The 72089-nt window shown below is 43.5% G+C and overlaps 2 pseudogenes; one reads left to right on the top strand and one right to left on the bottom strand.

The window, feature by feature from the left end:
- Positions 1-36261: 36261 nt before the first annotated feature.
- LOC122462716 lies at positions 36262-37197 on the bottom strand (annotated as a pseudogene).
- A 5550-nt stretch (positions 37198-42747) lies between these two features.
- LOC119563624 lies at positions 42748-54215 on the top strand (annotated as a pseudogene).
- The last annotated feature ends 17874 nt before the right edge of the window (positions 54216-72089 follow it).

Here is a 72089-nt window from a genome sequence, read left to right as displayed (position 1 = left end):
ACAGCAGCATAAAGACAGAGTGATAAAGTGTTGGATCAGGTCCAGATAATTTTGACTGGGATTTTCAAAGGGGAACCTAATTCCCTTAAGCACCTTTGACAAAACCAACCCATTTCTCTGTCTTATTGCAACCAAAGACATAGTTTGGGTGTGTCAGATTTCCGCTGCTGGTAGACCACTTGCTGATGGATTTCCTCGTGGCCTCATGCACATCTTTGTTTCTCAGAGTATATACAAGGGATTTAACCACTGGAATTAGGACCAAGTAAGAGAGAAAAGAATTTATTAATGTCTATTGAAGGGTTGGCTGATGGCACCATGTAGGCAATGATTTGAGTGCCATAGAAAATGGTCACCACTGAAAGGTAAGAGAAGCAGGTGGAAAAGACCTTTTGCCTCCCAGTGGTGGAAGGATTCTCAAGATGGTACCAATGATATAAATATAGGAGGTCAGAGTTATAGAAAGGGTGGGACTGTGCATATGGAAGCCGCTATGAATTCCACCAGGGTTATCAGGCAAGTGTTGCTGCAGGAGAGTTTTATCACGGGTATAAAATCACAGAATCATAGAAGATTAGGGTTGGAAGAGACCTCAGGAGGTCATCTAGTCCAACACCCTCATCAAAGCAGGACCAACACCAACTAAATCATCCCAGCCAGGGCTTTGTCACGCTGGGCCTTAAAAACCTCTAAGGATGGAGATTCCACCACCTCCCTAGGTAACCCATTCCAGTGCTTCACCACCCTCCTAGTGAAATAGTGTTTGCTAATATCCAACCTAGACCTCCCTTGTTCTGTCATCTGCCGCTACTGAGAACAGCCTAGTTCCAGCCACTTTGGAACCCCCCTTCAGGTAGTTGAAGGCTGCTATCAAATACCCCCTCACTCTTCTCTTCTGCAGACTAAATAAGCCCAGTTCCCTCAGCCTCTCCTCGTAAGTCATGTGTCCCAGCCCCCTAACCATTTTCATTGCCCTCCGCTGGACTCTCTCCAATTTGTCTACATCCTTTCTATAGTGGGGGGGCCCAAAACTGGATGCAGTATTCCAGATGTGGCTTCACCAGAGCTGAATAGAGGGGAATAATCACTTCTCTCGATCTGTTGGCAACGCTCCTGCTAATGCAGCCCAATATGCCGTTAACATTCTTGGCAACAAGGGCACACTGTTGACTCCTATCCAAATTCTCACCCACTGTAATCCCCAGGTCCTTTTCTGTAGAACTGCTGTTTAGCCAGTCAGTCCCCAGCCTGTAGCGGTGCATGGGATTCTTCTGTCCTAAGTGCAGGACTCCATAGTTGTCCTTGTTGAACCTCATTAGATTTCTTTTGGCCCAGTCCTCCAATTTGTCTAGGTTACTCTGGACCCTATCACTACCCTCAGGCATATCTACCTCTCCCCACAGCTTAGTGTCATCCATGAACTTGCTGAGGGTGCAATCCATTCCATCACCCAGATCATTAATGAAGATGTTGAACAAAACAGGACTCAGGACCGAAAACATGGTCAATTTTGCTGGGTATATAAAAATTGAACTGTGCTTTGAAGATGATTATGATGCTAATTAGCAAGCTACTGAGCCAGGACTCAGATGCTAATTGGATGCCGGCCTTGAAGTCCATGAGGGATGAACAGTGCAATGGGTCACATATGGTCAAATAGCGAAGGTAAGACATAGGTGATAAGATGAAACACTCTGTAGCTACTGAGAACCCCCCAAAATATAATTGTATGATACAGGAGCTAACAGAAACAGTGTTATCCCCTTTCAGGAAATACTTCAGCATTTGGGGTGTCATGAAGGATGTGTAGCAGACATCTAAGCAGGACAAATTCCCCAGGAAGAAATACATGGGGATGTGAAGGTGATGGTCAATTACACCGAAAGCTACCATCAGCCAATCCATGGCCACAGTGGAAAGGTAGATGAGAAACACTGGGAAGAGCAGGATCTGCAGCTCATGGATGCTTTCAAATCTCATCAAGGTGAATGTGCTCAGGCAGTTACCTACTCAGCGTGCTGGCCTTTGTTAACACCTTTCTTAGGTACCTAACTCTGCCCCTGCATCGTATAAGCACCCTCAGCACCTGACTTAGAGCTCTAGATTCTGCCAGGCTGCGGAGCGCCTAAAGTTGGCCATTGCAGCACTGAGCCTGAGTCCCCTTGGTAAATCTAGCCCTTAGGGCTTAGGCATTGGAACAGCTTCCACAGAAGAGATTGAGGGAACCCACATCAGAATATCCCATAGCTCAGTGGTTGTGGCACTTACGTGGGGGATAGAAGATCCCTGGTCAAGTTACTTCTTCCTTTCAGGTGGAGGGGGGACTTGAACTGGGGGACTCCCAGAGCCATGGGGAGTACTGTGGCTACAACCAAATAGCGCTCTCACTTGCTTTCTCCATACACACCCTTTATCAATCAATAAGGCATATTAGAGCTGCCTAACAGATGTGAATATTCAATTCCTATAAATTTGGTTGGAAAATGGTGAAAAAAATGTTAATGCAAAATATTCTTGAATTTTTCCGAAGTGTCTGAAAATTTGAATTTTCACAAAAGTTTGAATGGCTGGTTGAAAAACAGTAAGAATTAACCAGTCTGGATTTGGATCTGTAAAGACATACCTAAACCAGATATGGTTTAGACACAGCCTGCATCAGCATTTCTGGCAGGAAGGGGCAGAGAAAATGTGCTGATTTTCTCTTATTTTTGCTATAAAAGAAATCTGGAGAGTGACTTTGACCAAGGAATGTGCATTGCTTTCCATACCCCAAATTACAGAGCTTCCATTCATCTGGCCTAGGAAAGATGCCAAATCTTTCCCTTATGTTCTTCTTTGAGATGATGATTGATGATGATGATTTTAGTGTCTAGAAGCTCCAGCAGGGATGAAGGACCGTTTGTGTTAGGCTCTAGAAAAACACATAGTGAGAGACAATCGCAGCCTCCAAAGACTTTTGTAGTCTCAGGCTCTGATTGTCAATGGAAACTAAAAGTGTTCACTGGCACTGAGTGCCTAACTCCCGTAGGCTTCATTAAAAATCCAGACTAAATAGACAAGAGAGAAATTCACTGCTGTGCACAGGAACAGCACAAGGCCTTTGTTATACTTAAATCTCCCTTAAATCCTCAGATTAGAGGTTGGGTGGGACTGAAGTGATTTTCAGTTAATTTCACCCTGAGGCTGCAATGTACAAAGATGCTTAGGGGATTTGGACACCCAGTCCCATTAGGCAGCTTTCAAAATTCCCAATTTCTCTTTTATGTTCTCCAGTCCTTGCCAATTAGGTTGGACTTATATGATGGATGTGAAATGGCCATCATCTTAGCCAACCCACTGGGGTTTGAAACTGAGACCCACAGAGCTAAAAAGTTTAAACTATTACAAGTTGCTCTAAAGTGCCAAGTCTGCTTAGCTATGACTAGTAACCGACTCATATCCTCTGAAGATCAGGTACACACACTGACCATTGGGTTACAAAGACCTTTTGCTGGCCCTGTGAATTTTACCATAAATCATCATCATCATCATCATCATGAGGATGTATTTAGGGGACTTGCTGCATTTAGGTGTCCCTAGATGATTTTGAAAATCCCACTAGGAGCCTAAATATCTGTCACGGGGCAACGACTCACCACTGCGGCACCTCCTGTTGATTGTCCAGAGAATTAGCTCTTTTCAGCCAGGAGCGCCCTCTGCCAGTCAGTGTCTCGCCTGCCACTGGCCCCGTGCCCCTCCCGGGCCCCGGTGCCCTTCTAGATTAGGGTTCTTCCCACTGGCAGTAGTCCCTCAGTCTGGGTCTCCCCTCCCCAGGGGAACCCCCAACCCCCTATCCCTCCCTTGCCTCAGTGGCTACTGTCAGTCATCGTCTAGCCCCCACTCCCTGGGGCAGACTGCAGTCTGTACCACTCATCATCAGCAAGGGGGGTTGGACCAGCTGCCTCTGTCTAGGTCTGGGCTGCTCCTCTGCAGCCTTAGTACCCTTTCGTGGGCCTTTACCTCAGCCTGCAGCTCTGCTAGGCTGGAGCTCCCCAGCTCCCTCTGCCCTTCCCCAGTACTGCTCTGCCCTAGGTACCCTCCTCAGTTTCCCAGGCAGCCAGGTCCTCCCCTCTCCATGTAGCTAGAGAGAGTGTCTGTCTCCTTCTGGCCCACTGCCAGCTGGGCCCTAATTACACAGGCTACAGCTGTGGCTGTTTTCCCAAACAGCCCAGCTTTTTCCCTCTCAGCCCTCTCCCAGGGCTGTTTTAAGCTCTTCAAGGCACGGCAGGGTGACCACCCCACCACAATACCTTTAAAAGTTCCAAAAGGAATTCTTTTGGGGCAATTCTCTGTCCTGTGTTCTGCTAGAGGTAAGACTATATGATGACAATGGTCCCCTCTAGCCATCGTATCAGTGAAAATTCTGGCCCCTAAAATCTACGTTATGTGAAGATGGCAAACAGATAAGGGAAGAATAATGTAACAGTCAGACATCTGTGAATACATTAAAATTATACAGGTGATACTACATTTTGCTTCTATTTTATAATCTCCCACTTGATTCTCATTTATTTCATTTAGCTAGATGCTCAGTGAAGGAAGAGGAAACCAAATGTCCATCACCACTTTCACACTGGTGGGATCTAAGCACCCCTATGAGATGCAGATCCTGCTCTTCCTGGTGTTTCTCATCATCTACCTTTCCACCATAGTTGTCGTTCATCACCACCTTCACGCCCCAGTGGTCCTGGGAAATTCGTTCTGCTTGGAGGCTTGTTAAACATCCTCCATCATCCCCTGGATGCTGATGTATTGCCTGACTGGGGATAATAATATTTTCTGTTAGAGCCTATATCACAGAAACATATTTCCTTGGGTACTTGGCAACTACAGATCATTTCCTGTCAGGAACCCACTGCACTGTGCACCTCTCATGGACTTCAAGGCCTGTACCAATTTAGCAGTTGGGTCCAGGCTTAGCAGCTCCATGATTAGTATCATAATCCTCCTCTTCATCACCTTGTGCTTCCATCTTTCTGGTCCCAGTGAAAGTAGCCATTTCTTCTGTGATTTGACACCCACAATAAAATTCTCCTGCACAGGTTATTTTGTCCTGGGATAACAAGGACAAAATCCGTACTTTATATACAAAATAGATCTCAGCCTTAAGGATGGGCCTGCAAACCTGGCCTCCATATACGTAGATATCATTTCATTTATTTTAATTTTAAGGCCTGATTCCTTTGTAATCTCTAGCAGCTTTCAGCTGCTCCTGCGAAATGAAAAGGAGCAAGAGCAAACTGTCCAATTAAACTGGGATTACTTAGATTGTAAAATCTTTGCAGCAGGGCCTGGCTATTTGTTCTCTGTTTGTACAGCACCTAGCACAATGGTGTGCCAAGGTACTAGGATAGTAATAATAATAGTAATAATGATATGGCTGAACAGCACTGCCTGAGGAGTGGGAAGCACTTACAATGTACTCTGAATCTGTTTCTCTATTTGTAGTTGACTGACTTGTTCAGTTATCTGTATTACGGCTTAACTGAATCATAATAACAATTTAGTTCGTAGGTAGATGTGGGATTTGCAAAAGTGTTTAAATAATATCAAAGACACAGAGTTAGGTCTGCACTGAGTGCTTCTGAAACCCTACACCAAAATGGGGGATTTTACTCTTGGAGTTGAAAGGCAAGAGAGTTGGGGAGGATTCCCCAAAATGCCTAAGGCTATGTCTACGCAGCAAAGAAAACCCACAGCTGCCCCATGCCAGCTGACTCGGGATCATGGGGCTCAGGCTGCGGAGCTGTTTCATTGCAGTGTAGACTCCTGGAACGTGGGCTCTAGGACCCTGTGATGTGGGAGGGCCCAGAGCTCGGGCTGCAGCCCAAACCTGAATGGCTTCACAGCAATGAAACCTCCCCTCAGCCCAAGTCAGCTGGCACAGGCCACCCAGGGTTTTTCTTTGCTGTGTAGACACATCCCTAAGTGTTTAACTGCACAGTTCGAATGGACTTTGATTGGGACTTACATTCCTAAGTCACTCAGACACTTTGGAAAACCAGTTATTGTTCACATCAGGAGTGTTGACATTGTTCCATCAATTTTTATTTTCAAGAAAATAGGTTTTCAGTAAAATGAACTTTCCTCAAACATTTTAGATTTTTTTGTCAGAGATAAACAACCTTCAAATAAAAATAATAATAATAATTAATAAAAAAATCAGATACGAGAGAAACAAACAAACACAATCAGTTTTCAGCTGCTAAGTGTTTAGTTTGCATCCCAAAATTGTTAGTCCTGTGCAATCTTCAGCCCAAACATTACAGTTTGTGGTTGCAGAAAAACAGAACTTTTTTAGTTTTTCAACAAAAAAAGTTCACAATTGCTGCAGAAAAACAACACTGGCTTTTGACCAGCTGTAAGTCACCTTTTTTGTATTGTACTTAAAGGTGAGGCCAACAGGTTGAGGCAGCAAAAGGGCATGAGCTGGGTCAAAACACAGCTATGTGGTGACAGTAATAGGGAGTGACCAGGGCTTTATGATAATTCTGTGAGAATGTTTTAGCTCATCCTGACCTTTGTCTTATTGGAGACATGGACAGCCTTTTACTTCCACTGAGGTGGTTGTGGACATCCAAACCCTCTGGGTGTTTTTGAAATCTCAGCCTTAGCTCCCCTAGTGCACTTTTCATTCACTGATCACAAAGCACCTGACAAAGGAAGAGAAGTAGGGCTTATCCACCTTTTACAGCAGAGGAAACTTAGGTGCCTTTGAAAATTATCCCCACCATTCCTGTCCTTGTCCCAGATTTGGTGGGATTTTCAAAGGGACTGAAAGGATTTTGATGTCCAACTACCCGGTACTTCAACTGATTCCTGTGAACACCTTTGACAATCCTAGCCTGTATCTTTTTCTTTGATAAATTGGTGTTTATGTCATGAGAGCCTCAAGAGACTTGTGTTCTATTCCCATTCCTATCACTGGTTTTCTGGGTAATCGTGAACAAGTTTCATTACCCCTCCGTACCAGGTAAACTTTTCATCCACCTAGGCACCTCTCTCCCATTGGCTTTCCTGATGCCCAACACCTATCTGTGCCTTCCAAAAGCCCTCCGGCAGTGTCTGTGACAATGATAATGTTGGAAAATATCAACAAAATTAAAAAAAAATGAAAAACAACCCCCCCATGATAAAAAAATCCGATTTCCCAACCTCTTTTTCCATGCATCTCTGTGTTATATTCACAGTTAGATAAAAACATAAAACAGTCTTGCTTGAAGGTTGCAATGTAACATTACTTTATTTCTTAGAATTCAGATCCATAAGTCACAAAAACTGAGAGACAAAGCAGGCTGTTCCCTAAAACAGAGAGGCATAACTCTAGGATGGGTGGCTGCAGAATGATACCAAAGCATACGTGTCCATACGGAGCTTCTCAGTCTGCAAGTGGAACCAGAAAAACCCCTTACACTCAGAATGATAGCTTGTAATTTTAACATAGTTTTCAACACACCACACTCTGGATAAGGATGAATTTCTCTGTGACAAACTTTCTGGCCTCCAGGGAATAGGTTGCTGATCTAGGAAGAGAAATGAAGATTTGTGATTCTCATACCTATGTCTTAACCACAAGAAACACAACCTTTGAAAGATAACCCATTCCGCATGTATTTCTGTCCTGCCAGATATTCTGCGGCAGAATATGACAATTAGACCTCAGTGAACCACTGATTTTTCATTTCTCTGGCAGTTATGGAAAATAAAAGCCTTACCACCAGGCTATGAAGTCATTCTCACTTGCTTGTCCTAGCCCAATGACTAGTCATTGTCATTCAGGATGAGAATGAATAGTCATTAGCCTTGAAAGCAAGTCCAAGGATGACTCTGTAGTCTGGTAGTTAAGATGCACATTTTGGCTGCAGGAGATCGAAGTTCAACTCCCTGTTTCAATGATTATTTATTTATACCAAATGGAACCACTTTAAGAGGAGCAAGAGAGAGCGAACATGTACAGAGAGTATTCCATAGGCCAGTACATTTGTTTCAGGTGTGGGAGAGTGAAGACTCCCACCCCCCATCAGGCAGGGGGGATATTGAACATGGGTGTTTCACACACACACATACACACACACACACCACACTCCACATGAGTGCTCTAACCACAGGTTAAATGTTATAATGGGGCAGGCAGCATTTGGATTGATTTTTGCTGAAAATATTCAGCTAATTTGAGTTAAATTCATGAATCACTTTGGGCTGACTAAATGAACTATTAATCCAAACGAAGCCTGATACATGAGGTAACAAACTGTACATACCTCTGTCTATGAACCCCACATGGCCCTGCATCAGGGGACAGCAGGAGGGTGGGGTGGGTGGTCAGGAGAGCAATGGGCACCTAACCAGTTACAAGGAGAGAAGGGGAATCATGATATTTTTTGGCAAAAAACAGGGCCCCAAAATTGGGAGGAAGAACAAAAATACCAGGGAGACTCAGTGAGATTTTTTTCTTTAATTCAATTTTTGTCAAACTTTGGTGGTAAATATTTTAATGTGTATAGCGTATTTCTGTCTGGGACGAGGGAGGCCTGTGTGACACTATCTAGGCTGAGATTTGAAAAGTTGCCTAGTGCCTTTTGGTGCTCATTTCCTATTCATTTTAATTCATTCCTTTCTTTTTATTTGGGTGGGGGAGGGAAGTCTGGTCTTATGAGCTTCGAAAATTTTGGCCATACATCTTATATATCTGTATCAATATCTATATTTATATCAGTATCAATATAGAAATAAATATTTTAATGTTGCCTTGACCCTGCAAAGGTGTGTGAACAGTGAAGAAGAGTGCTTTACTGAAACTTGAGTCTGGAAAAAAAGCTCACTTTTCATAAAGAATATCTTTTGCAGTACCAAGTTTTGTATAAAGAAATATGTATTAAATGTATGAAAGATGAATGCTCAAAAAGTAGCAGAAAGAAAGAAAGAAAGAAAGAAAGAAAGAAAGGGTAACTGTTCACAAGGACTCAGATGAGCCATTTCTAGAAACTATATCAGTTCATCTCTATTTTACTATTGTAACAGGGCTTCTTCTCCACCTCAGTGGGTCCCGCGCTTCCTTCTAGCGGTGGGTCAGGATAGTGTCTTGTCTCAGAATTTCCCCCCTCTGTTTATAGTGGGCAGGGAAATTCTGTCTCCAAGCAGCCTTTCCGTTTCTGGGCCTGCTAGGCCCTCACTGCTTCACGGGAGCTTCTGGCCTCCTCGGTGGACATCCAGTGAGAGGAAAGGGGTTGGGGGCGGTCCAGCCCTCTACTCCAGGCCCCAACCCAGGGACCCAACAAGTAGCAGCCTCACTCTGCTAGTTCCCAGGAAAACCGCTAGCTTCCCTGGGTTACTTTCCCACGCCCCTTGGCTTATTGTCCCCACTTTGCTTGGGCAGGATTCCTCTCGACCCTCCTGCCAGGAGAGGGAGAGCCCCTTGTGACATTGCACCCCTTAAAGCTTTACAGAAATATGCTTATGAAAGTAAATTTGACATAACTGGAATATGTTTTATGCTAGATATGCCATGTAACATATCTCTGCAAACGTTATGACCTACTGGATATATTCATCCTATTTGTATGCATGTATCATTTTTCTATTCGAAGTTATAAATATTGGCTATGTACGTGTTTGATTTTAAGTCACCTTAGTAAGGCATTTGGTCAGCTTCTTTAGAAAGGAATTTTCAGGTTAAGTGCCCAATCAAGAAAGACTTAACCTAACAATGAACTTTGACACGAGAAACCACATCTGAGCTTTCCTGGGAATGTGGCCTGGCTTGTAAGAACTGTCATGCATGGACATTTGACTTGCCCATGTGTCAAATATAAAGGGAAGGGTAACCACCTTTCTGTATACAGTGCTATAAAATCCCTCCTGGCCAGAGGCAAAATCTTTTCACCTGTAAAGGGTTAAGAAGCTAACGTAACCTCACTGGCACTGACACAAAATGACCAATGAGGGCACAAATTACTTTCAAATCTGGAGGGGTGGGACAAAGGGTTTAGTCTGTCTGTGTGATACCTTTGCCGGGAACAGATCAAGGATGCAAGCCTTCCAACTCCTATAAAGTTAGTTGTTAGAGAGCTTATTCCTTCACTCTCCAACTTCGCTGGTCCTTCTCGCATGAACAGAGAGCAACAATACCCGAAGTCCGAAGGTGCAAACAATTCGATGTTTATTGGGGTGAACTTCCAGCAAGCTTAAATACAAGTTCCTTTTTCCTTATTTTCGAATCCCAACTTACTTCCTGTTTGCCCCTAATTTATATAGTAATATTCTTAGCTATACCTTAACCAATCATTCTACTGAAATTTAACTAACCAATCCTAACATATTGTAACATGATTAGCTAACCAATTATATCCCACCACCTTAATTAGATTACACCCAGCAAAATTAATTATACAGCAGACAGAAACAATCACAGAACCAGACAGAGATTATACAGACAAACAATAGCAAAGTGGGAACTATAATGACAAAACAATACAGAAGAGAGGATTTCACATCCCAGCTATTGATAAGTGAGTTCTTGCCAGACAGGATGCTATCAAACTAAGTTTCCTTTTACATTTTCTAGGCACTTCCCTTTCTCTGGAGGTGATAGGAATTATCAGGACAGGATTGTATTCAGGACAGGATTGTATTCCTAACAGCCCAATAGCACCTTCTTTCAATGTGACTAGTTTGGAATGTGAGGATGTGACTGTTCGCTTCCTGGCTTATGGCTGCCTCTGCTGCTTAGCCAAAGGCCTTAGCCTAAGAACAGGGCCTCAGACTGTCACAGTAAGAGAAGGTCCTTAAACCAGCAGACAGTGATTTTGATTCTTATTTTTATACCTCTAGAACTAGCCAAGTGATAAGAATACCCCTAAATTCTTAAAGTACAGGCCTTTACAGACAGGCCTGAATATCTATATCCTAACATTAGTAAGTAATCTAGAATTCCCCCTCCCCCAGCCCTTTATTTCTAGATTTCATTTGTTAATGATAGAATCAAGGGACCTCAGGAGGTCATCTAGTCCAACCCCCTGCTCAAAGCAGGACCAATCCCCAGCTAAATCATGCCAGCCAGGGCTTTGTCAAGCCTGACCTTAAAAACCTCTAAGGAAGGAGATTCCACCACCTCCCTCGTTAACGCATTCCAGTGCTTCACCACCCTCCTAGTGAAAAAGTTTTTCCTAATATCCAACCTAAACCTCCCCCACTGCAACTTCAGACCATTACTCCTTCTTCTGTCATCTGCTACCACTGAGAACAGTCTGGATCCATCCTCTTTGGAACCCCCTTTCAGGTAGTTGAAAGCAGCTATCAAATCCCCCCTCATTCTTCTCTTCCGCAGACTAAACAATCCCAGTTCCCTCAGCCTCTCCTCATAAGTCATGTGTTCCAGTCCCCTCATCATTTTTGTTGCCCTCCGCTGGACTCTTTCCAATTTTTCCACCTCCTTCTTGTAGTGTGGGGCCCAAAACTGGACACAGTACTCCAGATGAGGCATCACCAATGTCGAATCGAGGGGAACAATCACGTCCCTCAATCTGCTGGCAATGCCCCTACTTATACAGCCCAAAATGCCATTGGCCGTATTGGTAACAATAGCACACTGTTGACTCATATCCAGCTTCTCGTCCACTGTAAGCCTTAGGTCCTTTTCTGCAGAACTGCTGCCTAGCCATTTGGTCCCTAGTCTGTAGCGGTGCATGGGATTTTTCCGTCCTAAGTGCAGGACTCTGCACTTGTCCTTGTTGAACCTCATCAGATTTCTTTTGGCCCAATCCTCCAATTTGTCTAGGGCCCTCTGTATCCAATATCTACCTCTCCTCCCAGTTGAGTGTCATCGGCAAACTTGCTGAGGGTGAAATCCACGCCATCCTCCAGATCATTTATGAAGATATTGAACAAAACTGGCCCGAGGACCGACCTTGGGGCACTCCACTTGATACCAGCTGCCAACTAGACATGGAGACATTGATCACCCGTTGAGCCCAACAATCTAGCCAGCTTTCTATCCACCTTATCATCCATTCATCCAGCCCATACTTCTTTAACTTACTGGTAAGAATACTGTGGGAGACCATGTCAAAAGCTTTGCTAAAGTCAAGGAATAACACATCCACTGCTTTCCCCTCATCCACAGAGCCAGTTATCTCGTCATAGAAGGCAATTAGATTAGTTAGGCATGACTTGCTCTTGGTGAATCCATGCTGACTGTTCCTGATCACTTTCCTCTCCTCTAAGTGCTTCAGAATTGATTCCCTGAGGACCTGCTCCATGACTTTTCCAGGGACTGAGGTGAGGCTGACTGGCCTGTAGTTCCCCGGATCCTCCTTCTTCCCTTTTTTAAAGATTGGCACTACATTAGCCTTTTTACAGTCGTCCGGGACCTCCCCGATTGCCATGAGTTTTCAAAGATAATGGCCAGTGGCTCTGCAATCACATCCGCCAACTCCTTTAGCACTCTTGGATGCAGCGCATCTGGCCCCATGGACTTGTTCTCATCCAGCTTTTCTAAATAGTCCCGAACCACTTCTTTCTTCACAGAGGGCTGGTCACCTCCTCCCCATGCTGTGCTGCCCAGTGCAGTAGTCTGGGAGCTGACCTTGTTCGTGAAGACAGAGGCAAAAAAAGCATTGAATACATTAGCTTTTTCCACATCCTCTCTCACTAGGTTGCCTCCCTCAATCAGTAAGGGGCCCACACTTTCCTTGACTTTCTTCTTGTTGCCAACATACCTGAAGAAACCCTTCTTGTTACTCTTAACATCTCTTGCTAGCTGCAACTCCAGGTGTGATTTGGCCTTCCTAATTTCACTCCTGCATGCCCGAGCAATATTTTTATACCCTTCCCTGCTCATTTATCCAATCTTCCACTTCTTGTAAGCTTCTTTTTTGTGTTTAAGATCAGCAAGGATTTCACTGTTAAGCCAAGTTGGTCGCCTGCCATATTTATTATTCTTTCTACACATCGGGATGGTTTGTCCCTGTAACCTCAATAAGGATTCTTTAAAATACAACCAGCTCTCCTGGACTCCTTTCCCCCTCATGTTATTTTCCCAGGGGATCCTGTCCATCAGTTCCCTGAGGTTGTCAAAGTCTAGTTTTCTGAAGTCCAGGGTCTGTATTCTGCTGCTATCCTTTCTTCCTTGTGTCAGGATCCTGAACTCAACCATCTCATGGTCACTGCCTCCCAGGTTCCCATCCACTTTTGCTTCCCCTACTAATTCTTCCCGGTTTGTGTGCAGCAGGTCAAGAAGAGCTCTGCCCCAAGTTGGTTCCTCCAGCACTTGCACCAGGAAATTGTCCCCTACTCTTTCCAAAAACTTCCTGGATTGTCTGTGCACCGCTGTATTGCTCTCCCAGCAGATATCAAGGAGATTGAAGTCTCCCTTGAGAACCAGGGCCTGCGATCTAGTAACTTCTGTGAGTTGCCAGAAGAAAGCCTTGTCCACCTCATCCCCCTGATCCAGCGGTCTATAGCAGACTCCCACCACGACATTACCCTTGTTGCTCACACTTGTAAACTTAATCCAGAGACTCTCAGGTTTTTCTGCAGTTTCATACCAGAGCTCTGAGCAGTCATACTGCTCCTTACATACAATACAACTCCCCCATCTTTTCTGCCCTGCCTGTCCTTCCTGAACAGTTTATATCCATCCATGACAGTACTCCAGTCATGTGAGTTATCCCACCAAGTCTCTGTTATTCCAACCACATCATAATTCCTTGGCTGGGCCAGGACTTCCAGTTCTCCCTGCTTGTTTCCCAGGCTTCGTGCATTGGTGTATAGGCACTTGAGATAACTTGCTGTTTGTCCTGCTTTCTTAGTATGAGGCAGGAGCCCTCCCCTTTCGCGTTCTCCTGCTCGTGCTGCCTCCCAGTATCCCACTTACCTCAGGGCTTTGGTCTCCTTCCCCTGGTGAACCTTGTTTAAAGCCCTCCTCACTAGGTTAGCCAGCCTGCTTGCGAAGATGCTCTTTCCTCTCTTTGTTAGGTGGAGCCCGTCTCTGCCTAGCACTCCTCCTTCTTGGAACACCATCCCATGGTCAAAGAATCCAAAGCTTTCTCTCCGACACCACCTGCGTAGCCATTCGTTGACTTCCACAATTTGACTGTCTCTACCCAGGCCTTTTCCTTCTACGGGGAGGATGGACGAGAACACCACTTGCGCCTCAAACTCCTTTATCCTTCTTCCCAGAGCCAGGTAGTCTGCAGTGATCCGCTCAAGGTCATTCTTGGCAGTATCATTGGTGCCCACGTGCAGAAGCAGGAAGGGGTAGCGATCCAAGGGCTTGATGAGTCTCGGCAGTCTCTCCATCACATTGTGAAACCTAGCTCCTGGCAAGCATCAGACTTCTTGGTTTTCCCAGTCAGGGCTGCAGATAGATGACTCAGTCCCCCTGAGGACAGAGTCCCCGACCACCACCGCCCGCCTCCTTCTCTTAGGAGCGGTGGTCGTGGAACCCCCATCCCTAGGAGAGTGCATCTCATGCCTTCCAATCGGCAAAGTCTCCTTCTGTTCCCTTCCCTCAGATGTATCGTCTAGTCCACTCTCCGCATTAGTACCTGTGGAGAGAACATGAAAACGGTTGCTTACCTGTATCTGCGGTGCTGGTACATGGACGCTCCCCTTTCTTCTTCTGGAGGTCACATGCTGCCAAATTTCTTCACCGTCCTCCTGTCCCTGCTGCGCAGCTTGCTCTGAATCTTCACAACATTGTGCCTGTAGAAGCATATCCTGACGTCAGTCCATGAAATCTTCAGTTTCTCTTATGCAACGCAGGGTCGATACTTGTTTCTCCAGACCTTGAACCTTCTTTTCCAATATGGAGACCATCTTGCACTGTGTACAGACAAAGTCGCTTCTGTCCTGTGGAAGAAAGACAAACATGGCACATCCAGTGCAGGTCACAACAGCTGAACGCTCCTGATCCATATTACCTTCCTTCTACAAGCTTACTCAGGAGTTGTAGTAACTACTCAGAGAAGCTGGCAAGATGTAAGCCTCAGTGGGCTCTCCCCAGGCAAACTCCCTCAGTTAACCTCTCTGCTGTTCACCGCTCAGCTGGTTCGCAGCTGACTGGCTTTTTATAACAGTCAGGCCCACTCAAGTCTCACCTGGAACAAAGCACTCCCAATTCACACTTTTCGAACAAACAACCAATCAAGCACACAGTCAAACTGTCCCCACAACGGACACTCAGATACTCACCAACACAGCCTCCCTAATGCAGCCCTTAGCATACCTCCTCTCAGACAGATCCCAGACAAACACAGAGAGGATGTCTCTCTCCTGCCACAGGCTCTCCAGCATCTTGAGCAGCTGGCTCCCTTTCTGAAGGGTTTGGTGCCCACCGTAGCCTGCTCAGCTCCCAAGTGGGTTTCCCTCACTGTTCGGGTCTCCACCGTGGCCTGTCTTGCTCCCACGTGGATTCCCTTCTTGAGCTGGGGCCCCTCTGACCCAGACCCTCTCCCTTCTGGGGCCTTGGTCCTTACCATGCCCTCCTTCAGGGCACTTTCAGACCTGGCCCAATCCTCCAGCCTCCCCCTCCTTCTCTGAGGGCAGGGCCATATTACATGGCCCCCCTTGTGGCACAGGAAGCACATCTAGTGCCTTCCTTTGGCCACCTCAGGGCTAGCCTGGGCCCTGTGAGTTCCGTAGGAGCACTCCCTCTTCATGTGCCCAGGCTCCCCACAGGCCCAACAAGTTTGGAGCCCCCCTGTTAACTTCACAGGAGGTGCTCTCCCAGTTCCCCCTTTTTCCAGGTAGGGCCTCTGTGCTCCATTCCAGTAGGGGCACTCTCTTTTAAAATGTCCCAGTTGCCCACAGACAAAACCGTCTGTAGGCCCTGGCACTGGCCTCCAGCCCCAGGTGCCAGGCCCCCCATGAGGTCCATGTGCCCTCCCACACAGCAGCTGAAGCAGTCCCACTTGCTGCTCGGTGAGCCGGGCCACACAGGCCCTCCAGTACCAGTCCATCTTTGGTCTCTCCACCTTCAGTTCCTCCACTCTTGGATCCGGGCAATAGTCCCACAGTCCTTGCCCTGCCCCTTGTATCGGGGTGACCATCTATGCCCACAGTCTCCACCATGTGTAGCAAGGTCGAGACTCACCAGCACGGCACCTCCTGTTGGTTGTCTTCGGAATTAGCTCTTTCCAGCATACAGAGCACCTTCTGCAGGCTGGTGTCTTGCCTGCCTCAGGCCCCTTGTCCCTCCCGGAACCTGGTGCACTTTTCCTCAGGGTTCTGCCCCAGCAGTACCCCAACTCTCTCTGGGTCTCCCGTCCCAAGGGAACCCCCAACCCTCTAAACCCACCTTGCCTCAGTGGCTACTGCCAGTCATCATCTAGCCCCCACTCACTCAGGCAGACTGCAGTCTGTAATGGCCACTCATCATTGGCAAGGGGTTAGGACCAGCTGCATCTGCCTATTTCTGGGCTGCATCTCTGTAGCTCCAGTACCTTTTAGGCCTTTAACAAGGCCTGCAGCTTTGGGGTTTACCAGGCTGGAGCTCCTCAGCTCCCTTCCCCTATTCCCCAGCACTTCTCCAGTTCATGTACCTTCTTCTCCCAGGCAGCCAGGTCCTCTCTCCACAGCTAGAGTGTCCTGCCAGCTCCTGTCCCACAGCCCTCTTATGAGGGCCAGCTGGGCCCCGATTGAGCTGGCCACAGCTGCGGCTGCTTTCCAATCAGCCTTTCACAGCCTCAGCCCTCCCCAGGGCTGCTTTTAACCCCTGTTCTTCAGGAGTGGGGCAGCCGCCCCACTACAGGTACACACACCAAACCCAGGGTAAAAATCCACACCACACACCGAAGAGGGAGGTGAAATCCCGCAAGGTGAAATCCAATCACTGCCAGTTTGAGCTGGGGGAAAATTCTTCCTGACCCCACACATGCGATCAATTAGACCCTGGTCATGTGAACAAGAATCAGCCAGCCCAGCACCTGAGAGAGAGAATGCTGGGCCCTGGGCCTCTCCAGCAATGTCCCATCTCTAGCCATGGTCATCCCTGATGCTTCAGAGGAAGGAGATAAAAAATACACAAGGGTAGAAAAAATCCCTTCCTTACCCCTGCAGGTAGCTGGCTGAAATCCTGAAACGTGACCTGAATGGGACAAAAGACATGAACAAGGAATGAACCTCAGGGATGCTGATCCCTGCCCCCATCATCACAAGCACTTCTACTCCTGCCCCTGCATATTGTAGCTTTAGAATCTCCTGCTCGCACTGGAGGCAACCCGTTCCCCCCACTGCTGTATGTGCAGAGCAAGATCTTTGACTCCCTCAAAAGTTGTTTTCATAATGACAACATTCTTTTTGATTTGGCCTAGGAATCGTGTAACTGATTACTCAGATCTCATTTTGACATTATATTATATTATAGGCAAATAGTTAAAACAATAAAGTCAAAACATATACAACATTTTAATAATTCCCCCTCAAAAATTTCAACTAAATCAATACATTCCCACAAAACAGGTCAGTTGCATTGAATCAGCATTTTTAAAAGGAAAGTCATTATACTGGAGAAATTTCAACCAAGTCTAGTGATGTTGATTGTCAACACTCCCCTTACTATGGGCTTTGCCTAAAAGGATCTACCGGTACTATAGTCAGAAGACAGAATTGTCCATCATCTGAAAATCCTTCCATAATGACAACAAAGAAGAGGATTAGGGGAAGCCCTCTCAGGAAACCCAGACAGATTCATGTGTGTTCGGGTGGGAGTTTGTAGTTCAGAGGATCCATTTTTTGCTTTTCTCTCTGCTCCAGCAACTCTGCTGCAAGTTTTTATAGATCCAATAATTCAGAGATTCATAGGTTGTAAGACAAGCAGGGCCCATTTTGATCATCCAGTCTGATCTCCTTCATTATTAGGCTTGGAAGGGTTAGATTTTTAGCAATAAATGTCAGTAAACATCAATTTCACCACACGGACAAAAACTGAGAACAATTTATAGCTAGGCAAAGTAAGAAAAATGCTGCTTAAAAATTTTTAGAGTCAAAATCCAGTGATTAAGACTTTTGATTTAGGCTTGTTAGAAGCAAATGAATAGTAAAAACAGGTATGATTTGTTGATTTAAGGATATTTATTGTGTATTTTGATATGGGATGTTGACAATTTGTGTTTTAGTGGTTTATAATACTTTAGCTTTTTGAACCTCAAGGTCCACTATCATTAAATACTTTCCCCTCATAATTTCACACAACTTTGAAAATTTAAATCAATACAATTTTTTAAAAAACTACTTAAATAAGTATTAATATTAGCCATCAAAATTATTTAGAAAAACAAATTCTTCCAATGCAGGCCAGAGTTTCTCACCCCATGTTAAAAACTCCCCAAGGCACAAATTCTCCCTTGTACCTTGGATTAGGTAACACTGTCACCACCAAGTGATTTAGACAAACTCAGAGAAAGGACCACTTGGACTTCCTATTCCCCCCTAATATCACCCAAGCTTCCACAACCCCTTTCCTGGGGAGGCTTGAGAATAAACAAGATGAGCACAGACCAACCTTGGGGTTTTTTAGGACACAAAAAAAAAAACCCCAATCAGATTCTAAAAGAAACAGAACTTTATTATAAAGAAAAAAGGTAAAAGAAGCCCACCTCTGTAAAATTAGAATGGAAGATAATCTTACAGGGCAATCAGATTAAAAAACACAGAGGATTTCCCTCTGGGCCAAACTTTAAAGTTACAAAAAGAAAACCAGGAATATATCTTCCTCTCAGCACAGAGAAAATCACAAGCCAAACCAAAAATAAGCTAACGCATTCCCTTCCCAGTACTTACTAATTCCAGTGGAGTTGGATTGCTTGCTTCCTCGATCTGTGTCCGGCAAGCCCACAGAACAGACAGACCAAAACCTTTCCCCCTCCTCCCCTCACGATTTGAAAGTATCTTGTCCCTTATTTGGTCCTTTTGGTCAGGTGCCATACAGGTTACCTAAGCTTCTTAACCCTTTACAGGTAAAAGGATTTTGTGCCTCTGGCCAGGAGGGTCTTTACAATACTGTATACAGGAAGGTTGTTACCCTTCCCTTTATATTTATAACATGACCCCAAATTACAGATAGTGTTGGACGGTTCCACACTGGGTGTGATTTCTTCCTGGAGCTGTAGGAGAAAACAGAGTTAATAAGACACATGTACCTCTAGATATACTATTGATTATATAAAAATTAACAATATTTTCTACATTTCAAGGACGATTTTAACCAGTTGATTCTGGGAAACTTTCACTAAAGAGTGCATCAGCCACCTTGTGAGAAGCTCCTGAAATGTGTTGTATTTCAAAATCAAAACTTTGGAGAGCTAAACTCCACCAAAGAAGTTTTTTGTTATTGTCCTTGACGATATGAAGCCACTTCAGCGCAGCATGGTCAGTTTGTAGTTGGAAATACCGTCCCCAAATGTATGGACGTAGTTTTCCAGCGCATAGACAATGGCGTAGCATTCCTTTTCTCTGATTGACCAGTGGCTTTCCCCCCCAAACAGTTTCTTGCTGAGAAACACGACAGAATGGAATTCTTGATTTGGTCCTTCCTGCAGTAAAACTGCTCCCACACCACGGTCTGACGCATCTGTGGTTACTAGGAATGGTTTGTCAAAGTCTGGGGCCCTTAGCACAGGGTCAGACGTGAGTGTTGCTTTAAGCTGGTTAAAGGCCTTCCGACACTCTTCAATCCACTGAACTGCATTCGGCTGTTTCTTTTTGTTTAGGTCTATCAGTGGGGTGGCGATTTGGCTGTAGTGCGGTACAAATCGCCTGTAATATCCGGCCAAGCCTAAGAAGGATTGGACCTGTTTTTTTTACTTTGGGACAGGCCATTTTTGGATAGCATCCACTTTGGCCTGTAGGGGGTTGATAGTTCTTTGACCCACCTGGTGTCCAAGGTAAGTCACTCTGTTTAGGCCTATTTGATAATTTTTATACTTAACAGTTAGTCCTGCCTCCCTTATGCGCTTGAAGACTTCTTTGTAGATGCTCCAGGTGTTCTGCCCAGGAATCCAAAAATATGGCCACATCGTCAAGGTAGGAATCTGCGGATTCTCCCAATCCCGCTAGGAGACCATCTACAAGTTTTTGGAAGGTGGCGGCTGCATTTCGCAGCCCGAAAGGGAGCACATTAAATTCGTACAGCCCTGCATGGGTGATGAAGGCTGACGTTTCCTGGGCAGGTTCATCCAGCGGTACTTGGTTAAGTCTAAGGTAGAGGTGAACTGGGCCCTTCCCAATTTCTCCAATAGCTCATCTGTGCATGGCATTGGATAGTTGTCTGGGCGAGTCACAGCATTTACCTTACCGTAGTCCACACAAAAGCGTATTTCCCCATCTGGTTTGGGAACTAGAACCACTGGAGATGCCCATGCACTGTTAGAGAGGCGGATTACACACATCTGTAGCATGCCCTGGATCTCCCGTTCTATAGCAGTTTTGGCTTGAGGAGACACCCGGTAAGGTTGGACTTTAATTGGGTGAGCATTACCTGTGTCAATGGAGTGGTATGCCTGTTCAGTCAGTCCTGGGGTGGCTGAGAACTTCGGCAGAAAGCTGGTGCACAGCTCCTTGATCTGCTGTTGCTGTGTACGTCCAAGGGTCATGGAGAGGTTCACCTCTTCCACGCCACCGTCACTTTTCCCATCAGGCCACTCAGTGTCACCTCCTCCCTGGGCTGTAAACTGACAAACCTTTAATTCTCGGGAATAAAAGGGCTTTAGAGAATTAACATGGTACACCTTAGGCTTTAGGTTTGGTGTGGGGGATGCTATGAGATAGTTAACAGCTCCCAGGCGCTCTTAGACCTTGAATGGCCCTTCCCACGACGCTTCCATTTTATGGGCCTGGAGCACCTTTAAGACCATGACCTGGTCCTGTACTTTGAAAGAATACTCCCTGGCATGTTTATCACACCAGGTTTTTTGCTCTTCCTGAGCATCATTTAGGTTTTCTCCAGCAAGGGCTAAAGAGGTTCGGAGGGTGTTTTGTCGATTGGTTACAAAGTCCAAAAGTTAGTTCCTGGAGAGGGCATAAACCCCTCCCATTGCTTCTTCACCATCTGTAATGGCCCCCTTACTTTGTGGCCGTACACAAGTTCAAATGGTGAAAACCCTAGACTGGGATGGGGTACAGCTCTGTAGGCAAAGAGCAACTGCTACAACACTCGGTCCCAATCATTGGAGTGCTCATTTACGAATTTACATATCATGGCCCCCAAAGTTCCATTAAACTTCTCCACCATGCCATTTGTTTGATGGTGGTAAGGAGTGGCAACCAAGTGATTTACCCCATTAGCTTCCCAGAGGTTTTCCATAGTTCCTGCCAGAAAATTAGTTCCTGCATCTGTGAGGATGTCGGAGGGCCAACCTACCCTGGCAAAAATATCTGTTAGTGCCTGGCACACATTTTTACCCCTGGTGTTGCTTAGAGCTACTGCTTCCGGCCATTGGGTGACAAAATCCATGAAAGTCAGTATGTACTGCTTTCCTCTGGGTGTCTTTTTTGGAAAAGGGCCCAGAATATCCACAGCTACTCGCTGAAATGTAACCTCAATGATGGGGAGTGGCTGGAGAGGGGCTTTGACCTGGCCTTGGGGTTTTCCCACTTTTTAGCATACCTCACAAGACCGGACATAGGTAGAAACATCCTTGCCCATTCCCTCCCAGTGGAATGACCTCCCCAAACGGTCTTTTGTCCTGTTCACCCCAGCATGGCCACTAAGATGATCGTGGGCTAAGCTCAAGAGCTTGGCCCGGTACTTAGTTGGAACTACCAACTGTCTCTGAGGATGCCAGTCTTCCTGGTGTCCACCAGAAAGAGTTTCCTTGTATAAAAGTCCTCTTTCTACAACAAACCTGGATCAATTAGAAGAGCTCAGAGGCGGTGGGTTGCTCCGTGCCGCTGTCCAAGCTCTGTGGAGGCTTTCATCTGCTTCCTGTTCGGTCTGGAACTGTTCCCTTGATGCTGGAGACATCAGTTCCTCATTGGATTGTGGACCTAGGCTTGGTCCCTCTGGAAGCGAGGTAGGGGATGGGGCTGTTTCCGTTGACTGTGAACCGCTTTCCGCTGGGACACTATGTTGGGGTTCAGGCTCTGGCTGAGCCTCTTGTGTAGGGTTATGGGCTGCTGCCGGTTCAGGTTCGGTGGGGCCCTCTGGTGTTGAGGTTGCAAGTACTGGATTCAGTGCTGGCAATGGGTCTGGTGTTGGTTCTTCCGCTGGTTCCGGTTCTGGGACTGGTTCCGTCTGGGTCTCTGGGACTGGATCCACTACTGCTGTTGCAGACATTGGCCTGGGGTCCAGGTCCATCACCTCTGACCGGGTCCTGATAGAACAGAACTAGGCGTCATGGCTTGTTTAGCCTGGCTGCGGGTGACCATTCCCACCCTCTTGGCCCACTTCACATGATTGGCCAAGTCTTCCCCCAACAGCATGGGGATGGGATAATCATCATAGAGTGCAAAAGTCCACGTTCCTGACCAGCCCTGGTACTGGACAGGCAACTTGGCTGTAGGCAAATTGAAAGAGTTGGACTTGAAGGGTTGAATCGTCACTTGGATCTCTGGGTTATTTAAATTGGGGTCCACTAAGGAAGCATGGATAGCTGACACTTGTGCTCCGGTGTCCCTCCACGTGGTGACCTTCTTCCCGCCCACACTCACAGTTTCCCTCCACTCCAAGGGTATCTGGGAGGTATCTGGGCCTGTGGACATCTGGTGTGATTCCGGTGCAATGAACTGTAATCTGTTGGGCTTCTTGGGGCAGTTGGCCTTTACATGCTCCAGCTCGTTACATTGAAAACATCATCCAGCTGATGGGTCACTGGGGCGAGGTGGGTTGCTGGAGAATGGGGTGGTGGGATGATAAGGTGTCTGGAGGGTTCTTTGGGAGGTAGGTGGGGCCTTGGGCGGCCCCCGGTAATAGGGTGTGGTCTGGGGTTGTCCCTTCTGGTCTCCGCTCCAACTGTGACCAGTTTTCTTCTTCTCTGCCACCTCCACCCATCTGGCTCCAATCTCTCCTGCCTCGATTACAGTTTTGGGCTTCCCATCTAGGATGTATCTTTCTATTTCCTCAGGAACACCCTCTAAGAATTGTTCCATTTGCATTAGGAAGGGTAAATTTACTGGAGATTCAACACTTGTTCCTGATATCCAGGCATCCCAGTGTTTCACAATGTGGTAGGCATGTCAGGTAAATGACATGTCTGGTTTCCACCTTAGGGCTCTGAACCTCCAACGAGACTGCTCGGGTGTTATCCCCATTCTGACTCTTGCCTTGGATTTAAGCAGTTCATACTTGTTCATGTGTTCTTTAGGCATTTCAGCTGCCACCTCAGCTAAGGGTCCACTGAGCTGCGGCCTCAGCTCTACCATGTATTGGTCAGGAGAGATGTTGTACCCAAGGCAGGCCCTTTCGAAGTTTTCTAGGAAGGCCTCAGTATCATCGCCTGCCTTGTAGGTGGGGAACTTTCTGGGATGGGGAGTGGTACCTGGAGAAGGATTGCTAGGGTTTGTTGGTATATTCTGCTGAGCCTTTACCTTCTCCATCTCCAGTGCATGCTTCCTCTCTTTTTCCCTCTCCTCCTCCACATGCTTCCTCTCTTTTTCCTTCTCCTCCTTCTCCAGCCGCATGAGTTCTATCTGTCTTTCATGTTCCTTTTGTTTTTCCTCAGCCTGAAATCTGGCTAATTCCAGCTTTTGTCGAGCCATGGATTTTGTCATCCTAACCTCTCTGTTTTTAACTAACTTTACACCCAAGGTTTAGAAATAAACAAACAAAACTTGGCTGTAAAATTTTGCTGTGCTGGAATAGAATACCTATTCTCTGATAGTGATTGTCAGCCTACAGAAAAAGACAATTCCCTTTGTCTCTGCTCTGGCCCCAAATCAAAGCAAAAAACCTCCAACTACTTGGAAACCTGCTTACCAGCAGCCTAAAGGAAAGAAAATTCCTTTTCAAACCGGTGCTCCTTGTAAAAACATCAAAATCCTAAAAAAAAGCCCCTGCCACTTTTGTCTCCAGGCAAATGGGTAGAACACCCCCCCTATTTACTTTTAGGAAAAAAAAAACTTCTGGTTTACCAAGACTGTGAATTTCCCTGCAGGAGGTTAAGTACCCTGCCTCCAGGCAAAGAAAACCTGCAATTCACAAAGATAATCCCCTTTTGTCTCTCCTCTGGCCCCAAAGCAGAGAAAAAACAAGCTGCTTTCCAGCAGCTCCAAAGGAAAAAAAATTTCCTTTTTAAAATCTGGTTTCAGAGTAACAGCCGTGTTAGTCTGTATTCGCAAAAAGAAAAGGGGTACTTGTGGCACCTTAGAGACTAACCAATTTATTTGAGCATAAGCTTTCGTGAGCGAGCTGTAGCTCACAAAAGCTTATGCTCAAATAAATTGGTTAGTCTCTAAGGTGCCACAAGTACCCCTTTTCTTTTTTTAAAGTCTGTATTTCTAGTTCAAAAAATCTCAAATTGATCTCAAAATGATTTCAGGTTAATCCCACCACTCTGCCACCATGTCAAGGTTCCTCCCCGACTCTGAACTCTAGGGTACAGATGTGGGGACCTGCATGAAAACCTCCTAGGCTTACTTTTACCAGCTTAGGTTAAAACTTCCCCAAGGTACAAATTAATTTTATCCTTTGTCCTTGGAATATCCACTGCCACCACCAAACTCTAACTGGGTTTACTGGGAAACGTAGTTTGGACACGTCTTACCCCCCAAAATCCTCCCAACCCTTGCACCCCACTTCCTGGGAAAGGTTTGGTAAAAATCCTCACCAATTTACATAGGTGACCACAGACCCAAACCCTTGGATCTGAGAACAATGAAAAAGCATTCAGTTTTCTTACAAGAAGACTTTTAATAGAAATAGAAGTAAATAGAAGTAAAGGAATCACTCCTGTAAAATCAGGCTGGTAGATACCTTACAGGGTAATTAGATTCAAAACATAGAGAATCCCTCTAGGTAAAACCTTAAGTTACAAAAAAGACACACAGACAGAAATAGTCATTCTATTCAGCACAATTCTTTTCTCAGCCATTTAAAGAAATCATAATCTAACACATACCTAGCTAGATTACTTACTAAAAGTTCTAAGACTCCATTCCTGGTCTATCCCCGGCAAAAGCAGCATATAGACAGACACACACCTTTTGTTTCTCTCCCTCCTCCCAGCTTTTGAAAGTATCTTGTTTCCTCATTGGTCATTTTGGTCAGGTGCCAGCGAGGTTACCTTTAGCTTCTTAACCCTTTAGAGGTGAGAGGATTTTTCCTCTGGCCAGGAGGGATTTTAAAGGGGTTTACCCTTCCCTTTATATTTATGACATGGTGTATTCTCTATCACTGAGAATTTTTAACTCAAGACTTGATATATATTTTCCCTAAAAGATGTGCTCTAGGAATAATTTTGGGGACGTTTTCTGGCCTCTGCTATATGATATCTCAGACTAGAAGATCACAGTGGCCCACTCAAGACTTGGAATGTATTAATCCATCTACAAATCAATTATTAGAACCATAATTGCAGGCCTGTGCCTCTGACTCTATAGCAATGTATGAGCAAAGCATGGATTTTTTGTAAAGGAATGATAAAGAAAAGGCATCCCTACTTATTCAAAATAACTCTGAAGGGCACCCCAAATTATTGCAGCCCTCATTAGAGATGATATACTACCTTTTACAGTCAATGAACTATGACAACTCCTGTTGTCAGTTAGGTGTGTGTGTGCTCTCTCCATATGCTGTCCCAGCCCTGCACAGATAGTTGGTTCAGCAGACCTCGATAGTACTACCCAGAAAGAACAACCACGAGCACGGTTCAGTGACAAAGACATTCGACCAGATTTATTGCACTCAAGACACAGTCCTAGTGCCCTGGCTCTGTGGCTACAGGTACACTAACACATGAGTGCCCAGTGGCAAAGAGCAGCACAGTCAGTAGAGGGACTTTTTGCTTTCCTCAGGTCACACAAAGGATTAAGGCGAGGCACCCCAATTTTTATAGACTGAGATAAACAACTCTCGTACTATCTTGTGTGTTTCATGACATCGGCTCATTACCTCCGCTTGTATCATGCCCCAGGTGTCTCTGGCACAGCGTCCCTATTCATCAGTTCTGTCAAACCCACTTATCTGATGTTAGACCAAGATGTCTTTTGTACCAAGATGTACTGTGTTCTCGCACATATCCAGTACCTGTTGCTTCTTAGGAGTGTCTGTGTTTTAGCAACACTAGCAATACTTTTGCCGAGGTCATAGAGTGAACTTGTTAATATCTACATTAACACATGGCCGAACTTTGATTCACAGCCTCTGGTTCAGGCCTCAGATCTTCCACAGGCCAGAGGTTAAGCTTTCTCTTTCTCCTACAACTACCAGGTGCAATCAATAAGCGAAATAGCCAGTATGACCTAGGGACAGTCATGGACTTCAGTTTCAAAAAAATTGAAGAAAGGCGATGGCATTTTCTTCCAAAGCTCCATTTTGCTTAATTGAGACAACAAGTTTCCATAAGTCTGATGACACCCCAATGTTGGATCACATCAGTGGACCTGATTTAAGAGTTTTTCTGCTTTTCTTCTAAGCCAAGTGGTCCAGTGAAATCAACGAGATGACTCATATGCTCAGAGCCAAGTATGCGTTTAAGTGCTTGGCTGTAAAGAGGTCTATGCAAGCTTTGTAATTCCTACCCCTGAAAAATCTCTCTCTGATCTGAAATTCCACCTGGGTTTTCATTCCTACATAGTATTATTCTAGAAATCAAATCTGGCTCTCATTAACTTCCCAACAATGGCACTACCTTCAGAGTTTGCATGCCATGACAACTGTGTAGTTCCATTCAGTCACCTGCAGTTAAACAGAGCAAAATCAATGGAGCTCTGCTGGTTTACCCCTTGCCTTTGAACCTGGACCACTGATTTTGATAGAACGAATTTGATTTACACTAGCTCTGGAAATATTTACTTGACTGTGAGGGAGATATGCTGATTCACAGCAGCTTGAGATGTGTCTCATTGACTTCACAGGACCAATGGAGAAGTAAGATACTACTCAAGAGTTATCAGAACCTGGCCTATAAATAGTATTGGTGAAGACAACGGAGGCATTCTACCAGGGAGAGTCAGCTCAGCTGATTCAATGTGGACTAAGGATCACTGATAGTAGAAGTCACTGTGGACTATGTGGCTCTGGGAAGAAGGATAAAGGAGTTTGAGGCGCAAGTGGTGTTCTCGTCCATCCTCCCCGTGGAAGGAAAAGGCCTGGGTAGAGACCGTCAAATTGTGGAAGTCAACGAATGGCTATGCAGGTGGTGTCGGAGAGAAGACTTTGGATTCTTTGACCATGGGATGGTGTTCCAAGAAGGAGGAGTGCTAGGCAGAGACGGGCTCCACCTAACGAAGAGAGGGAAGAGCATCTTCGCAAGCAGGCTGGCTAACCTAGTGAGGAGGGCTTTAAACAAGGTTCACCAGGGAAGGAGACCAAAGCCCTGAGGTAAGTGGGGAAGTGGGATACTGGGAGGAAGCACAAGCAGGAGCGTGTGAGGGGGGAGGGCTCCTGCCTCATACTGAGAAAGAGGGGCGATCAGCGGGTTATCTCAAGTGCCTATACACCAATGCACGAAGCCTGGGAAACAAGCAGGGAGAACTGGAAGTCCTGGCCCAGCCAAGGAATTATGATGTGATTGGAATAACAGAGACTTGGTGGGATAACTCACATGACTGGAGTACTGTCATGGATGGATATAAACTGTTCACGAAGGACAGACAGGGCAGAAAAGGTGGGGGAATTGCACTGTATGTAAGGGAGCAATATGTCTGCTCAGAGCTCAAGTACGAAACTGCAGAAAAACCTGAGAGTCTCTGCATTAAGTTTAGGAGTATGAGCAACAAGGGTGATGTCGTGGTGGGAATCTGCTACAGACCACCGGACCAGGGGGATGAGGTGGACGAGGCTTTCTTCCGGCAACTCACAGAAGTTACTGGATCACAGGCCCTGGTTCTCATGGGACACTTCAATCACCCTGTTATCTCCTGGAGAGCAATATAGCAGTGCACAGACAATCCAGGAAGATTTTGGAAAGAGTAGGGGACAATTTCCTGGTGCAAGTGCTGGAGGAACCAACTAGGGGCAGAGCTCTTCTTGACCTGCTGCTCACAAACCGGGAAGAATTAGCAGGGGAAGCAAAAGTGGATGGGAACCTGGGAGGCAGTGACCATGAGATGGTCAAGTTCAGGATCCTGACACAAGGAAGAAAGGAAAGCAGCAGAATATGGACCCTGGACTTCAGAAAAGCAGACTTTGACTCCCTCAGGGAACTGATGGGCAAGATCCCCTGGGAGAATAAGGAGTCCAGGAGAGCTGGCTGTATTTTAAAGAACCCTTATTGAGATTACAGGGACAAACCATCCCGATGTGTAGAAAGAATAGTAAATATGGCACGCAGCCAACTTGGCTTAACAGTGAAATCCTTGCTGATCTTAAATACAAAAAAGAAGCTTACAAGAAGTGGAAGATCGGACAAATGACCAGGAATGAGTATAAAAATATTGCTCGGGCATGCAGGAGAGAAATGAGGAAGGCCAGATCACACCTGGAGTTGCAGCTAGCAAGAGATGTTAAGAGTAACAAGAAGGGTTTCTCCAGGTATGTTAGCAACAAGAAGAAAGTCAAGGAAAGTGTGGGCCCCTTACTGAATGAGGGAGGCAACCTAGTGAGAGAGGATGTGGAAAAAGCTAATGTACTCAATGCTTTTTTTGCCTCTATCTTTACGAACAAGGTCAGCTCCCAGACTGCTGCACTGGGCAGCTCAGCATGGGGAGGAGGTGACCAGCCCTCTGTGGAGAAAGAAGTAGTTCAGGACTATTTAGAAAAGCTGGACGTGCACAAGTCCATGGGGCCGGATGCGTTGCATCCGAGAGTGCTAAAGGAGTTGGCGGATGTGACTGCAGAGCCATCGGCCTTTATCTTTGAAAACTCATGGCGACCGGGGGAAGTCCCGGACGAGTGGAAAAAGGCTAATGTAGTGCCAATCTTTAAAAAAGGGAAGAAGGAGGATCCTGGGAACTACAGGCCAGTCAGCCTCACCTCAGTCCCTGGAAAAATCATGGAGCAGGTCCTCAAGGAATCAATTCTTAAGCACTTAGGGGAGAGGACAGTGATCAGGAACAGTCAGCATGGATTCACCAAGGGCAAGTCATGCTTGACTAATCTAATTGCCTTCTATGATGAGATAACTGGCTCCGTGGATGAAGGGAAAGCAGTGGACGTGTTGTTCCTTGACTTTAGCAAAGCTTTTGACACTGTATCCCACAGTATTCTTGCCAGCAAGTTAAAGAAGTATGGGCTGGATGAATGGACTATAAGGTGGATAGAAAGCTGGCTAGATTGTCAGGCTCAACGGGTAGTGATCAATGGCTCCATATCTAGTTGGCAGCCGGTATCAAGCGAAGTGCCCCAAGGGTCAGTCCTGGGGCCGGTTTTGTTCAATATCTTCATAAATGATCTGGAGAATGGTGTGGATTGCACCCTCAGCAAGTTTGCAGATGACACTAAACTGGGAGGAGAGGTAGATACGCTGGAGGGTAGGGATAGGATACAGAGGGACCTAGACAAATTGGAGCATTGGGCCAAAAGAAATCTGATGAAGTTCAACAAGGACAAGTGCAGAGTCCTGCACTTAGGACGGAAGAATCCAATGCACCGCTACAGACTAGGGACCGAATGGCTAGGCAGCAGTTCTGCAGAAAAGGACCTAGGGGTTAAAGTGGACGAGAAGCTGGATATGAGTCAACAGTGTGCCCTTGTTGCCAAAAAGGCTAATGGAATTTTGGGATGTATATGTAGGGGCATTGCCAGCAGATCGAGGGACGTGATCGTTCCCCTCTATTCGACACTGGTGAGGCCTCATCTGGAGCACTGTGTCCAATTTTGGGCCCCACACTACAAGAAGGAGGTGGAAAAATTGGAAAGAGTCCAGCGGAGGGCAACAAAAATTGATTTGGGGACTGGAACACAGGACTTATGAGGAGAGGCTGAGGGAACTGGGATTGTTTAGTCTGCGGAAGAGAAGAATGAGGGGGGACTTGATAGCTGCTTTCAACTACCTGAAAGGGGGTTTCAAAGAGGATGGCTCGAGACTGTTCTCAGTGGTAGCAGATGACAGGACAAGGAGTAATGGTCTCAAGTTGCAGTGGCGGAGATTTAGGTTGGATATTACGAAAAACTTTTTCACTCAGAGGGTGGTGAAACACTGAAATGCATTACCTAGGGAGGTGGTGGAATCTCCTACCTTAGAAGTTTTTAAGGTCAGGCTTGACAAAGCCCTGGCTGGGATGATTTAATTGGGGATCATACCTGCTTTGAGCAGGGGTTTGGACTAGATGACCTCCTGAGGTCCCTTCCAACCCTGATATTCTATGATTCTATGATTCTATAATTCATTTCCCCACTAAACCAGGTCAGTTTTTTAACCAGTATGGTCTTCTTCATTGATTGTGGGTTGTGTTCTTTTGAACATCTAGTCAAGTGTTTTTATACAATTTGCAATTATCTGTCACATTCTTTTCTGATTTAATTCTCTCACCCCTCCCCCCCAGATGATCTGGCTCAGAATTGTTTTCAGTTTGTGAACTTTCCCCTTTAAAAGCAAGAGGTGTACACGTGTGTACATACATCTCATATGGTCCGAGCCCCCCTCAACCACTCCCAGTTGTGGGTAATGGCTAATCACTTTTCCTAGTTCTGGATCTCTCTGACACATTCCCAGCTGTGGATCCCCTTTCTGAGAAGTTCTTGGGCAGTGGGGTCCTGCAGTCCAGCTGCCTAGACCCCAGAATCAATGCTCCAGCCCTCCTGATCCCCCAGATGTTTCTAAATGTTCCCTCAGTGTTACACCCCCACTGGTCTTCAATAACCCCTTCATGGAAAATGTGGCAGGCAAGCAAGAAACACAGGCTTAACAGAGGATTTCTTAACCGCACTCACTTTACTCTTAAACGGCGCTATAGAGATACAGAACTATGAAAAATAACCAGCAGGGTTTGAATACACCACCAGGAGTATGATTTTAGTCTTCCTGTAAATCCAAGTTTTGATCATTGTCAATAGAAGAGTCAGCCATCCTGTCTTCTCTCTCCATAACCTATTCTTCCTGCATATGACAGTGGTCAGACACCCTTCACAGAGAGCATTCCCCCGCCCTCCCCCACCATAAATGCAGGTTAGATTGCTGGGTTGTGGGAAAGGGATAGCAGGTCAGATTGCTTGACTTTTAATGTCCTTTCCTGATGGCTGCAAAAAAGGAAACAGATTTGCAATCATTTTAATAAAAGGTGGAATTTTCAAAGTTGAAAATTCAATTACATTTTATATTTGGAAATATGTTATTGAATGTATAATAACAAAAATAATAATAATTAATAATAGCATTTTGCATGTGAATATACAGTAACTCCTCACTTAAAGTCGTCCCGTTTAACGTTGTTTCATTGTTACGTTGCTGATCAATTAGGGAGCATGCTCGTTTAAAGTTGTGCAATGCTCCCTTATAATGTTGTTTGGCAGCCACCTGCTTTGTCCAAGGCTTGCAGGAAGCCCATTGGACAAAGCAGGTGGGGGCTTGGAACCAGGGTGGACCGCCAGCCCCTCTGTCAGCTCCCCGCTTCCCTAAGTTCCCTGTGCAGCAGCTGCCCAGCAGGCTACTAATTGCCAGCAATTCAGCTGTCCCACCCCCCACTGCCATGTGCTGCTCCTGCCCTCTGCCTTGGAGCTGCTCCCGGGAGCCTCCTGCTGCTGTGCAGGGGAGGGGGGAAGAGGGGAACTAATGTCAGGGTGTCCCCCTCCCCCCTACTCCTGACCCTGCTTACCCCTTCTCCATATAGAGCAAGGGAAGACACAACAGGGCTCAGGGAGAGAGCTGTCCGCAGCTGCTGTCTCAACTTCCTGATTTTTTTAAAGCAATATACTTAGAATATGGTGTCAGCGTACTTAAAGGGGCAATGTGCATCTCTCTCTCTCTCACACACGGTGTGTGTCTCTGTCTCTCTCTGCCATGCTATCTCCCCTCCCTCCATTCATGCTGCCTTGTAGAGTGTGAGGCTACATTAACAACTATGTGTTAACCCTTGAGGGCTCAGCTGAATGCTAGTTCACCATTTAGCAGTAAGGCGTTCCCTGGGAAATATCCCATCCTCTTCCACGCTCTAACTTCACCACCTCAACCAAGGTTCATAATCATCATTGCTGTGTACAGTATTAAATTGTTTGTTTAATTTATACTGAGAATGTGTGTATATATATATATATATATATATATATATATATGTATATGTATATATATATATATATATATATATATATATATATATATATATATATATATATATATATATATATGTATATATATATATAATATAGTTTTTTGTCTGGTGAAAAAAATTTCCCTGGAACCTAACACCATTTACATTAATTCTTAAGGGGAAATTGGATTCACTTAACATCGTTTCATTTAAAGTTGCATTTTCCACTAACATAACTACAATGTTAAGCGAGGAGTTACTGTACTATATATATTTAATGAAGGTGCTATACAAACAAACTTTACTAATATCACCACCTTGTGATAGGTAACTATTCCCTTTTTACAGATGGGTAAAATTAGGCCCGGAGGTTGGGATTATCAGAGAAACCATAGAACCATAAAGAGTTCAGCACCCAACTCCTTTTCACTTTCAGTGCAATCTGAGCCCCTAACGTCCTTAGGTTCCATTGAAAATCCGAGCCAGAGGAAAGAACTAACTTGCTAGAAGTCATACAAATAGTTGAAGATTTGGGTTTCAAACCCAGGAATTCAAAATTGCTGGCTCACCCAGTAGAGGACTCTGAGGACAATATCTTGCCTCAAAGGCAAGGCAAAGGCAAAACTTCCATGGACTTCAGTTGGACAAGAATTTCATTCCTAAACATGTATACTATCTTCTAATCTCAAGAGAAGATGAACTCCTTTTTAATGGAATGAGTAGTTTCAGCTGTGATTTAAAGACAGATAAAATGCTTCTGAACACAAACACATGAATAAAATTCTCAGTCCATTACAAGGTCTTACAATATTGATGGATGCATTGGCCAGCTCTCCTTCTAAATGTCTGTGTTCAACACATATATTACAAGTTTTACATTTCTTGAGAAACATGACTGTCTTTACTATTTTCTGCAGCTATGTTTTCACCTCTTTGTTTTTCAGGCTGTAGATGATGGGATTTAACATGGGGGTAAAGATTTAACATGGGGGTAAAGATGGAAATCAATTTGTCCAGATCCTCTAAAGAGTCTAAGTTTTGTTTCATGTGTCAAAGAAAAGACATCATGTACAACAAACACACCACAATAAGGTTGGAACTGCAGGTGGCGAAGGTTTACATCTGCCCTCCACAGTGAGTATCCTCAGGATGGTAGAAATGATGTGTGTTAAACATTTTTATTAAATCCTACTAAGTGCCTGAATACCTTTAAAAATCTGTTTCAGAATCCTTTGAATTTTCCCTGTGATAAAATCTGAGCACAATGTAAGGATGCTGTCAAGCTGGAATAGTGGCTGTTAAAGTTTGTTACCCAACCATGGAAACTTTAGCCTATAGGACTAATCTGTTTGCTTGCATATCTATCTATCTATCTATCTATCTATCTATCTATCTATCTATCTATCTATCTATCTATCTATCTATCTATCTTTTCTTAAAGTTTAAGTATTTGGTTTATTGTAATAGGTTTATAGATTTATATTAAAGTAAGTTTGGCTGTAATGCAAGAGACCTACAGGCATTATCCTGTATGTTAAGCTAAGGCAAGTTAACACATCCATTTTAAGACCTTTTCCCCAGAAAAGTAAAGTTGACCTATATCTTGTTACCTAAATAGATAAGCATCCACGCATACGTCTATGACCTTTTATCTAGATCAGTAGACAATGGAGAATGGCATAGGGGCTTTTCAATGTTGTACCCACAAACTTAACAGGTACACCACAAGGAAACTTATGTGCATATATACGCGTCATCAATACTCACAGACATACTAGCCTATGGGGTAAGGGTACCCTAACATTTAGTGGGTGAGGAATGAAATTTGGGCATAGAAGGAAGGATTTCTGGCACTTGTGCCCTATAAAAGAGGTGACCACCTCGCTAGAGCACTCCGCTCCACTCTATCATTTTCACTTACCCTATCTTACTCACACTCAGTCACTCTATCTATTCTATCTATCTACAATGGCTACTACTATTAGTAGGCTATACTTGTTCTTCTTAAACTTTAAGTTTCAAGGGAACTAGGCTAAGCTTGGTTTTCCTAATTTTATTCTTAGTTTGTTTATTAGGTTTTGATTTTAAGTTTAAGTTAGTCAAGTAAACTCTAGTCAGCTTTGATAGCTCTTAGATTTTTCTAAGCACTGCATCCCTCACTCAAGAATTGAGTAACCTGAACTGCAAGGCTGGTCCTGTGTCTCTTACCACCAGGTTATCAAGGAAGGGTGTGAGTATATTAACCAAAGCTTTGTTGCATATAATACTATATTATCATATGTATCTTTTGAATAGCAGTAATGCAATTGTAACTTTGTAACTCTTGTATTTTACCATTTACTTACTATTATTGATTTTAACAAAAAGTCTTTAAGGCTATATCTGTCTCAGTGTGAGCTTCCTGTCATACCCCCGAGGGTCCTTTGTAAATTCTGTGGAGCCTGATTTGGGACAAGAACTTTTATCTTCTGATCAAACAGATTGGCAAGCCTAAAACCCATACTATTAATAATAGTAATTAACTATTAATATTATTAATTAATTAATAATTAATGAAATTAAATTAATAAATAAAATTAATGTCATTAGCACACCCTAAATCAGGCTACAGATCCACATAAATGTGCTGGATATTATGTATTTATTTATGCATTGATTTACTATTTTGCCTTTATTAAAAAGATACACCATCTCTATCAAAAACAACTAGGCACTTGAGTTACTTAGGCATGTGTGTTATATAGTTGGGCAAATATTTTTATTGTTGTTATTATTATTATTTATTGCATCCTCCAGGAAACTGAAAAATCAGGGAAAACATTTGGTTCAGAAAACGTTCAGAATTTTTCAGCAAAACAGAACAATCCATTTCAAGCCTCCATATGAAAAATGTTTGTATCCTGTAGTCTGATGGTCAGGCTGATTCTTTGGGGGTGTGGAAAAGTACTGCACAGCTCCTTCTAAGCAAGCACATTTATTCGTTTACTAAAAGCATTACAGAAAACACATAATAAAAAAACAATACCCAGATTTAAACAAACACTAAACCTACCATGAGCCACCCATCAGTCTTACAGGACTCTTGGAGGCCAAAGTCATTCCAACCCTTCCACGAGGGTTGGGGCCCCCATTCGACAGAAGGTTCTGTCCATTTGCAGGATCCTAAAGAAGGCCCTGTGTCCATTCAAACTCAGCCTGTTTATACCAAAAAAGCCCTTTCTTTGACTGAGTCTCTGAGAAACTCAGTTTAAACCAGTAGTTGCAAACTTCGCCATGTTTTTTTCTCTCTAGAGATGTTTAGTCTCAGTGATTTGTCTTAATCACACCCTTAACTGTTTCTCCTTCCTGGAGGAGCTCTGGTAACACTTCCTCATAGAGTAGAGCACAATCAAACATAAACCATTCATCAGTTTTGTGTCATGATCCCTAAGGATACTGTATGTGGTTGCAGTATAAGTCACAGAGTCATCCCACACAATTAGATGCTCCTATTTCTCCTTCACGAAATATACCTTTTGCTGAGTGAACTGGACACAAGTCATCTACGTAGAAAAATAGAGGGGTGATGATCAGGACTGCGGGGTTGTATTCCCAGGTCTGGGAGAGAGTATATTTTAGTGGTCACAACAAGGGCAAGCACCCTGAATACTACAGGTGTGGTTTCCATCTACTACAGCATCTTACTGTGGGAATATGGTCCAGTGGTTAGACTGTGGGACTGGGAACCATTATTTTCCCACTTTTGGTACAGAATTTAGCAGGAAATTGGGGAGGGAATAGCTTATCTTCTGGACTGATGATCACTTGACCTCCTATTGAATTCAGTGAGATTTGGGTGATGAAATCCCTTTGGTGTTTTTTTTTCCAAAAGATGTGATCAACAAATAATTTGAAAATGTCCAAAGCAGTGGATTATTAGCCCCTTAATTTAAATATTTTGCTTCACTTGAGAAACATGATTTCCCCTAACATTTTCCCTAGGGCCATTTTCACTTCTTTGTTTTTCAGGCTGTACATGATGGGGTTTAACATGGGGGTTAAAATACTGTACTGGATGGAGACTAGTTTGTCTATAACTAGCAAAGATGTGCTTGAAATAGGTTTTGCATAACGACAAAAAACAGCTAGGTAGTATAGGCCAACCAGAATCAGGTGGGAGCTGGAGGTGGAGAAGGCTTTACTACTGCCCTCTTTGGAGTGCATCCTCAGGATGGTGGAGATGATGTAAATATAAGAGACCAGGATGAAAAGGAAGGAATTTGACCCTAATATCATTGTAGAAGTAAGAAGTACCACTTGATTGAAGCAGGTCTCAGTGCAGGACAAGACCAGTAGTGGAGGAATCTCACAGTTGAAATGGTTGATTTCATTGGGTTCACAGAAGTGTAAGTTTAATACAGAAAGGGTGTTTAACAATGAATAGAGACATCCAACAGTCCATGCACCACCCACCAGCTGGCTGCAGACTTGTTTGCTCATGGTCTCTATGTAATGCAGTGGATCGCATATGGTGGTTTATCGATCATAAGCCATTGCTGAGAGAATGAAAACTTCACTACTACCAGCCAGAAGGATAAAAAACATCTGGGCAATGCAGACATTGACAGAAATGGTTTTTGTTGCTACTGAGAAGTTCACCAGCATCTTAGGGACAACGGTTGAGGAATAGCAGATATCAACAAAGCATAAATGGAAGAGGAAAAAGTACATAGGAGTATGGAGTTTAGGATCTGCCTTAATTACCCATATGATCACCAAGTTCCCCACTAAGGTTATTAGGTAAATAAGTAAAAACACCATAAACATCAAAGTCTGTAGCAATGGATCTGTGGAAAGTCCCAAAAGAATAAACTCATTCACTGTGGTTTGGTTTTCCATGCACACAGCAAATCCATAACCTGAAAGTACAGAGGGAAGTTAGTACAATTCATAGTGACATCCATTTATAGAGTTTAAGGCATAAAAGGAGCATGACATCCTTTAATATGATCTCTTTTATGTGACAGGACATTAAGTTTCACCCAAAGAACTCCTGATTGAGGCCAACAATTTGTGGTTCACCAAAATACAACTTGTGTTTAGCTAAAGCATATCTTCTAGAAAGGCTTCCAGTCTTCAACTGAAGACATCAAGAGATGGAAAATCAATGACTTCCCTTGATTCCTTGTTCCAGTGGCTAATCGCCCTCACTGTTAAAAAAAATTGTATAATTTCTCATTTGAATTTGTCGGGCATCAGCTTCAGTTCTTGTTCTGTCTTTCTCCGCTAGGTTAAATGCCGCTTTAGTACCCAGGTATTTTCTCCCCATGAAGGTGCTTACGCACGTTAACTCTCAGTCTTCACTTTGCTAAGCTAAACAGATAGAACTCTTTAAGCCTCTCACTCGAAGGGCTTGTCCAGGTGAACAGCTAGTGCACAGCAAAGTGTGGTGTAAATCTATAGGGCACAAGTGTGCCACACACCAACTGTTCCTGTGGAGCTAGTTTCCTAGTATGCTTTAATCTACTCCCATTTCAAAGCAGACAGTCATACGACGTGATCCAGATGACATGGTTAAAAAAAAAGATGTTGAAAAACTAGAGAGGATGCAGAGAAGAGCCACAAAAAAGAGGAGTGTTTTAAAGAAGAGCAAATTCTCTGGAATCAATGGCCCTAATTCCCTTTTGGAAAATATATTTATATCTAGATCATCTGTATCATTATAGGTGTTTCAAACTCAATAGCAATAACAATAATAATAAACAGTAATAGTAATAAGTAGTAATTGTTGATCTATTATCTATATTATATTTAATAAATTAATAATTATAACAATAGTAATAAATCGCAATATCCTCATATACAATTACCAATCGGTTTATAAGTGAAGGCTGCTATTTTTAATTAATCAACAATGGAATCTTTAAAAAATAGTATTTTATCCATTGTCCATTGCTTTGCGCTTTTTGAAGCTGAATTTCATTTTCCCAGGCTTTTAGTCACTTTTTTGTTGCTCACCTCTGAGTCTCTTCAGGTTCTGCTGTTTCTGCTCTGAGACAGTACACTCAGGGATGAACACAGTATTGCAGGTGAGAATGAACCATTGATTCGGGTAAAGGCATTATCGTCATCACCATATTTTTCTTTCTTGCCACTTCCCTATTCAGAGGTGGTAAAAGTATTAAAATGCATCTGATGCATCCCGAGATTGTGTTTACTTTTTTGACCACTTCAGAACATGAATCAAAAGTTTTCATGGACCCGCCCACCAGGATGTATAGCATGATGGCTCTGTTAAGCACGGACTAGAACTCCCAGCAGCCTCTTTCCCTACTGCTCATCTCCTTCCGCTGGTTGGGTTTTGTTGGAAGCAATGGCTGCATGTTGAGCCAGGAGCTGGAGAGAAGTTGGATATAGAGAAGAACCCCTAGGAACCGCATGTGGAACAGGCTGTGACTACCAGATATTACACCTGGGTGCTGTTCTGTGTGCAATTTGCAGGGGAGCAGCAGTGGCTGGGCAGAGAGCCAGTGCAGAGGGATCCCAATGAGAGACACCACTAAGTGTTCCTTTTGGGGAAACTGGAAGCTCCTGTTTGCTTAAATAAAGACTGGCCTAGAGAGGGAAGGCACTATGCCTGAAGAGACTTGATTCTCAAATGGATAGTACTAGGAGCTGCTATTGCTCACTTTGAAATGTAAGTGTTTCAGCCTCTGTACCTCAGTTATTTGCAACTTTCCCCTTTCCTAACAGTCCTAGTAAAACACTGTTTCACTTAGCCATGTGTCTGACCCACCAGGACTAGTGCCTACAAGCTGAAGCACATACAGTGCTTGCCTTTGTATTGTGGTGCACTCTGGAAGCTACTGACACCTTGTGGGTTTGGTGTGCTCCAGCATTAATCATTACAACAGAAATTGTTCGTGAATAGTTACACATAATTTAAAACCCTGCAATGCATATATCCCTTAGAAGGAGCATCCACTGTGAATCGACTGTCATGCCACCCATTCTAGTTTGGATATGTCTTTTGCTCATAATCATCTCTGGTCTTGACTAACCTCAATAATTTTGTGGCATCTCCAAGTTTTGCCACATCACCAGTCGCACCTTTCTCCACATCACCACCAAAAGTGTGAAACAGCATTAGTTCTAGAACAGAAAGTTGTGGAACCCCACTGAAATCATTAGGGAAAAAAGACCTTGTCTCCCAATTGTTTGTTTTCTTAGCCAGTTTTTGATCTATGATCGTTCTTTGCCTCACACTCCAGTGCAATTTAGTTCCTTTAGCAAAGTCTTAGGAAATTTTTCAAAGAGTTATTTGAAAACCCAAGTACACTATATTTGAAATGACAGCTTTGATTTTATTACATAAAATCAATCCACATCATTTTTTATAAATCAGACTATTTAGGGGAACAGATTAAACATAGATGCTTGATTTACCATACTCATAAACAAATGCACAAGAAAGACAACTTTAGCTCTTCCCTGAAGGGATGGCAATCAATAATTTATTTGTTCTTTTTAACTGTCCTATCTAGATAGCTAGCTACATGCGATGCCAAGTATGAGAGGGGTCGCCGTGTTAGTCTGTATCCACAAAAACAACGAGGACTCCGGTGGCACCTTAAAGACTAACAGATTTATTTGGGCATAAGCTTTTGTGGGTAAAAAACCCACTTCTTCAGAGGCATGGAGTGAAAATTACAGCTACAGGCATAAATATACATTGGCACAGGAAGAGACGGGAGTTACCTAGCAAGTGGAGAACCAGGGCTAACAGGGCCAATTCATTCAGGGAGAATGTGGTCCACTCCCAATAATTGATGAGTAGGTGGCAATAAGAAGAGAGGGAAAATTGCTTTTGTAGTGAGCCGGCCACTCCCAGTCCCTGTTCAAGCCCCGATTGATGGCGTTAAGTTTGCAACTGAATTGTAGCTCTGCAGTTTCTCTTTGAAGTCTGTTTTTGAAGTTTTTTTTGTTGAACAATGGCTACTTTTAAATCTGTTATTGAATGTCCAAGGAGATTGAAGTGTTTTCCTCCTGGCTTTTGTCTGTTACCATTCCTGATGTCTTATTTGTGTCCATTTATCCTTTTACGTAGACACTGTCTGGTTTGGCCAATGTACATGGCAGGGAGGCATTGCTGGCACATGATGGCATATATCATATTAGTAGAATAAATCATTCAATCATCTTCATCATATGGCCCCATGGGAAGGAGGCCCTTGAATGATTTATTTTTGAGTGTTATTTTTAAATCATTGTGTTTTTACATGTGCATTATTTAAAATTGACTACAATCTGCATAGCTGAATTAAAAAGTACAGATTTTATATTCACATTACATAATCATGGCTTGAAATTTACTGCTATGGGTGGTGAATTTTTTTAATATACTTTTTAGTTTTCTTATCACCTCCGGATGTGGAGATTAATATGGGCACCCTGAATTACATCTCACAGGAAATTGGGGGCGAGATCAGATTTGAGAAGGTAGGTATTCTATGCCACATTGAATTATGTATAACGCCTTACTCTACAGTCAGTCCCAATGAAGTTCAAACAAGGTACCATAGGAGTGCTGTTATGGCAGAATCTGACTCTGAGTGCGCAGTACAATTTCCCATCTCTGTAGTTACAATGATCTTCAAGCTTCAACTATAAGAAGCAACCACTTCTGTTCCCTTTAAGAGGTGCCATGGGTATACTTCTAAAAATAAACCCCTGATTTGACTAAAGAGGTGCACCAGAAATCTAAAGCACTAGACATTTGTGGACACTTCTGCATTTTTGGACCATAACCATTGGAATGCATTCATCCTCAGTGGAGCTCAACAGCATTCAGTGTGGTTCATCAAAATACACTTTGCCAATTAATGCTCTCTGAATTGCATAGTTTTCTATTCTCTCCTCCTTTCCCAGTTCAGTCCATGAATCAGGAAGGTTTGTGTTCAATATCTCAGAGTGATCTTAGCACCAATTAAGCCATTATTCCCAGGCCAAAGATGTGTGGGTTTTTTTAATTGAGTAAGCCCAGGTGAGCCAGTCGAACTCAATTGAAAACAATCTGTAATGCCCATCTACACTGGTGTAACATTTTCAAGATGTTTTGAGCTGATTGCCTACAACATAGCCAGCTCAAATGATCTTAAAGAATTTGCCCTGTGTCCGCATGTCAACTAAGGGTTCATTCATACTGAGATAAGTTCATCTGGTTGAGCTAAGTCAATTTGAAAACACATCCTTTTTTCACATATACAATGGGCCTAAGGGGGAACAGGATTTGGACGATAGTTTGCAGGAGAGACCAGAAGTTGGAGTCTGAAAAAAGCAACCTAAATGCTACATTTAAAAAAAGAAATCTTATGATATTTCCTCATACCTCCCAAACACTATGGGGACTGTGGATTTTTTCCTCTGGTTCCATCCTAGATAATTTCTCAGCTTTCTGTAGATGGCTCAGTGATTTGCTCCTAAATCATTTGGAGATTCTCACAGTTGGGCTGTCATCTAGGGCTTCAAAACCCCGAGCAAATCTGATGTTAGATAAGGCTCTGACGCTGCAGTCATACCCACTAGCATGAACCTATGAATCTGTGAAAAGAAAAGGAGTACTTGTGGCACCTTAGAGACAAACCAATTTATTTGAGCATAAGCTTTTGTGAGATACAGCTCACTTCATCAGATATATATATATATATATAGTGTCATATATTCTTGGGCATAACTCAGAACAAAGTGTGTGGAAAATGTTAACATTCCAATTTAGTTCTGTCTTACATATATTTTATATTGGCTTAGATCACTACACAAGGGCAAGGCAATGTAATCTCTGGCCCATTAGTTTGTAGAGAAGAAGCTAATATGAGGCTGGTTTGTCTGAACCATATCAAATCCTTATACTGTTACAGACAATGAGAGTTCTGCTGTTGGTGTCAATAGCACCATATAGCCCATGCTCCTAGATAGTATTTATTCTAGGACAACAAAAAAGCATGTGTTTAAAACAGCCAATTGCCACCATCGGCATGAGTGGTAATAGTTGCAGCTGGCCAAAAAATACCAGTTGTTTTTCACAGGAAATTTTGTTTAAAAATAAATCTGAAGAATTGTTTGTTTTGTTTTTGGTTTCAAGAAAACAAAACAAACAATTCTTCAGATTTGCTTTCTATTAGTTTTATTAATGAGAAAAGCAAACTCAACCTCTGAAAAAAATTCGGATTTAGAAATCTGAAAACTAAGTACTGTCACGAAAAAAGTCACATTTTAATTTTTTTGTACTTTAAATGCTGAAAAATATCATGTTAGTGTTTTAGAATCTATCTATCTATCTATCTATCGATCTTTATCTGCAAAATAAAATTCTATTTATTTTATTTATGTTTGTTACTTTTTACATATTCTTCTACTCTTACAGGTCAAAATTTTGCTGAATAAGTGTCAATGGAGAACAAAACATCTATCAACTATTTTGTTCTCTCCGGTGTTTCCAATGATCCACAGCTCCAGACTTTCCTCTTCCTGGTGTTTTTAGTTATTTATCTAATCACTCTGCTGGGGAACATGCTGATTATGCTTGTGATAAAGACTGATCCTCACCTTCAAACCCCCATGTATTTTTTCCTATTCCTGTCTAGCTATTTTTTCCTATTCCATTTATCCTTCCTTGATGTCTGCTATTCCTCAGTCACTCTGCCTAACATGCTGAAGATCTTCATAACAGATAAGAACACAATTTCTTTCAATGGCTGCATTGCCCAGATGTCCTTAATTTGCAAACTGGATACAATTAACTTAGGCTTGAATAAAGACTGGGAGTGGATGGGTCATTACACAAAGTAAAATTTTTTCCCCATGTTTATTCCCCCCCTCACCCCCCACTGTTCCTCAGACGTTCTTGTCAACTGGAAATGGCCCACCTTGATTATCATTACAAAAGGCTCCCCCTCCGGCCCCGCTCTCCTGCTGGTAATAGCTAACCTTAAGTGATCACTCTCCTTACAGTGTGTATGGTAACACCCATTGTTTCATGTTCTCTATGTATATAAATCTCCCCACTGTATTTTCCACTGAATGCACCTAATGATTTTGGGCAGGAGGGATAGCTCAGTGGTTTGAGCACTTGCCTGCTAAACTGAGGGTTGTGAGTTCAATCCTTGAGGGTGTGATTTGGGGCAAAAATTGGGGATTGATCCTGGTTTGAGCAGGGGGTTGGACTAGATGGCCTCTGGTCCCTTCCAACACTGATATTCTATGAAGTGAGCTGTAGCTCACGAAAGCTTATGCTCAGATAAATTTGTTAGTCTCTAAGGTGCCAAAAGTACTCCTTTTCTTTTTACTGAGAAAAAAGATCTCTGGCATGGCTGTGGCAGACCCAGGTCAGTTTACTTGGGTTTGGGTTGCGGGCTATACACTGCAGTTTAGATGTTTGGGCTTAGGCTATACTTTTCAACAGTAACTTTTCAAGAACCAATAAGGGAAGAAAACGATAATTTTGAAGTGTCATGGGAAATGTCCCTTTCCACCAGTAAACTTTTCTTGCAGGCATTTTGAAGACTTAAATTAAGCAATCCCAGCCTATCTGAACTAAGTGACTTCTTTGCTTTTGACTTCAATGGGACCAAAGTGTGGCAAACTTTGTCTAAAAGCTGAAGAAAAAGCACCTTTAGCTCATGCCAGGTACATTTTTAAAACCTTCAGAGAATTCAGAAGGTTATCCTGATGTTACACAAAATACTCAACAAGCAGAATTGTACTGTATGTTTGGGGGTAGGTAAACATTCATTTAAACCAGCGTTTCTCAAACTGGGGTCCGCAGACCCCTGGGGGTCAGTGAGGGTACCCCAGGGTATCCACAGGCCCCACTGATCAACTCCTCCCCCTCCTTCCCTTCCTCAAGTTCTCCCCTTCCCTCTATTTCCCAGAGCTTACTGAAGCCAAATTTGGAGATTTTAGGTGCTAAAAGTCCGGCAGCTCAGTGGAGCTAAGGCAGGCTTCCTGTCTGCCCTGAAACCACACCGCTCCCGAAAGACACCAGCATGTCCCTGTGGCCCCTGGGGGGGCAGGAAGAGGGTCTCTGCATGCTGCCACTGCCCTGAGCACCAACTCCGCAGCTCCCATTGGCTGGGAACTGTGGCCAACAGGAGCTGCGGAGGCAGTGCCTTTGAGCAGGTGTAGCGTGCGGAGACCCCTTGGCCCCCCATCTAGGAGCCACTGCCAGAGGGATATGCTGATCGTTTTCAGGAGCCACCCAAGGTAAGTGCCACCTGGCCAGAGCCTGAACCCCTCGTCCCCTCCTGCACCCCAACCCCATGCCCCTTACCAGAGCTCACACCTTGCCCCCAAACTCCCTCCCAGAGCCTGCACCCCACACCCACTCCTGCATCCCAACCCCCTGCCTCAGCTCTGAGCCCCCACCTGCACACAAACTCCCTCCCAGAGCCCACACCCCCTCCTGCACCCAACCCCCCTTCCCCAGCCTGGTGAAAGTGAGTGAGGGTGGGGGAGAGCAAGTGACTGAGGGAGCGGGGATCGAGTGAGTGGGGAGCAGGAAGAGGAGGGATGGGGCCTTGGGGGAAGGGGTGGATTGGGAGCAGGGCCTGAGGCTGAGCGTGGTGGGGGACTTGGGGGTCCCCAAAGGACTGTAAATCAAAATGGGGGGTCCTCGGATTGCTAAAGTTTGAAAACCACTGATTTAAACCATTTGAGGGACTGAGTGGTTTGGTGATTGAGAATGGACTATAGAACGTTTCTTATCCTCATGGTGAATTGTATTCTCATTTAAACTAAAGCAAACAAGGAGAAATTCCACTGAATTTTGTTCAGTTGCTCAACAGTTTAACTCAGGTCAGAGTTACCATGATAACTAACTCTGGGCAACCCATAATTTGAATGGTACACTAGATATTTACTCTTGGCATGTCAAAATTCTCATCTGATGTCTTTAAAATACTCAGACATATGACTCCTCTCCCCATGCCCAGCCATCTGATCTTCTGACTCAGAGCCCCCCCCCCCCCCAGCAATCTGACCTGATGTCCCGGAGACCCCACCCAGCAACATGACCACCTGCTGAATGAAAGAAATAGCCAATATATATATACTTAGTATTTTAATATAATTTAAATAAAAAATAAACATGCATCTGTGTGGCTTTTGTGGTAAAGCAATTGGCTGTTCAGACAGTCATCCGGGAGGGGTGATAGGCAAAAATTCAGAATTAATTGGAAACCGATGGGTTAATGCCTTGCTTTTTGCTCTTCACTGAGTATGAAGAGACACATGTCTCTGTAAAAGAAATCAATTCTGACTTGAGCTCCTCTCCAACGTAGCTGCATTTACCTATTCAAGGTAAAGAGTGCTCTGCTTTCCTATGTGCAGCTGTTGAGATAGTCTCTCACTCTTTAATTGCTACCACTAGGAATGATGGAGAAGCCTCAGATGTCTCACACTTCCTGTGATTCCCTTGGAACTGTTGCATAAGTCTGGTTACATTTTATTTCTGCTGAATTTCTTAGCTTGCTCGTAGAGATACCAGCGGCAGAGTCTGAGCCTGAGACATGGTGAAATAGTGGCAATTTCTGACACCCATCACCTCGGGGGATCTAGTCACTCCTGTGCATAAACATTTAGAGTGAAGAAGTCACTGTCTTTAAATTGGTGCGTAACAAAGGAATGCTTTGGTCCTTCGGGCCAGGTGTTTTTTATAATTCTATCAATTATTTCAGTATGTTGCCTATTCCTCCCCTCATCAAGGTTTTTTAAGTCCCTCACCCATCCACACAGGACCAGATTCACAAAGGGACTTTCGGGGCCTGACTTCCATGTTAGATGCCTAAATTGAAAACCTTTGCTCATCTGCTGACTAACTCGGTTGGTGCCTGAACTCATTTGACACCTACAATTTTTGCTGTGAAAGTTGCCCAGGCACCTACATTTCTGCCTCTGATCTTTCTGGTGCACTGATACGGCTGGACACCCAGATATCTCAGCCCTGGAGTGATCCACAACCCGGGGGAAGTTAGACCTTCCTCTGCCTATCTAATCCTATCCAATAGGCAAACACTAAGCACTGGATTAGGCCCTATTTAAAATCTGTCTGGAGAAGGAGGAGTCCACCTTATAACTATTAGCCCAGTGGTTAGTGCACTCACATGTGAGACCTAGAATCATAGAATCATAGAATCATAGAATATCAGGGTTGGAAGGGACCCCAGAAGGTCATCTAGTCCAACCCCCTGCTCGAAGCAGGACCAATTCCCAGTTAAATCATCCCAGCCAGGGCTTTGTCAAGCCTGACCTTAAAAACCTCTAAGGAAGGAGATTCTACCACCTCCCTAGGTAACGCATTCCAGTGATTCACCACCCTCTTAGTGAAAAAGTTTTTCCTAATATCCAATCTAAACCTCCCCCATTGCAACTTGAGACCATTACTCCTCGTTCTGTCATCTGCTACCATTGAGAACAGTCTAGAGCCATCCTCTTTGGAACCCCCTTTCAGGTAGTTGAAAGCAGCTATCAAATCCCCCCTCATTCTTCTCTTTTGCAGACTAAACAATCCCAGCTCCCTCAGCCTCTCCTCATAAGTCATGTGCTCTAGACCCCTAATCATTTTTGTTGCCCTTCGCTGGACTCTCTCCAATTTATCCACATCCTTCTTGTAGTGTGGGGCCCAAAACTGGACACAGTACTCCAGATGAGGCCTCACCAGTGTCGAATAGAGGGGAACGATCACGTCCCTCGATCTGCTCGCTATGCCCCTACTTATACATCCCAAAATGCCATTGGCCTTCTTGGCAACAAGGGCACACTGCTGACCTGTGTAATTCCCTCCTCCTCCTGATACAGAGAAAGGGTTTGAACAATGATCTCCCTGTCTCAGAAAAGTGCCCTATGCACCGAACTATGGGATAGTCTGATATATGGCTCCAGCAGTCTCTCCTGTTGGACCTGCTCCACTTTGGATAACTGTTTAAAGACTTATCAGAGGAAGGAGACTAGATCCAGGTCACCAACATTCCAGGTGCGTGCCCTGACCACCAAATGGAGTCATTTGCAGGCTTTTGCTGGCCCAGTGATTAGTTCCCTGAACCTTTCATTCAATGACACAGCGCTTTAATTGTCTTCCTGTGAATTCCCTTTTTTCTTTTTCAGAGCTGACCCCTCCTATCTCTGTATTTACCCCTGTGCAGCACTAAAATCATCTTGTGCTTGGAAGTTCTATTTTGCTGCTTCAGTTCCCACTTCTCTGAAGCTCCATTTCTCCCCCCATTAATGATCCTGAGATTAGTCTGGGGACCTGGAACTGCAAATCTCAGCAGACTAACTCAACAGCATCCCACTTGCAGCTGTTTACTTAAGCTGAGCAGCCCCTTGCTCCCCAAGTCAATGAGACTGAAAGGTAGTAAGGTAGCACAATCTGGCCTGGAGGATTCACAGGTGGGTGGAACCCTATGTTCAGGCTGATGGTGGCCAAGCCTGAATATTGGGTATTTGGTGTTGTGGTCATTTAATCCCAAACAGGAGCCAAGTAATAATAATACCTCGCTTTTATACACCCATTGCTTCCAAAGCATCATTGCCGCCATGTCACACAGATGGGGAAACAGACACAGGAAGGGGAAGTGACTTTGCAAGGTCAGACATGTCAGTGGCAGAGCTGGGTTTACCCCCCTCCCCCCCATTATATTTCAAAGTCAATGGTATTCCACTTTCAAATCCATCTCTATGTCTGTATTTTATTCTTTTGTGTCCCTTCCCCCCTTCTCAGTGCTGGTGGGAGGGTGAATTTTTGATTGGACTAGCATGGAAAAGACAATCCCTCGGGTCCTGAGATGGGGGGGAAAGGGCTGGGTCTGGCTGCTCCAGCACCTTCACGCCTCCTACCCAGAATGCACGTGGAGATTCTGATTTGTCCAAGAACATCAATAAAACTCAGGACACAACTAGCAAAAAACTAGCTCTCTCTTTGTCTAGGTTTTTCATTAAATCACCTATCACCATTTTTTTGAGTATCAGTTATTTTTCAGAGCCCAGGGTAAGATCCACAAAGGATGAAACCATTTTAAATTGTTTGTCATGTGCAGCTGGGGAATCATCTGCTGTTGGCTTTATTTCATTTATTCACCTCACTCTTCATCAGTCATGCTCCAGGATGGGTTGGGGCAGCTAAGGGCTGCAACGGGTATGAAGTTCAGAGGGTTCTGCAGTCAAGTGAGCCTCAGATGAAAGAATGGGACCCGTCAAAGGAATCATAACATTCAAAAACCGGTAGGAGAACACTTCAACCTCTCTGGCCACTCAGTAACAGATTTAAAGGTGGCACTATTACAAAAGAAAAGCTTCAAAAACAGACTCCAACGAGAAACTGCTGAGGTTGAATTAATATGCGAATGAGATCCATTAACTTGGGTTTGAACAGTGACTGGGAGTGGCTGGGTGATTACACATATTAAATCTATTGCCCCACGTTAAGTATCTTCACACCCTCTTGTTAACTGTCTAAATGGGCCACCTTGATTATCGCTACAGAAGTTTTTTTCTCCTGCTGATAATAGCTCATCTTAATTAATTCGCCTCTTACTCCACCTTTTCAATCAAGTTCTCTGTATGTATATATATATCTTCTTACTGTATGTTCCATTCTATGCATCCGATGAAGTGGGCTGTAGCCCACAAAAGCTTATGCTCAAATAAATATGTTAGTTGCTATGGTGCCACAAGTACTCCTGTTCTTCTTCCTGCTGACAGACGTTATAGTAGACAGTCCCACTGTCTGGAGTGGCTCACCACTGTGACTGCCCATCCCAGGGCAGACTGTCAGAAAATAGGGCAGATACCCCAAGCTGGTGGCATGTTCTATAATTAGATTTCACCAAGCCAGTAACAAACGTGAACTCCTGGATCACTATATTGGCTTTACCATGGAGTCATAGAGAGCCGCCTTGGGCTCTCCAGCCTATCTCATCACCCAGACAAACTGGAATCAGTGATAATGGTCACATAGAGCAAAAATCACGTCACATCAGTTTACTCCCAGTCCCAAAGCACTAGTTACTTCCCCAGGTGAACTGGTACTCCAGATCCCACACCAAAGACAACTCTGGCAACCAATTCTCTAGTAAACTAACTAGAGCTTTATTAGCCAAAGAAAAAAAAAAGAGAGATATTGAGAGGTTAAAACAGGTAAAATACATAAACAGGTGAGTCAACATCTGTAAGACCCAAATGATAGCAGAGATGTAGTAATCTGCCAGTTTCCCAAAAGTCTCTTCAGTGCTATCCAGAGAAACTCTGGGATCTCCCTCTTCTTGTTAAGTTATTTTGCCCTGTTAGAATCCAAACAGTCCAGAGACAAAGGATCTCTCTTTGAATCAGTACTTATAGCTTATTTTAACAAACAACACTCTGACTATTGTCTGTATCCAAACAATGGCCAATTGCTTTGAATTTAGCACACTTCTTCATTTGCATTCAGTGAAGTATTTAGTTATAGTGATATACATAATATAATTATAATAGGAACAGATAAGTGAAAACAATACAAGTAACATTCCATTAGTATTCATGAAGTTCCAACACCTGAATACACTCTCACCTTAACACACACTTTGATCTAGGGTTATTTTATTACAGGACATGCATAATGTAAATATAGTGCAATAGAAAACAACAGGATATAGAGTTGCAAAAAATACAGTTAATATCTCCTTTGATCTCTATTAACACACAAGTGAATTGGCCTGAATTAATATGAACACATTTATCTCCTTTGATATTCACACATGAATGAATTGGCCTGACTCTGGCCTGCCGTGGTCCGTCAGTGTCACATAGACATTTTCTGAAAACCAGGATTACAATCCTATCCTGATAGTGCCTATCACCTCCAGAGAAAGGGAAGTGCCTAGAAAATGTAAAAGGCAACTTAGTTTGATAGCATCCTGCCTGGCAAGAACTCACTTATCAATACTGGGATGTGAAATCCTCACTTCTGTATTGTTTTGTCATTATAGTTCCCACTTTGCTATTGTTTGTCTGTATAATCTCTGTCTGGTTCTGTGATTGTTCCTGTCTGCTGTATAATTAATTTTGCTGGGTGTAAACTAATTAAGGTGGTGGGATATAATTGGTTACATAATCATGTTACAATATGTTAGGATTGGTTAGTTAAATTTCAGGGAAATGATTGGTTAAGGTATAACTAGGCCGAACTCAAGTTTTACTGTATAGTCTGCAGTCAATCAGGAAGTGAGTGGGTGGGAGTGTGGGTGGGTGTGTGAGGGGGAAATGGGAACAGGGAATGGGGGTAAGGAAATTGCAATCATGTTTTGCAAAAGAGGGGAGATGGGAACAGGGAATAGGGGTAAGGAAATTGCAATCATGTTTTGCTAAAGGGGGAAATGGGAACAGGGAATGGGGGTAAGGAAATTGGAATCATGTTTGGCTAAGGGCAGGAATGGGAACAAGGACACAGGTGGAAGGCTCTGTGGTGTCAGAGCTGGGAAGAAGGACACTAAGGAAGGAAACTGGAATCATGCTTGCTGGAAGTTCACCCCAATAAACATCGAATTGTTTGCAGCTTTGGACTTTGGGTATTGTTGCTCTCTGTTCACGCGAGAAGGACCAGGGAAGGAAGCTGGTGACGGAATAAGCCCGCTAACAAAGAGTCAGCCGTAAGGGGGGCAACACGTGGAGACCCCATTCCCCACCCCCCAGGGTCCTCAGGTCTGCTTCTGGAAGCAGTGTGGGGCCAGGGGAGGTAGTAAGTCTGCCTTAGCCCTGCTGCATCGCCGGACTTTTAGCATGCAGGAGATGCTGGGAGGGAGGGGAAGGGGTTGAGGGAGGGATGGGGAAGCAGCACTGTACTCTGTGTGCAGTACACAAAATTGCTTGTGATTACATTTGAATGGTGAACTCTTGATTAAATATTAATATGGTGAATTAATGATTAATATGGTGAATTAATGGATTGTTGGTTGGTTAAGAATAAGCAAATGTCCTGATTTGAGAAATACAGTTCGAGTTAAAAAGTTGATCTTAAAAAAACACAGCATTAAACTAGTAAGCAAATTCTCCTTGGACTCAATAAGAGGGGTTAACCTATTGGATTCTAATATATTGGCAAATCTAGTTTGTGAGATTTCAGCTTCAAAATCTAACTGGCAACCTAGCAAATTCATAAATCAAACCCCTTTCATGCTCACAGGGTCCAGATCCCCAACTGGTATGAATCAGTGATCTGCATTTGAAAGTTAATAGAAAAACACTGATTCACACCAAGTGAGAATCAGCCAATGGACTTCAATGAGATTAATTGGGAGAATAAATGCTACTCATGTTGGTAGGACAGTAATCTAGTTGTGACCTGCACCCAAATTTTCTTTTAAAAATTATCAATATTCAATAGATGCAGTCCATGTAATCCCTTATTTGGTAATGTAATGATCTTCTGTCTGCTCCCAATTTCGGCTATGCCACAAACAATTAATTGTTGCATAGTGCGTCTTTAAATGTTATGGTTGCATAGAAAAATGAGAGTTGGTTGTGTGGATGGATAGATGGATAGGTGAGAGAGAGTTGATTAGATAGACAAATGAATAAGGGAAGAGAGAGAGAGTGAGAGAGAGGAAAGGATCAATATATAGAGAAAAAAGAGTGTGTGTTAAAGAGGGACAGATGGACAGAATATGAACAAACAGATTCATAGATAGAGGGATTGATAGCTATATATGGGATGACTAGAAAGAGAGAGAGAGAGAGACAGACAGAGAGATGGATGAACAGATCGACAAATAAATATTCAGAGAGGGAGAGAGAAAGAGAGGTAAACAGATTGATAGAGAAAGGTAAAGCAAGGCATTAGGAAATGAGGGAAAATGTCAGCTGTTAAAGGCTTATATAACTTCTCACTTAGACAGTGGGTTGTCACCAAAGTGGATACAGTTCGCCCTTCTCTACTTGAGAAGCTGTGGAAAGAAATTATCTCTGCTTGGTGGAGAAAGGAGGTAGAGAACAAATAAAGGGCATATTGGAAGTCACTGGGAGTCCAGAATTAATTCAGCAAAGAGGATGAGGTTAAAATGGCTGAGATTTTTAAAGGTGCCTGAGGGAATTAGGTGTCCAAGTCCCATTGAGTCCATGGCAATTTGGCTTCTAACTCCCCCTTAGATCCCTTTGAATACCATAGCCATTAAATACTGGTAGAATGAATATCTATCTATCGATCTATCTATCCCCTTATATACCCATGTATCTATCTAATCAACTGTCTCTCACCTATCCATCCACCCACCCATCTTTAGATATCTCATCTAAATCTGACAAACTCATTTGAAGGAATGAATGTTTATGAGAGCATAATTTATTGAAAAAAAATGCTCCTTGTTTTCTAATTGGGAATTGTACTCAGGTACCTTCTCATTTGCAAAGATGTATTTATTTGAATTGTTTAGTTTTGATTGAACTCAAACTGGTTATATGTTCCTGTTTCTGTCTCTTTATTGGACCGGCATAATCCTTCATTTATTTATTATTTTTAATGTAAACAAAACCTGAGCTGGAAAATTGCATCATCCGAACATTCTTTCCTATATGATTAAAATTCACTTTTCTCAATTTTTTTATGATTCAGTAGGCTAGTCACAGAACACACAATTTTTTTCTGTGCAGCGGACCCTCACCAGACCTGTATGCTATTTAAAACTCCCTTAAACACGAAAAATAAAACTTAACCCCTGCAAATGGTCAGTGTCATGAACTAGCAAACACAAGAAGGATCTGGACAAAGCAGAAGCAATATTTTATTACAGTGAATTTGGGGCATTCATATAATTCCAGACATCAGTTGTATCTTCAAGAACAAGCAGAAGGTCTCTGTTCTTTCCAAGATCCAAAATGAAATCTGCTAGCATCTTTCTCAGTTTCAACATCCATTAATGACACTGTTGATCTTTATTTCTTAGTTTTCCTATCACTGCAGGCTCTCATGATTCTGAACATGCTAATGGAGAATCAAACCCACACTGACTGAGTTTACTCTCCTGGGTCTTTCCAATGAGCCACACCTCCAGATTTTCCTGTTTCTGATGTTTTTAGCTATTTACCTAATCACTCTCTTGGGGAACATGATGATAATGCTGGTGATATGGGCTGACCATCACCTTCACACCCCCATGTACTTCTCATTGAGTAACTTATCCTTTCTCTACATCTTTTACTCCTCAGTCACAGTCCACAAAATACTGGAGAGCTTCCTAGCAGAGAAGAAGATAATTTAGCTCCATGGGTGCATGGCCCAGCTGTTCTTTTTCTTTTTTCCAGCTACCATGGAGTGCTACCTCCTGGCTGTGATGCCTTATGACAGATACACTGCCATATGTGAGCCACTGCATTACTTGAAAAAGATGAGTGGGTATGTTGGTGCATGGATCGCTGGCTTGCTAAATTCCCTTGTCAACACTCTCTTTGTAACTGACTTACGCTTCTGTGGGCAAAAGGAAATTAACCATTTCTGCTGTGAGCTTACGGTCCTATTACCACTTTCTTGCATTGACATGTTTATCAATGAAATGGTGCTGTTTGCCTTCACTATGATTTTAGGGATGTTCTCCCTCCTGATAAGCCTGATCTCTTAGATGTTCATCATCTCCACCATCCTGAGGATACCCTCCAAGGAGGGAAGATGTAAAGCTTTCTCCAGATGCACCTCCCATCTCATAATGGTTGGTTTGTTCTATGGGACTAGGCTTATAAGCTACATACGAACTGACTCTAGCTACTTTCTCACTCTGGAAAAGGTGGTGTCCATCCAGTACAGTGTCTTAACTCCCATGTTCAACCCCATCATCTACAGTCTGAAGTATAATGAAGTGAAAAGTAGTGTGTTGGAAGTGCTCAGAAATTGCAAATAGGAAGACATTAATGTGAACCTGGTGTCTGAGGGTGAGATTTTTAAAACTACCGTAAGGTCAGATTTTTAAAGATATGTGGGGCCTATGGGATTTTCAAAAGCATTTAGGTGCTTAACACACATTGAAATCACCACCTTTGAAAATATCAGTCATAAAACATAACGACTATAGCAGTGAAATAGAAGTATCTGTAAGTGTATTGGTAATGTGTGATATGTCTGTTTGTCAGGGCAAGATCCTCAGCTGGTGTAACTTGGGAAAGATCCATTGACTGCAGTTGGGCTACATGGATTTATGCGAGCTGTCAACCTGTCATATTGCTTTCAGTAGAGCTATATCAAGTAAAACCAGCTGTAGATCTGGCCCATTGCTTTCAGTGGAGTTATACTGATATAGATAAGCTACGGATCGGGCTTCTTGACTCCATTTGTGTTATATCTATTTATACTGTGGTGGAAAATTAACCACACATTGTATTTGGATCAGAACAAACCTAAGGCTCCTTTATTCAAGCATGCACATACAGGAAGAGTCAGCCGGAGCTGCGCTGGCGTAAACAGAAATACAGGAGTTTATATTGCTGAAAACCACAAATTTGCCAAACCCACTTCCTTCAATAGCATTTTCTTTATTTGGCATATAGTGCAAGCTTCAACAGTAGCTTTGCCTTACTTGGAGTTTAGCAAAAACAAGCTTTTCCTGTTATTGACAGGTGTTTCCTTTCCGGTTAATGGTTTTTTCTAACTTCTAGCGGTTATGGTTACATTTCTTAAGCTGTGCTGTTGCAATTGCCCCACAATGGAATTTTCCTTACTCTCTTCTTAGGCTTCATATACACAGCTTGACCAAAGTTTTAGGCCTATTAGTTTAGGCCTACTAAATTTTTCCTTCACAATACCTACTGGAGATAATCCAGGAAGTTTTTGGAAAGCGTAGGGGACAATTTCCTGGTGCAAGTGCTAGGGGAGCCAACTAGGGGGGGCGCTTTTCTTGACCTGCTGCTCACAAACCGGGTAGAATTAGTGGGGGAAGCAAAAGTGGATGGGAATCTGGGAGGCAGTGACCATGAGTTGGTTGAGTTCAGGATCCTGATGCAGGGAAGAAAGGTAAGCAGCAGGATACGGACCCTGGACTTCAGGAAAGCAGACTTTGACTCCCTCAGGGAACAGATGGCCAGGATCCCCTGGGGGACTAACATGAAGGGGAAGGGAGTCCAGGAGAGCTGGCTGTATTTCAAGGAATCCCTGTTGAGGTTACAGGGACAAACCATCCCGATGAGTCGAAAGAATAGTAAATATGGCAGGCGACCAGCTTGGCTTAATGGTGAAATCCTAGCGGATCTTAAACACAAAAAAGAAGCTTACAAGAAGTGGAAGGTTGGACATATGACCAGGGAAGAGTATAAAAATATTGCTCGGGCATGAAGGAAAGATATCAGGAGGGCCAAATCGCACCTGGAGCTGCAGCTAGCAAGAGATGTCAAGAGTAACAAGAAGGGTTTCTTCAGGTATGTTGGCAACAAGAAGAAAGCCAAGGAAAGTGTGGGCCCCTTACTGAATGAGGGAGGCAACCTAGTGACAGAGGATGTGGAAAAAGCTAATGTACTCAATGCTTTTTTTGCCTCTGTTTTCACTAACAAGGTCAGCTCCCAGACTGCTGTGCTGGGCATCACAAAATGGGGAAGAGATGGCCAGCCCTCTGTAGAGATAGAGGTGGTTAGGGACTATTTAGAAAAGCTGGACGTGCACAAGTCCATGGGGCCGGACGAATTGCATCCGAGAGTGCTGAAGGAATTGGCGGCTGTGATTGCAGAGCCCTTGGCCATTATCTTTGAAAACTCGTGGCGAACGGGGGAAGTCCCGGATGACTGGAAAAAGGCTAATGTAGTGCCCATCTTTAAAAAAGGGAAGAAGGAGGATCCTGGGAACTACAGGCCAGTCAGCCTCACCTCAGTCCCTGGAAAAATCATGGAGCAGGTCCTCAAGGAATCAATCCTGAAGCACTTAGAGGAGAGGAAAGTGATCAGGAACAGTCAGCATGGATTCACCAAGGGAAGGTCATGCCTGACTAATCTAATCGCCTTTTATGATGAGATTACTGGTTCTGTGGATGAAGGGAAAGCAGTGGATGTATTGTTTCTTGACTTTAGCAAAGCTTTTGACACGGTCTCCCACAGCATTCTTGTCAGCAAGTTAAGGAAGTATGGGCTGGATGAATGCACTATAAGGTGGGTAGAAAGCTGGCTAGATTGTCGGGCTCAACGGGTAGTGATCAATGGCTCCATGTCTAGTTGGCAGCCGGTGTCAAGTGGAGTGCCCCAGGGGTCGGTCCTGGGGCCGGTTTTGTTCAATATCTTCATAAATGATCTGGAGGATGGTGTGGATTGCACTCTCAGCAAATTTGCGGATGATACTAAACTGGGAGGAGTGGTAGATACGCTGGAGGGGAGGGATAGGATACAGAAGGACCTAGACAAATTGGAGGATTGGGCCAAAAGAAATCTGATGAGGTTCAATAAGGATAAGTGCAGGGTCCTGCACTTAGGATGGAAGAATCCAATGCACCGCTACAGACTAGGGACCGAATGGCTAGGCAGCAGTTCTGCGGAAAAGGACCTAGGGGTGACAGTGGACGAGAAGCTGGATATGAGTCAGCAGTGTGCCCTTGTTGCCAAGAAGGCCAATGGCATTTTGGGATGTATAAGTAGGGGCATAGCGAGCAGATCGAGGGACGTGATCGTTCCCCTCTATTCGACACTGGTGAGGCCTCATCTGGAGTACTGTGTCCAGTTTTGGGCCCCACACTACAAGAAGGATGTGGATAAATTGGAGAGAGTCCAGCGAAGGGCAACAAAAATGATTAGGGGTCTAGAGCACATGACTTATGAGGAGAGGCTGAGGGAGCTGGGATTGTTTAGTCTGCAGAAGAGAAGAATGAGGGGGGATTTGATAGCTGCTTTCAACTACCTGAAAGGGGGTTCCAAAGAGGATGGCTCTAGACTGTTCTCAATGGTAGCAGATGACAGAACGAGGAGTAATGGTCTCAAGTTGCAATGGGGGAGGTTTAGATTGGATATTAGGAAAAACTTTTTCACTAAGAGGGTGGTGAAACACTGGAATGCGTTACCTAGGGAGGTGGTAGAATCTCCTTCCTTAGAGGTTTTTAAGGTCAGGCTTGACAAAGCCCTGGCTGGGATGATTTAACTGGGACTTGGTCCTGCTTTGAGCAGGGGGTTGGACTAGATGACCTTCTGGGGTCCCTTCCAACCCTGATATTCTATGATTCTATGATTCTATGATTCTATGAGATATGATTCATTGAGTCCAACTCAACTATGCTAAATTACACCACCTGGTAATCTGAGCCCTATTTTTCTGTTCACAGTTTAATCTATAGAAAATTAAATATGCTTGTAGTACTGCTGTCCTGTTCTCCTATATTTGTTTCACCCAGCTATTAAATTTTGCCTTAATAAAATTGTAAGATCTTTGGTCCATGGATTTTCTTTTAGATTCACCTGTAGTGTTCTTATACTAGATGCTGTGGGCTATATTCACAAAAGGATGTAGGCACCTCACTGCCACTTTAGGCACCTAAATCCCAGAATCAAGCCCCACTGGGATTCACAAATCCCCTACTCAGCTTCCACGTAAACTTGTTCAGCACCTACATTTGTGCACGCACATTGATGTCCCATGCCAGGCCTAAGACACAGAGTGCCTAAGACACAGAGTGATTCAGAAATGGGGAAAGATAGGTGTTCCCCCACCTACCTAACAGTGGTGAAGTGGTAAATAAAGAAGGGATAACCTAATCTAACTAAAGTCCATATTCTCAAATGAGAACTGGGTAAACTCCATTTACCCATATATACTCTTGACTACACTATTGCTACAGGGCCCGGTCTGAGAGGCATGCTCCGAGCTTGCCTACGTGATTGGGCCCTGTGACACTTTGTACCTCAAAGTAGTGCCCCGGACCCCCATATTCACCACTGTGATGTGCTTATGATGTGTTTTGTACAATGCATTCCTTGTGAGGTATCATTTGAGAAGTCATGATCTGTTGAACATTAATATCCTTTTGAATTATGTGTGTTGCCAGAAGTTGTACCTGAAGTTATGGAGTTTTGCTATGTGTGTATTACTGAAATACATTATGAGGTTGGGAGACGCCCACATTCCACCTTTCAGTGGCAACAAAGGAGCAACTCACAAGACAGATTTACATCAGGACCAGCCAGACATGTGTTGATGGCTCATCAAAGAATCAACTCTCCAATAGACTCGTCAGAGAGGCCATGTACCCAATGGGGACTGCCTGACCCCTACATCACAGCAAGGATCTTTATAGCAGCTGGAAGAATGTATAAAAGAGGGACAGTGACTTTATCTTTTGGCCTCTCTCCTCCCCCGTCTGGAAGATAGTCTGGAAGACAAAGAATTTGAACTAGAGAGATTGGTTCCAGCCTGAGAAGGGGATCCTGCTTTTTTAATAAGAACTGTAAACTGCCTGTAACATCTATTAGGGTGAGAAACTGCTTAATTCAAAACTTGCTTAGTCTGTAGAATTTAGACTGCAATTTTATTTTTTATTTCTTATGTAACCAACTTTGATCTCTATGCCTGCTACTTATAATCACTTAAAATCTACCTTTCTGTAGTTAATAAATTTGTTTGATCTAAAACAGTGTGGTTTTGGTTGAAGTGCTTGGGGAATCTCAGCTTAGGTTCATGAATCTCAGCTCAGGCTGGTGCACTGTCCAAAGGAAACTTGAATTGTGTAAGATGGTATATTTCTGGGTTGCAAGGCTGGGAGCTAGGGCGATTTGTTGATGCCTCTCTTTATACAGCTTATGAGTGGCTTAGAGAGCATTCATACAATTTAGCTAGGTGTGGGTGTCCACATGTTGATGGCTGAGTGATCACAGCACCTGGAGAGGTGTCTTGCTTGTCAAGGGCATAGCATTGTGAGAAACAGCAATAATAATAACCACAATCATAAAGGGCCAGACTGTGATACACTTATTCTACCACCATTTAGGGACAGATTTGCAAAAGTATTTAGGCAGGTGAGACACGTAGTAGTGTAGAGGCAGTCGCTAAGTCAATGGAAGAACCAAGCTATCAACCTAGCTACCATCACTCGGGGAGGTGTTGTTCCTACAATGGTGGAAAACCTCTTCCACTGCGGGAAATTGAGTCTATGCTACAGGGTTATGCCAGCATAGCTATGGCACCATACATGCTGCTATAGTCCCCACAGTGTAGACAAGCCCTGAGTATCATACAGATACTTAGGGGAATCTGGGCTTTGTTAGGCGAATGTAGACTGGTTTTGTTCTTGTCAAGGTTCCTCCCCAACTCTGAACTCTAGGGTACATATGTGGGGACCTTCATGAAAACCTCCTAAGCTTACTTTTACCAGCTTAGGTTAAAACTTCCTCAAGGTACAAATTAATTTTATCCTTTGCCCCTGGATTTCCACTGCCACCACCAAACTTTAACTGGGTTTACTGGGAAACGTAGTTTGGACACGTCTTTCCCCCCAAAATCCTCCCAACCCTGGCACCCCACTTCTTGGGGAAGGTTTGGTAAAAATCCTCACCAATTTTCATAGGTGACCACAGACCCAAACCCTTGGATCTGAGAACAATGAAAAAGCATTCAGTTTTCTTACAAGAAGACTTTTAATAGAAGTAAAGGAATCACCGCTGTAAAATCAGGGTGGTAGATACCTTACAGGGTAATTAGATTCAAAACATAGAGAATCCCTCTAGGCAAAACCTTAAGTTACAAAAAAGACACACACACAGGGATAGTCATTCTATTCAGCACAATTCTTTTCTCAGCCATTTAAAGAAATCATAATCTAACACATACCTAGCTAGATTACTTACTAAAAGTTCTAAGACTCCATTCCTGTTCTGTCCCCGGCAAAAGCATCATACAGACAGACACAGACCCTTTGTTTTTCTCCCTCCTCCCAGCTTTTGAAAGTATCTTGTCTCCTCATTGGTCATTTTGGTCAGGTGCCAGCAAGGTTACCTTTAGCTTCTTAACCCTTTACAGGTGAGAGGATTTTTCCTCTGGCCAGGAGGGATTTTAAAGGGGTTTACCCTTCCCTTTATATTTATGACAGTTCTGTTTCTGTAATTCTGATACATATCCTGAAGAACTATATTCAATTAAGTTAAACGTTACTGAATTAGAATTACAGAACTGATTTCATTGGGGGAAAATCGGGTCTCAGGTTTACACCCAAAGGTTTTGGGGTAACATGGGTAAGAAGGTTTCAGAGTAGCAGTGGTGTTAGTCTGTATTCACAAAAAGAAAAGGAGTAATTGTGGCACCTTAGAGACTAACAAATTTATTTGAGCATAAGCTTTCGTGAGCTACAGCTCATTTCATAGAATATCAATGTTGGAAGGGACCTCAGGAGGTCATCAATACAGTGGGGAGATTTATATACATATAGAACATGAAACAACGGGTGTTACCATGCACGCTGTAACGAGAGTGATCACTTAAGGTGAGCTATTACCAGCAGGAGAGCGGGGTGGCCAACCTTTCGTAGTGATAATCAAGGTGGGCCATTTCCAGCAGCTGACAAGAACATCTGAGGAACAGTGGGCATACTGTGATCTGTGATGTCGGTGAGCTTCCTGAAAACACCATCCTGGCCGCTATGGATGTAGAAGCCCTCTTCACCAACATTCCACACAAAGATGGACTACAAGCCATCAAGAACACTATCCCAGATAATGTCACGGCTAACCTGGTGGCTGAACTTTGTGACTTTGTTCTCACCCATAACTATTTCACATTTGGGGACAATGTATACCTTCAAATCAGTGGCACTGCTATGGGTATCCACATGGCCCCACAGTATGCCAACATTTTTATGGCTGACTTAGAACAACGCTTCCTCAGCTCTTGTCCCCTAATGCCCCTACTCTACTTGCTCTACATTGATGACATCGTCATCATCTGGACCCATGGAAAAGAAGCCCTTGAGGTATTCCACCATGATTTCAACAATTTCCATCCCACCATCAACCTCAGCCTGGACCAGTCCACACAAGAGATCCAGTTCCTGGAAACTACGGTGCTAATAAGCGATGGTCACATAAACGCCACCCTATACTGGAAACCTACTGACCGCTATTCCTACCTACATGCCTCCAGCTTTCATCCAGACCACACCATTGTCTACAGCCAAGCTCTGCAACATAACTGCATTTGCTCCAACCCCTCAGACAGAGACAAATACCTACAAGATCTCTATCAAGCATTCTTACAACTACAATATCCACCTACTGAAGTGAAGAAACAGATTGACAGAGCCAGAAGAGTACCCAGAAGTCACCTGCTACAGGACAGGCCCAACAAAGAAAATAACAGAAAGCCACTAGCCATCACCTTCAGCCCCCAACTAAAACCTTTCCAATGCATCATCAAGGATCTACAACCTATCCTGAAGGACAACCCATCACTCTCACAGATGTTGGGAAACAGGCAGGTCCTTGCTTACAGACAGCCCCCCAGCCTGAAGCAAATACTCACCAGCAACCACACACCACACAACAGAACCACTAACCCAGGAACCTATCCTTGCAACAAAGCCCATTGCCAACTGTGTCCACATATCTATTCAGGGGACACCATAATAGGGCCTAATCACATCAGCCACACTATCAGAGGCTCATTCACCTGCACATCTACCAATGTGATATATGCCATCATGTGCCAGCGATGCCCCTCTGCAATGTACATTGGTCAAACTGGACAGTCTCTACGGAAAAGAATAAATGGACACAAATCAGACATCAAGAATTATAACATTCAAAACAAGTCGGAGAACACTTCAATCTCTCTGGTCACTCGATTACAGACCTAAAAGTGGCAATTCTTCAACAAAAAAACTTTAAAAACAGACTCCAACGAGAGACTGCTGAATTGGAATTAATTTGCAAACTGGATACAATTAACTTAGGCTTGAATAAAGACTGGGAGTGGATGTGTCATTACCAAAGTAAAACTATTTCCCCATGTTTATTTCCACCCCCCCACTGTTCCTCAGACTTTCTTGTCAACTGCTGGAAATGGCCCACCTTGATTATCACTACAAAAGGTTGGGATTTTTTTCTCTCTCCTGCTGGTAATAGCTCACCTTACCTGATCACTCTTGTTACAGTGTGTATGGTAACACCCATTGTTTCATGTTCTCTGTGTATATAAAATCTTATCTAGATCCATATTTTAAAAAATATTTAGGTGCCTAACTCACTTGAACAACCTGGACCTTCAGTGATTTAAAAAATCCTACTAGGCAGCTACCTGCATCTTTGGGTGCCAAAATACCTTTCAAAATCTGGTCATAAGTGCTTTTGAAACTTTTACCCTTAATTTTACCTGAAATGTTGAGTACAAAGGCCAGTTGTCAGTGCAATTTAAGAATAAAAAGGTAAAGGCTTGAGGTTTTCTGTGTGTTTCGTGTTTTTGTTTGATGTTACTTGCTGGGGTTTTATTGTTGTTATTATTACTACCCATTTTCAAGGGGGACATTCAACATCAGCTATATAGTTAGACATTGGTTGTGACCTTAATTAGAGGTGTATGTTGTAAAATAATACACTCAAAAGGATTATTAAACAAAATAGTAAAATGTATTCCAGAGGTCAGGGGGTTAAGTCAAACACCGTTTTCATAAGAAAGAAAGAAAGAAAGAAAGAAAGAAAGAAAGAAAGAAAGAAAGAAAGAAAAAAATGGAAGCCGTTTACAAAGAACTCCATGATTATGTATATAATTAGATACCAGGATTGTCACTCTGTGTTACCCTGAAGCCCAGAATGTCTGTTGAATCAGTCTGAAGCAATGGAAACAGCTAAAACATATCTCAGGTCTCTTTTTGTTCAGAATACCATGTGGTTCAATCACCAGTGGGATTTGTGGTCTGTTACCATCCATTTTTAAAGTTCTCAGCCATTTTGATTTTACAAATTAGACCTATGTGATGTACAGCTACATTAAGGCATGTATCTATGCCTTGCCTGGAGTTCTAGAACACTGGGATTTCAGTGCTAACTCAACCAATCACCACCCTTAGGCTGCAGCTAATTTGCATGCAACAATTTCATTTGCTGTCTGAGGGAGACTGCACACATTGGCAGTTACGTGGCCCAACTGCCGCATGCATTTCATATGTTGTTTCAGGTACTGACGATAGCTAGCTATCTAGATAGATAAGCCAGTATCATGATTTGTTCAAGGTCTCACTCACGATTTTTAAATAGGTAGCATTGGCTTTGCTCCAAGCTAAAATTGCAGCTCTGGTACATGAGTCAGTCTTGCAAGGACATACACACGCTTTTAACTTAAAACATTCAAGTAGGCGTAAAGCTGTGCATGAAGTCAAGCAGATGTGTAGGCCATTGCAAACCCAGAGCCAGAGATTCGGACAAGTCCACTGAAACCAGTAATGCTTCTGACTCAGCCAAGACTGAATATAAACTGATTTAGTATTGAATATTCAGTATTTAATCCAGTGGGCCACAAAGTCCAGTCAGCCAAGCTCACTTAGCACCACTTACATTAGCATGGCACAAAGTGAATGGGAAGTGGCTGGAGACGGCGTCCGGAGAATTTCCCCAGTGTAGCTCTTCTGGCCTAAAGCTGGCAGGGCAGCTCCATTGACTCCTATGCAAGCTCTGCTGCCTAACTGTGCCACTTCCTACATGGGATGAGGCAGAGGATGTGGAGGGGTTGTATCAAGGCAGTTGCATGCTGTGGTCGTGGGAGCCATAGCTAGAGTGCACAGGGAATAGCAAGAGAGGGGAATGGTGGAGTGAGATAGGACCTGACAATCAGTGGAATAAATGAAAACTGCCTACCTGCCTGTGCATCTTTCATTTATATTAGGGCTGGGCAGCTGAGAATCAGGGTCCTGTGACCAATCCCTCCACAGCTGGAGCAGGCCCTCCTGAGCTTTATATGGATGCACTGTAACTAGCAAAGACTGCTGAATTTGGTCCAAGAAGAGCAATACATTATGAGCACCAGGCCAAAGACTGGGGTGTTTACTCCAGTCCCTACTCCAACAAACTCCTGCAGAAAGAAACCCAGTAGGAGCTTTGTTTGAATAAGAACTGAATGGCCAACGAGGGCAGCGCCTTCACCTGGAACTTTATAGTAGACCACCACATCTGGTACAGTTAAGATTAAAACCAGTGTTCTGTTTAAGACTTGCCTCTTCTAAGTGCTCTAAAATCCACATAATGCTTTGAAATTGTGAGTGTCTCGTAGGGGCACAGGATAGGGTTGCTGAATCAAATTTGGGGCCATTTGACCAACGGGTTCTGGAGATACAGCCCCTGCCAAAAAAACAAAACAAATAAACAGCTTTTATAAAGATGGATGACTTCTACCAAAATTTTTCTGAGCACAGATAGAGATCAAACCATGGCTGAGATCATCACACCAAGGTCTGTTGTGTGTCCGAGTTAACGATTTGAGATTGTCGAAATAACAGGCTCAATTGAAATTATTTAATCTAATATTATTAATCAGAGATTAGTACAGCACTATACAGAATACAGAAATAAATAGATGCATTACCACCCTTTGTTGTCAGACTAAGAGCTGGATACGTATTTTTCTTGCATCTGGAAGGGAAGCGCAGTTTTCATTCCCCGCAACCTAAGTTTTCATACCACTATCATTATACAGGATTTCAGACAAAGGAAACCCAGTTGCCAAGAATATTCTCTGAGAAACATATGTTGTGATGTCATTTCTATACAGTGTGACAGGGTCGGGCCAGATGACTACAGGAGAGTGATAGAAGGCGGATATATTAGCCCCAGGTTAAGTGGGTCCCTTTCCCCTGGGTAAGGTAACAGGGAAGGTTCCAGAACCATCAAGAAGCTTCTAGAATCAATTAAGACAGGCTAATCAGGGCACCTGGGTTTAAAAAGGAGCTCACTTCAGTTTGTGGTGTGTGAGGAGCTGGGAGCAAGAGGTGCAAGAAGCTGAGAGTGAGAAGGCATACTACTGGAAGACTGAGAAGTACAAGCATTATCAGACATCAGGAGGGAGGTCCTGTGGTGAGAATAAAGAAGGAGTTGGGAGGAGGCCCTGGGGAAGTAGCCCAGGGAGTTGTAGCTGTCACGCAGCTGTTACAGGAGCCACTGTAGGCAGCTGCAATCCACAAGGCCCTGGGCTGGAACCCAGAGTAGAGGGCGGGCCCAGGTTCCCCTCATCCCTCCATCCCCCCAACTCCCTACTTGATACCGGAGGAGTTGAACTGGACTGTGGGTTCCACCAGAGGAGAAAGTCTCTGCACTGTTCCCCGATCCACTAAGTGGATCAGCAGAGACTGCGGGGATTGTTCTTCCTCTGCCCATGCTTTCCCCAAAGCAGACTTTGACTCCCTCTGGGAACTGATGGGCAGGATCCCCTGGGAAAATAACATGAGGGGGAAAGGAGTCCAGGAGAGCTGGCTGTATTTTAAAGAATCCTTATTGAGGTTACAGGGACAAACCATCCCGATGTGTAGAAAGAATAGTAAATATGGCAGGCGACCAGCTTGGCTTAACAGTGACATCCTTGCTAATCTTAAACACAAAAAAGAAGCTTACAAGAAGTGGAAGATTGGACAAATGACCAGGGACGAGTATAAAAATATTGCTCGGGCATGCAGGAGTGAAATCAGGAAGGCCAAATCACACCTGGAGTTGCAGCTAGCAAGAGACGTTAAGAGTAACAAGAAGGGTTTCTTCAGGTATGTTAGCAACAGGAAGAAAGTCAAGGAAAGCGCGGGCCCCTTACTGAATGAGGGAGGCAACCTAGTGACAGTGGATATGGAAAAAGCTAAGGTATTCAATGCTTTTTTTGTCTCTGACTTCATGAACAATGTCAGCTCCCAGACTACTGCACTGGGCAGCAAGGCATGGGGAGGTGACCAGCCCTCTGTGAAGAAAGAAGTGGTTCGGGACTATTTAGAAAAGCTGGACGTGCACAAGTCCATGGGGCCGCATGCGCTGCATCCGAGAGTGCTAAAGGAGTTGGCGGATGTGATTGCAGAGCCGTTGGCCATTATCTTTGAAAACTCATGGCGGCCAGGGGAAGTCCAGGACGACTGGAAAAAGGCTGATGTAGTGCCCATCTTTAAAAAAGGGAAGAAGGAGGATCCTGGGAACTACAGACCAGTCCGCCTCACCTCAGTCCCTGGAAAAATCATGGAGCAGGTCCTCAAGGAATCAATTCTGAAGCACTTAGAGGAGAGGAAAGTGATCAGGAACAGTCAGCATGGATTCACCAAGGGCAAGTCATGCCTGACTAATCTAATTGCCTTCTATGATGAGATAACTGGTTCTGTGGATGAGGGGAAAGCAGTGGATGTGTTGTTCCTTGACTTTAGCAAAGCTTTTGACATGGTCTCCCACAGTATTCTTGCCAGCAAGTTAAAGATGTATGGGCTTGATGTATGGACTATAAGGTGAATAGAAAGTTGGCTAGATTGTCAGGCTCAACGGGTAGTGATCAATGGCTCCATGTCTAGTTGGCAGCCGGTATCAAGTGGAGTGCCCCAAGGGTCGGTCCTGGGGCCGGTTTTGTTCAATATCTTCATAAATGATCTGGAGGATGGTGTGGATTGCACCCTCAGCAAGTTTGCAGATGAGACTAAGCTGGGAGGAGAGGTAGATATGCTGGAGGGTAGGGATAGGATACAGAGGGACCTAGACAAATGAGAGGATTGGACCAAAAGAAATCTGATGAAGTTCAACAAGGACAAGTGCAGAGTCCTGCACTTAGGATGGAAGAATCCCATGCACCGCTACAGACTAGGGACCGAATGGCTCGGCAGCAGTTCTGCAGAAAAGGACCTAGGGGTTATAGTGGACGAGAAGCTGGATATGAGTCAGCAGTGTGCCCTTGTTGCCAAGAAGGCCAATGGCATTTTGGGATGTATACGTAGGGGCATTGCCAGCAGATCGAGGGACATGATCGTTCCCCTCTATTCAACATTGGTGAGGCCTCATCTGGAGTGCTGTGTCCAGTTTTGGGCCCACACTACAAGAAGGATGTGGAAAAATTGGAAAGAGTCCAGCGGAGGGCAACAAAAATGATTAGGGGACTGGAACACATGAGTTATGAGGAGAGGCTGAGGGAACTGGGATTGTTTAGTGTGTGGAAGAGAAGAATGAGGGGGGATTTGATAGCTGCTTTCAACTACCTGAAAGGGGGTTCCAAAGAGGATGGATCCAGACTGTTCTCAGTGGTAGCTGATGACAGAACAGGGAGTAATGGTCTCAAGTTGCAGTGGGGGAGGTTTAGGTTGGATATTAGGAAAAACTTTTTCACTCGGAGGGTGGTGAAACACTGGAAGGGGTTACCTAGGGAGGTGGTGGAATCTCCTTCCTTAGAAGTTTTTAAGGTCAGGCTTGACAAAGCCCTGGCTGGGATGATTTAGTTGGGAATTGGTCCTGCTTTGAGCAGGGGGTTGGACTAGATGACCTCCTGAGGTCCCTTCCAACCCTGATAGTCTATGATTCTATGATTCTAGCTGGCCAGTGATGAGGCTAACTGACTGAATAGCAGATTTGAGCCACGAAAGTGGCCAAACTGAGGGCTGCCGTGAACCTCTGAGGCGAGAAAATCTGCCAATAAGCACAGGACCCACCAAGGCAGAGGAGGAACTTTGTCACAGCAGTCTCAATTTCCCTGACTCATGTGAGAAGGCATGATTATTTACAACTGAGAGGACTAACAATTCTTCAAGTTAATATCTCTCAGTGGGTCTTTCTTACTCCACAATCATTCTTCCATGTTGATTTTTGCAACAGAAAACATCTGCTATAACTATAATCCCTTATTAGTTTCTCAAGTCTGTATATGCGTATGTCCGCATTTTCTACCTATGTTAAGGAGATGGTTTCAAGCATATCAGGAGTTTTATAGACATGAAGGCACCCTAGACAGAGTTACTAAATACAGCATAATGAATGAATTCCTAAATAGGGTTACTTATTGGTCAAGACCAGTGTTCTAGGCCTTAGACTTCAGCCATACTCTTTGTTGAAGATAAAAAATCTAAATAATAGTTAATATATATAAATCAAATATAGATAATGAAAGAACTAAAAGCATTACCATTTCCTAAGAGGTACTAACAGATCTCACACATTTGAGAGTTATCCCAACAGAATCCAAAGGTGCCCGATTGCGTACATGGCTTGCATTCAGGCAGACAGACCAAGTGGGTGGCTTATCAGTTATGACTCAGAAGACGTGGGTGGTATATTGTCCTTATCCACTTCATAGTCTATCATGGGATCTGGCTGTGGAATCCCAAGGAGCCACATTTCCAATACACAGTAACCTGGATAACTAAACCAGTCAGTCACCTGCAAAGGAAGAAACAGATCAAAGAGTACACTCTAGGTACTTCTCTGGCAGTGCAAAACCTCCTCCTTCTTCTTCTATTTTATTAATTATTATTAATGACTAAGTATTAATTATTAAGTATTTATTAAGTATTATTATTATTATTATTATAGCACCTTAGGGACCCCATGGACAGGGAACCCATTGTTCTAGACATCATACAAGGAACAGAAAGATGGTCCCTTTCCCAAGGATTTTACAATCAATGTTATCCCAGTTTAATTGGGAATTCTGCTCTGGCTTCTTTATACCACTCAGGACCCACCCAAAACAACCAGATATTATCAGGAAAACTGGCCCTAAAATTTTGTCTGTATTTCCAATTCCCCATCTACAGTTTTATCAATCTGCCATGTCATATGTTCATATGTCTAATCATCTCTCTGTCCACTTGTCTAATGGTTTTAACATTCACCTGCCCCTATCTATCTATCTATCTATCTATCTATCTATCTATTAGGGCTGTCAAGAGATTAAAAAATTAATCATGATTAATCGCAGTGTTAAACAATAATAGAATACCATTTATTTAAATATTTTGGATGTTTTCTAAATTTTCAAATATATTGATTTCAATTACAACACAGAATAAAAAGTGTACAGTGCTCACTTTATATTAATTTTATTATAAGTATTTGCACTGTAAAAAACAAAAGAAATAGTATTTTTCAGTTCATCTAACACAAGTACTGTAGTGCAGTCTCTTAATTCTATATTTGTAAGTTCAACTTTCATGATATTGTACAAAAAAACCCCCTGCATTCAAAAATAAAACAATGTAAAATTTTAGAGCTTGCAACTCCACTCAGTCCTACTTCTTGTTCAGGCAATCGCTCAGACAAACAAGTTTATTTACATTTGCAGGAGATAAAGCTGCTTGCTTCTTGTTTACAATGTCACCTGAAAGTGAGAACAGGCCTTCTGGTGGCACTGTTGTAGTTGGTGTTGCAAGATATTTACGTGCCAGATGCACTAAAGATTCATATTTCCTGGCATGCTTCAACCACGATTCCATGGGACATGCATCCTTGCTGATGACGGGTTCTGCTCGATAACCATCCAAAGCAATGCTGACCGACGCATGTTCATTTTCATTATATGAGTCAGATGCCCCCAGCAGAAGGTTGATTTTCTTTTTTGGTGGTTTGGGTTCTGTAGTTTCTGCATCAGAGTTCTTTTAAGACTTCTGAAAGCATGCGCCTTACCTTGTCCCTCTCAGATTTTGGAAGGCACTTCAGGTTCTTAAACCTTGGGTTGAGTGCTGTAGCTATCTTTAGAAATCTCACATTGGTACCTTCTTTGCATTTTGTCAGATCTGCAGTGAAAGTGTTCTTAAAATGAACAACATGTGCTGGGTCATCATACGAGGCTGTTATAACATGAAATATATGTCAGAAGGTGGGTAAAACAGAGCCTGGGACATACAATTCTCCCCCAAGGGGTTCAGTCACAATTTTAATTAGCACATTTTTTTTTAACGAGTGTCATGAGCATGGAAACATGTCCTCTGGAATGGTGGCCGAAGCATGAAGGGGCATACGAATGTTTAATATATCTGAAATGCTGTCTATAAAAGTGCCATGCAAATGCCTGTTCTCACTTTCTGGTGACACTGTAAATAAGAAGCAGGCAGCATTATCTCCCATAAATGTAAACAAACTTGTTTGTCTTAGCGATTGGCTGAACAACTAGGACTGAGTGGACTTGTAAACTCTGAAGTTTTACGTTGTTATGTTTTTGAGTGCAGATATGTAACAAAAAAAATCTACCTTTGTAAGTTGCAATTTCACGATAAAGAGATTGCCCTACAGTACTTATTTGAGGTGAATGGAAAAATACTATTTCTTTTGTTTATCATTTTTACAGTGCAAATATTTGTAATCAAAATATACACTTTGATTTCAATTACAACACAGAATACACGATATATATGAAAATGTAGAGAAACATGCAAAATATTTAATAAATTTCAGTTGGTTTTCTATTGTTTAACAGTGTGATTAAAACTGCAATTAATCACTATTATTTTTTTAATAGCGATTAATTTTTTTTTAGTTAATCACGTGAGTTAACTGTGATTAATCGACAGCCGTACTATCTATGCATCCCCATACACCCCCCTCTCTTTCTCCCTATCCACCCCCTCTATCTATCTATCTGTCTACGGAGGCCCTGATTGAGGTCAATCATTAAGACTGAGATCCGTTTTGCCTGTAAAGCATGGATTCAAATTCTTTGTTATTCTAAGACAAAATATCCTGTGCTAATCTTAGGAGTATTCCCAGAAGTGTTGACAGAGAGCAAAAGTCACATCTGTGGTTTCAATTTCAATGTTCATTTTTAATTTTTTTGAACGTTATTTTTATTTTACATTTTTATTTTTTTCATTTATAACATTTTTCTTTTTATACTCATTTTATTTTATACTTTTTTGTATAATTTTCATTTTAGTTTCCTTTATATTATTTTATTGTATTATACATTTGTTTTACTTTATTTTGTAATTTCAATTTCAAAATGAAATTTCCCTGAAATTGACATGATCTTTTGGATGCAATTTTCTGATGGAAAAGTGTTCTGTTGGGGCAAAAAAATGACCAGCTCTAATTTCCACTAATTTAATCAGTCTGATTACATAGCCTCTGGATACAGGGGTGGGGCAGTGACCTCTTGGGCCCTAGGGAGGGGGGATTTAGGGTTTTAGGATGACAGAGGGCTTCATAGAATCATAGAATATCAGGGTTGGAAGGGACCTCAGGAGGTCATCTAGTCCAACCCCCTGCTCAACGCAGGACCAACACCAACTAAATCATCCCAGCCAGGGCTTTGTCAAGCCTGACCTTAAAAACTTCTAAGGAAGGAGATTCCACCACCTCCCTAGGTAACACATTCCAGTGTTTCACCACCCTCCTAGTGAAAAAGTTTTTCCTAATATCCAACCTAAACCTCCCCCACTGCAACTTGAGACCATTACTTCTTGTTCTGTCATCTGCCACCACTGAGAACAGTCTGGATCCATCCTCTTTGGAACCCCCTTTCAGGTAGTTGAAGGCTGCTATCAAATCTCCCCTCACTCTTCTCTTCTGTGGACTAAATAACCCCAGTTCCCTCAGCCTCTCCTTGTAAGTCATGTGCCCCAGCCCCCTAATCATTTTTGTGGCCCTCTGCTGGACTCTCTCCAATTTGTCCAAAACCTTCTGTAGTGGGGGGACCAAAGCTGGATGCAATACTCCAGGTGTGACCTCACCAGTGCCGAATAGAGGGGAATAATCACGTCCCTTGATCTGCTGGCAATTCCCCTATGTATACATCCCAAACTGCCATTGGCCTTCTTGGCAACAAGGGCACACTGTTGACTCATATCCAGCTTCTCGTCCACTGTAACCCCTAGGTCCTTTTCTGCAGAACTGCTGCCGAGCCATTCGGT

The sequence above is a fragment of the Chelonia mydas genome, chromosome 13 (assembly GCF_015237465.2).
Source record: "Chelonia mydas isolate rCheMyd1 chromosome 13, rCheMyd1.pri.v2, whole genome shotgun sequence".
NCBI lineage: Eukaryota > Metazoa > Chordata > Testudines > Cheloniidae > Chelonia > Chelonia mydas.
This window is presented reverse-complemented; position numbering and strand designations above follow the sequence as displayed.